The 72,089-nt window shown below is 37.0% G+C and overlaps 4 protein-coding genes across 6 annotated transcripts in view; 2 read left to right on the plus strand and 2 right to left on the minus strand.

The window, feature by feature from the left end:
- Positions 1–479: 479 nt before the first annotated feature.
- Positions 480–36,544, minus strand: wwc1 (WW and C2 domain containing 1). Its single transcript, XM_079847273.1, has 22 exons — positions 35,576–36,544; positions 29,077–29,186; positions 27,807–28,010; positions 25,372–25,448; positions 25,054–25,133; positions 21,420–21,549; positions 18,777–18,923; positions 18,544–18,614; positions 17,013–17,255; positions 15,141–15,230; positions 12,857–13,425; positions 10,409–10,526; positions 10,157–10,324; positions 8,780–8,972; positions 8,553–8,693; positions 7,526–7,590; positions 4,671–4,818; positions 4,396–4,560; positions 4,196–4,288; positions 2,407–2,637; positions 2,196–2,314; positions 480–1,347 (listed from the first exon to the last, which is right to left on the minus strand). Exons 1-22 carry the CDS (start codon positions 35,692–35,694, stop codon positions 1,281–1,283), a joined length of 3,348 nt encoding a protein of 1,115 aa, XP_079703399.1. The 5' UTR covers positions 35,695–36,544; the 3' UTR covers positions 480–1,280.
- A 2,525-nt stretch (positions 36,545–39,069) lies between these two features.
- Positions 39,070–45,961, plus strand: arl10 (ADP-ribosylation factor-like 10). The gene is made up of 4 exons (XM_079898354.1): positions 39,070–39,334; positions 40,353–40,533; positions 42,860–43,035; positions 45,292–45,961. Exons 1-4 carry the CDS (start codon positions 39,197–39,199, stop codon positions 45,457–45,459), a joined length of 663 nt encoding a protein of 220 aa, XP_079754480.1. The 5' UTR covers positions 39,070–39,196; the 3' UTR covers positions 45,460–45,961.
- A 925-nt stretch (positions 45,962–46,886) lies between these two features.
- nop16 (NOP16 nucleolar protein homolog (yeast)) lies at positions 46,887–50,976 on the minus strand. 3 transcript variants are annotated; one of them, XR_013818863.1, is made up of 6 exons: positions 50,743–50,930; positions 49,441–49,549; positions 49,297–49,351; positions 49,095–49,201; positions 48,145–49,013; positions 46,887–47,864 (listed from the first exon to the last, which is right to left on the minus strand). XR_013818863.1 is itself a non-coding variant. In XM_079847775.1 (5 exons), the coding sequence occupies exons 1-5, from the start codon at positions 50,847–50,849 to the stop codon at positions 48,876–48,878; spliced, it is 516 nt and encodes a 171-aa protein (XP_079703901.1). In that variant the 5' UTR covers positions 50,850–50,976; the 3' UTR covers positions 47,639–48,875. The 3 variants fall into 3 exon arrangements, 1 of the variants encoding a protein (XP_079703901.1); XR_013818864.1 differs by having other exon boundaries at positions 47,639–47,864; positions 48,192–49,013; XM_079847775.1 differs by having other exon boundaries at positions 47,639–49,013; positions 50,743–50,976.
- A 71-nt stretch (positions 50,977–51,047) lies between these two features.
- grk6 (G protein-coupled receptor kinase 6) overlaps positions 51,048–72,089 on the plus strand; it is a 78,196-nt gene continuing 57,154 nt past the window's right edge. Inside the window, exons 1-2 of the mRNA XM_079898328.1 lie at positions 51,048–51,215; positions 65,149–65,497. Coding sequence (XP_079754454.1) covers positions 65,446–65,497 — 52 coding nt within the window. The 5' untranslated portion in view covers positions 51,048–51,215; positions 65,149–65,445. The remainder of the gene's footprint in view (positions 51,216–65,148; positions 65,498–72,089) is intronic.

The raw sequence follows: 72,089 nt of genomic DNA on the forward strand, positions 1-72,089 counted from the left end.
ATATATATATATATATATGATAAAATAAATTACATTCTTTTCCTTCACATTACAGTTATAAGAATTTGGGGGGAAATACACTTAACTGTCAACAAATTAATACTAGATTGTAAGTAATTTTAATGGTTTTGGTTAAATTTTAATGGTTATGTAAATCTTATGCAAAATAGAATTCCTTTTTTTTTTTTCCTCCTTTGTTTATAGTGTGTCAATAAAAATATATTTGGTGTATCAATAAAAATATATCAGGGTTTGACATAACTTTTGCTTTTGTTTTGAAGCTTATTAGTAACATGCAAAGCTAACGTGTTGAAAGACGCGAGGGGTGTTTTTAGATTAGAAGAGGTCCGAACCAGTAGAAATGATATACTATTACAACAGGCAACTGTAGAAACTAACATGGGAAATTGATAAAACCGAATCCAAAGATGTAACAAGAGCTGGGAAACAGGGTTTCACTTCAATGGGATAGTATGATCTTTGCGTTCACACAATGTGCTTATTTGCTTTATTCTCTATATCAATGCCTTTTTCTATTAAAGTGCGTGAACTATCTGATATTCTACCTGAGAGTCTGTGGAACTAAGTGCAGTTTCTACATCATTTTACGAACGTTTGCACTAAACGTGTCTTTGTTTGCATGTGCAATTAACAAAACGAACACAGAGCTGTTAGCAATCGATTTAGTCTAGTAACCGGTCTAGTTAACTCGTCATGCTTTAGTTTCATGCTTCCTAACATCTGTAACCATTTACACAATTGCAAAAATCTTGAGACTGTCGAACATAAATGTGGACAAATGTGCTTGTTTCTAAAGGGACGTGACTGGAATAGCAGGATTTATGCCCATTCATTTTGTCATAAAGTTTGAGTCCTGAACCCTTGTGCTATGAACAGAAGTAGTACCGTAAGTATCTGTATTCACATCTTCAAGAGTTACAGTAAGCAGTCCTGCCCAATAGCAGAGCGGCATGTTTCACACTCGTTTCAAAGACGCACTGTTGTTTTTGAAAGACCACTCAAATACCTAGAACAGATACTGACATACTCTTATTAGTAACAGAACATGGTGAAATTTTAAAAATAAATCTATCTATTAAAAAAAAAAAAAAACACGGATCTATACAATTTCAGTTTTGAGAGTTACAACCCAGTGTTTTAAAATGACATTTTTCCTACCCAACATACATATTCCTGTCACACCATTCTTCATTATTCATAATACTGCCAGATGTCAGTTTTGTCTCCATGGAAACAAAAGCAGTTGAGAAGAATATCTTCTACACGTCGTCGGCTGGTAGGTCAGGAACGTTTATCTTCGCTCTGGTGAAGAAGGCCATCTTTTCTCTAAGAGAGGTTACAGCAGACAATAAGCAGAGCTTGAAACAGGTCGGTGTCAGATATAAAACAATAGAAGAGTTATTACTTGACATTAGCTCCGTTCCAAATGCCTATGAAAGCATTTTAAAGATGCGCTCCAAATGTGTTCCAAGACACCTAATTTTGGCAAATTTTAAGGTAGCATTGCATATATCCTTCAAATGGAAGGCATTTCCATAATGCATTGCAATGAAGTTGGTGAAGTAAATCATAAATAATCGAAAAATGGTTCAACGTCTTTGAAAACTACGATCTCTTTGTGAACATTTTGAAGCGTCAAAATGGTAGTTGATATGTCAATGCTATGAGACAGAAATCTCTCAGATCTTAATTTGTGTTTCGAAGATGAACGAAAGTCTTACAGGTTTGGAACGACATGAGGGTGAGTAACTAATGACAGCTTTTTCGTATTTGAGTGAACTAACCCTTCATCACAGTCTGTAAAAATCGTTCATTAGCAACTCCAGACTCAACTGTGAGTTGAAGATCAGCAGAAGAGGGCTATTTGAGTGTCACATGGAGTTGCTCCAGATCAGTCGCTTAAGGACTTTCTTTTCAGTTTAACATGCTGACTTAGAAGGTAGCTGCCTATATAGGCAGTTAGACAACAAGGTTTTGGAATCCCTCCCCAATGACTTAAGATAATGTTTAGGATCAGTTCAGAAACAGTGGCTTGGATGCATACAGAGAAGTTCTGCACACGCAGTGGGTTAAAACATCACTGTATTCGTCCTGTACACGTGCATAACGAACCAAAAGATCTGTACCGGACATTTTTGTGAACCGTTACACCCCTATTAGCAACAGATGCCCACCTAAAGGACTGGACTCCAGGGACCTCCTTGAGGCTCTGTCCACGGATCTTGTGCACATCCTTGGCCGCCGCTCGCATCATCTTCTCTACCCTCTGTTCCTGTAGCTGCTCTTCCTGGGTCTGAGGAGAGAATGGCGAATCAAAATCAGAAGCTGGACCGGATGACGTGCCGTTCGTGGATTTGTTGGTTCTGGAAATCTACTGGGACTGACCTGTCTCTCTGCATGTTTGAGCAGCAGACGAAAGCGCTCGTCCTCCTGTACCCATGCGGGGAGGACGTGCTGACCCTGCAGACGGGCGTTCTCCAACTGCTGCTTTAGCTCCCGCAGCACATGCAGTTCCTCGTTCAGTCGGCTTTGCCGTGTGCGGGTCACCTGCAAGTCTAGCTCCAGATCCAGAGAGGTGCGCAGAAGCCCGTCCAGACCTTTGACCTGCATCGGTGGCTATGTGTGTGAGCGAGAGAGAACAGAGGGGTGAAAACTCATTCAATAGCTCTGTTGTGTCATCAAGGGCCAGTTCCTTTAGGTGTCAGCAATTATGACTTTACTTTTCTGATTCAAATTAGAACAGTCTACCTTTTCATGTAACTTTAAAAACTTTAAAAAGTTAGGATCAGTCTTGAAAGAAAATGGGATGACTAACTTTTAAGACTAGTCTATGCAACCAATCACAAGTCAAACATCACTGGTCCATACACAGCATTTAACATGCTTTGAAATGTTTTAGTGAAACATATATGTAGATAAACATTGTTTGTTGTTGTTAGGACCCAAACATCTGTGAACACTAATGCAAATTCTTCTTCAAAATCGTACAGTTTTTCCTCAATTCACAAGTTTTTTCTCTTGAGTTCAGATCTCTGATCAGTTAGTTTCTTGTTCACATCAGATTTGAATTATTTATTGATTTTAGCGATAACTAAATGAACATGGTTTGTTGATCATGGTTTGTTTGGCTCACAAAAAAAAAATGGCATTGGCCAATTTACTGACACAATAACTGGGTTTTGAAGCATGTTCCATTATGATAACAATATATTATATACATTGCACATAGTTTATTTCAGATTAAAAGACTACAGTAGAAAAATTTACATCTTATATATAAAATTCAAATGATATGTAATATATAAAATTATGTATAATTATTTTTATTTTTTTATTGAAGAGTCTGTGGAACTAAATGCAGTTTCTACTTAATTTGTCATGCTTTAATTTCATGCTTGCTAACACCACACCACCATTTACCTCACATTTTTAGGATGGGATGTGTGATATTTTATATTACTGCTTTAAAAGAAGGTGGTACTTTATCCCCTTTTATGGGTTAAACGCCTGTAGTATAAATCACTGAAGCTCTCTGTACAGTCCTCATTAGGCAAATAAATTCAAAAGCTACACTCTCACTATGACACTGCTTTAAAAGACTCAATGTAATGTGTTCTCCTAAGGCACAGTGAGAGCAAACCTGACCTTTCTAGACTATTTAAGGCCCTCTGGAGGGGCTCAGCAAACCCATTTCCTCACTCTGAGACTGTACTTCATTAACACTGACCTCAGGTCAGCACAGAAATGTCTGTATTAAATATTAAACTGCTGCTAATAAGCTTAAACTCCCCTTTCTAAGGAAAGTGTTTAGCTTTAGGGTTAGTGAAATGCATGCAATTTCCTAAGAAAATCCAATGCAATCCCTTAATGGAATTTAATTCTATTTCTGATGTTCTGTTGAGATTAACTGCATGATTTATATGTTTGGGGCCCAATTTGAGTTGGTTGAAGTGTGTTTATCAATTAGAATTTTTGGATTTAATAGGATTATTATTTCATTAGGACAATTCTCATAGGATTGGCATAAGAAATGAAGCATCAACCTGAATGTAAAGCATTTTTTTTTTTAGCTATTAAAGAACCATGGGGTCTCTGAACTGGTTTTAAATCATAAGAATCGTACGATTTTTACCCAAACGAGTGGATGTAAATGTGCAATATTTTCATCTGTTACCTTCTTCATTCGAACACTGCGTCTCTCAGAAGCGTTCCGGACGAATGGAGATTTCTTAGAAAGGGTGGAGCTGTCACTGTCGCTGCGGTTGATCTGGTGATTTGATGAATGTGGGCATAGGTTAAAACATTTTTTGAATATTGAGCTCTAATAATAATTTCAATATCTAAATACATTTGTGTGTGAATCTATGTTCTCACCCTGCAGATATACTGGCTCTGAGGTCCAGGTGAAAATGTCTTGGACCGGATGATGGTGTTTCCTCGCATGAAAGGGTTTTGCTGATGAACATCGTGTCGTCGCTCCTTGGGCCGAACTACATTAGCAGAATGGGGGAGTCCGTCCACACTTGTCTCCTTATTCACCTTATGAGGCAAAGAGAGGATGTCAGCAAGTTTCAATGGAAAGGTACAACAAAAACGTCTATAAAAGCAATGTGAAAGTCTTTGCTGTGTAAATGAATCATGGCTGTCACCTTTTCCGTTATGACTGCTGTTGGTCCAAGTTTAACCGGCTCTTCCTCCTGTTCCCACTGGCATTCATCGGGGTAGAACTCCTCACCCTCCTCAACATCACTACCTTCTCCATCCACAAACACGTCACCATCTAATGCCTCTGTGGGCCTATAAGATCACAAATATGCCATTTGACACCAGGGTTATTATGGCTCAGACATTATCATTTTTATTTAATCTAATCTAATACAATTTTCCTTTTAGTTTTGTTTTAGGTTGTTTTAATGTGCACAAATAGCTTTTATTTTGCTTAATTACAAGCAAAGAAGTACAAAAATACAGCATATTCTGCAAACGCCCCTTTTGTGCCCCATGCCTGCCCTATCTCAAACATCAAAAACACAGGTCTTAGGGGAGCTTGTGAAGGCATGTCTCAACACAACAGGTACATATAAAGGAATACTTTTAGCTGTGTTGCTATGTTTCATGAGTAGGCGAACACTCTCTCTAGAGTGAACGCGAGCATCTCGCTTATAATAAACCCATCCGGTGCATATCTGCACCGACCGCATTTTGGACATGTTGCGCCACAAATATTTGAGACTGCATACACTTGACACATCAAAATGAAAAAAATATAAACAGGAACAATTGTCTTTCTGAACGTGCACATGATGATGTCGTATTGAAACGTCCATTGTAGTGCGTTGCATCGCAATGCCCCATTCGCGTTGACGTGTTCATGACCTGGTTGTTTAATCTTTAAAGGTTCGAAATTTGGCTTGCACTCCAGTACCCAAAGCTGGATGATTTTCCTGTGTAACGTGTCAGTCATGGTCCCACACGTCGGCTAAACAAACACTCTCTGGCTGCGCCTGCTACAGTAGCCACGCCCCAAACTCTCCCTATTGGTTGAGCTGGAAAGAGATTGACAGGTCTGAGCAGACCGCTCAATCTTTTCTCAATGTTTACTTTCGGGAGAGATAAACCCATGAATGTCATACTAATAACAGTCAATGAACAATAAACTGGGTTAAGAGGATGTATTCCATAAACATAAAACATGTTTTTAAGTAACATAAAAAAATCTTACATACTTCACCTTTAAGTAATTCCATTTTATCTTCCGAAAATGACTACTTTTAGTTTTGCTTTCCTTTAGTGTCAGCGTTACTTTTAGTTTCCATCTCTTTTAGTACCCACAAATTGCTTATTATTGTTTGCTATGTACTTTATCTATATATTCATGCATTATACTTACAACAACACAATTACTATCAAAGTTCAAGTTTAATTTGTCCAATTTAAGTAATTTCTTTGTAAATGAATGTAGTTTTCTTAAGATGTGGTCACATTAGCAAAACTTCACAGACAAAGAAGGTCCATTATCCGACCGTTATTAATATTTTGACACATGAAGCAATGTTTACTCACTTCCAAACTTAGCAGTTTTATATTAGTCAACACGGTGGATTTAAAGTTGAATGCGATGCAAAATCCATGAAAATATTTTATGCACGGGGCTAATTTGCATATTCATAGAACCACGTATACTAAATGAGGCAAGGTTGTAGAGTTACATTCAAGCTATTTTAAGGCATGAAGAATTTTTTTCAAGGAAAAAAACTTTTAAATATGTAATTTTGGTGATCAAAGATGAGTTTTAAAGGATAAAATTATTGACTACAGGGGGACTTTAACACAATTATTAAGCGTTTTGGGCTGTTTGTTTGAGCTTGATGTCTGTCAACACAAGTCAAGAAGAGTAAAGACATACAGAAGAGAGTAATGCCTCTGATGTGCATTTGAATACGTCATTAACAACTAGTTGTTCAGTTCCGTTCTGTACACACTGTGTAGAATTTTGCTAAAACATTAATTTTTCGGGAGTTAATTCATTAAGAAAAAGCTAACTGCTAAACTGTTTGTGTGTTCAGAACAGAATTAAGCAATAAAAGGTGATCCGACAAACAAATTTAGCTGTAGTATGTACGTGGCCATAGTCTGTCTATTTTAAAATCTACTAACACATGTAGAAGCTGCAATTACATTTTCATTATTTGGCTTCTTTTTTTTAGTTAGCTTTTTTAAGTTACATTTTTGGTAGTTGCCACTGCTGTAATCAGACCATCAGTACTGACAGTCACAGTGCTCCGAATTAAATAGAAAGTTATTGTTGTGTTTTAAGAAATGCAACCGAGTTAAACCGTAATGATCCTAAAAGAGCAACACTTTTACTAATCTAGTCTGCAACCTTTCAGAAGCGAGAGAGTGAGGGTGGAAAATGCTCTCGAAAAATGCTGCCATGCCACATTCCTTTCCTTGTTTTTAATTTCCATGACAGGTGGTTGTTGTTGAATCATCGTCTAAAACAAACAGGCTTTGTAAAGTGCAGTTTTGGTTATAATCATGAGACTGCCCTTCAGCCAATCCAAAAGAGGCAAGGTGAGCTAATTTCGATACACATGTGTACCGAAAGAGTCCAGAAAATGGCATGAGAGAGGAATGCCACTCAGTATTGCTCATGCACTGCCCTTGGATCAGTTGTTCATCCTGTTTATGTTACTAATGTAATTTTGGCTGAGCAGATCAAACACCAGGGAAAGTGAGTCATCGTGTGCCTTCCCACTGTGATGAATTCCCACGAGACAGCAGAAAGGAGGTCAGTCAATAGGAAAATAGGGGTTGGTAAAGAAAGAGAAGGAATATGAGATTCAAACAGCTTGTTAATTGCTTGGTTTGATCCTGGGTGGGATCCTGGATATGATGTGACACCCAGACTCACACTGACACATTGTTAAGTTGACAGCTGTGCTGAAATGAATTAAAGCTTATTATATTGGTGCTTCGTCACAAGTAGTGGCAGGTAACGTACCAGTCCTCCACAGGAACGTTCTCAAGGTGTGCAGTGGCGCTCTCGGAGGTGCTGGGAGCTGAAGCCTAAAAATAAATAAAAGGATAAAGATTATTATTATACATTTAAAAACATCCTTGATTTAGGCTTTTCTGCAGTTTTTTACTTTCAATTTGTCTTATACCTGCTGGTAACAGATGCATGCTAATTGTATCTAATACTTTCTAAATGTAATACTTTGGCCAATTATTGGCAAAATGCAATAAGGCACTTTTTTATGAATAGAGTACAATTTTGTGTCCTGTTACTGTTTTAGAAGCACATGATTTTGTTGGAAGAAATGGATAAACTATTATTTAACATAAAATTAACCTAGAATGCAAGGTAGATATTTTTAAATATATAAAAAACTCCTTGTAAAATGATGATTTTGGTCTGTACCAACTTAGAGGTTTTGATCTTCTACACAACAATTCATCAAAACAAACTACATAATAATTTTCACTATGTCAAAACTACAATTTTTAAATTATCAATTGAATTAAATTAAAGTAATATTATAATATCACCTTCTCACATTTGCACATTTTTATTTTTATTTTTTATTCCAGATTTTATCTACTTAATGTTGATATCTATTGAAGTTTATTGCTAGAAAGTAACAAAAATCATCTCACAAGATAGAAGGGCTTCAGGCCTTATTTTGTTCCTTATTCGTGGAAAGTACCAGTAAAATCTAGATATAATAACCATAATAACAGAACAGGCTGTTTGCAAATTCAAAACTGCTAATAAGAAGTGAAGCAACTAATTCTATGTAGTTTGATTATCAACAGTATTATAAAGCAGAAAGGACTTTTTAGGCAAGAAAGAATCCATTTCTTCATTTGAATGACGCAAGAAATGGATATAATATTTATAAATACTCCATGTTCCTTGATGAGCTTAGCAGTTTGGCAAGACCGTTTCCAAGAAATGTTAGTAAAGCATTTAGCTGTGGTGAGGTAAAATGACTTAAGCATTGTGTGTGTGTGTGTGTGTGTTTTACCAGCTCCTGCTGAGCGGAGACCTCTGTTTCCTTGTGCTTTCTATCCATTTCTGGCATGTACGTGCAGTTGAGGAGGTTGTACCACTTGGTGCACCACTCCTCTGAATATTCTTCATCAGCCAAACTGATCTGAGCACCAGCCTTTCAAGACAAAAAAAATACACTTTAGACACTTTATTGATGTTCAGCCCTCATGCTGTTTGCTCAATCTCAGATCAGACACTCACTAGACAGTCTTCTCGGCCAGATTTGCTGGTGGTACAGACATCAATGCGTAGGGTCTTCTGTCTGAGAGCAGTGGAGGACATCTGCAGGCTAAACGCTTCCTTGAGCTCTAAGGGTTCCTGCGGAAGAGCGCTGTGGGTGCGGAACAAACAGCGAACGGGTTCGGAGCACGGCAGCACCACCACACGAACATATCTGCAATAGATTAAACCCAACAGAAGTTAAAATCTATTCTAATCAGAGATGGGGCCATATTTTAAGGATCTAAGCGCATAGTCTAAAGCGCACGGCGCAAGCGCACTTAGGGCGTATCCGAATCCACTTTTGCTAGTTTGACAACGGGAAAAAGGTTGGTCTAAAAGGGTTGTCCCTTTTTTCTTAATGAGCAATGGGTGTGTTTTGGGCGTAACATGCAATAAACCAATCAGAGTGTAATTTCCCATTCCCTTTAAAAGCTAGTTGCGCTCGAGCTATGGCGGATTCGCTATTTACATGCTGGAATTTGCAAGCAGAAAGACTCCAGAGAGCAAACAGATCTGCTCGTGCGCAACGTTAAAGAGCGCAAGCAGACCATCTACGGGACAAGCCGGAAGCCACCATATCTTTATGTACACAATATTAATCTTTTACATTGTAATCCTTTTATTTGTAATATTTGGCATGTTTGTGCTGCTGTGCGTCCCTGTGTTTGTGTGTGTACGCGTTGTAGACCTGCCTATAGGCTCACATTACTAACGTGTTCTTTAAATAACAAAAAATAAATAAATAGTGAAAATGATAACTGCGTTGGGCTGAAACTAGCAAAAAACATTTGCTTCGCGCCTGGCGCCACATTACACCGGATGGGCATGTACTGTACATGCCAAAATAAAACAAGAATTGGCCAATCATAGATCAGTGGTTCTCAACTGGTGGGTTTCAATTAAAAAATTGGAGGTGGAAAAATCTATTTTGGGTTGAAGCATCAAATGATTAAATAAAATGTCAATTCAAGAAGTCGCGTTCCAAAATGATTCTCAATGCATCTCAAATTCAAAAGCAAAAATGCAGGGGTTTTATGGTGGCCTGCTGCTACATTCTTGTGTAAATATGCATAAAAGCCATAATAAAAATGCCTGTTCTGACTTTCAAGCACTGTCATGTTTAATTATTTTAGTGGATTGATCCACAATCATTTGAGAAAGAATCTTAAAGTATCTGTGAATCGATTTCTCCACTTCATATTACCATTTTACAACTATTGGACGGGTTAATTCCATTTGTAAAACCCTGCACATTTCCCTTGCAGAGGTGCTTCATCAAAATTACATCCTGCTGATTAAAATTAATGTCTCTCCATCAACTTTAAATGAAGCTGGCTGAGAGCGCGCAATCCTTACATGTTCTGGCTGGCTGGCAGGGAGAGAGCGCTATAGTTGGACAGCTGCATTACGAACACTGTGAACCTCTTCTCTTTCGCTTCATACTTCAGGCCGAGTTGGATCTGAGCGCTGCTCGCCGAGCTCACGTCATCATAACCCAGCAGCTGCTCGACAGGAAGCCCAGGCCTGGGGGAATGAACAGCACCGTTTTACTATCCAAATCAGGGTCTGTGAAAAAACATCACTGATAATAAATCTCTAGTGGCCTACCTTTTCTCTGAGGGCTCGTACACCCCACTGTCTCCTGCAACCGATTCGTCAGACACCGCTGACGTTACTCCCGCCTTCTTCGATCCAGGCGCGGACACCCTCGTTTGCGTAACAGAGTCTTCAAGCACAGAAAAAGGGCGAGTAGAAATGTGAGAATGTGTCACTCTGGAAAGGTTTTAGGTTCCTGAGCTCGAGTGAGTTCACCTGCTGGGCGAGTTGGGAGTGAGCTGAAAATCTACCCTAACGTACTAGACCTTCAGAGGGTTTCTCTAGTTTCAGGTGGAATTCTGGGTTGCCAGTGACAAATGAAGTGTGTCCATGATGAAGGAAAAGGAAAATCTTGCAGTTCTTTTTAGACATGTATTCTTTGTTTCATGTGGTTTTGGAAAAAAATTATACCATTTTCAAGAAAAGTATCAATTTGCAACTAACCATTATTTTAATATGGATTAACCTAGCAATCCCCCCCCCCCCCCCCTAATTAGTCGATTCATCTAACAATCACTTTTAACAAGTAATCTATCGATTATTTTTGATTTGTCGATTGATCCTTTAGTTAGCTTACCATAAATAATAACCAGAACCATTATTCTTTCAATGTTATATTCAAACATTAATAATCAATTAATCTATTAGATAATCATATCCAGATTAGCAGATAGATCTAACGATTATTTGATAAATTAGCTGTTGTCGGTATTTGTTTACAGGTGTGAGCCTTAAAATGTTTTGTTCATTCAGCAGTTTAAAATAGCTGCTTGAAAACATATTTGTATGAACGAACAGCTGAAATAACAACCATATTCGAACTCCGGTAACCAATGACGGTGTCAAATGTGGCAATGTCCTTAACACAGAGAAGACAAATTTTTATTAATAGTGCCTATTAAAGGTTCATATCTCATAATTTACTCATCCTCAAGCCATAGGTGTATTTGACTTTCTTCTTTCAGCCAAACACAATTGGGAGTTTAATTAAAAAATATCCTGGCTTTTCCAAGTTTTATAATGGGAGTGAATAATAACTCAGATTTTGAAGCCCAAAAAAGCACATCAATCTAGGGCTGTGCAATTAATTGAATTTCGCCAAAATAGTACAGTCGAGTAAAAACGATTATTTTGCCATGTTCTGTTGTCATATTGCCATATTGTGTTCTGAATGAAGCACACATCCGCCCCTCCCGAAGCCATAAACTCCCTCGGCTTGAATGTTTAAACTGATAAGACTTAAAAAGAAGTAAAAATTATCAACTTTAGTTACGATGCAATGCTGGTCCAATTGTGCAAGTGACAATTCCGTCATGTCCCGACTCCTAAACGCGAGAGTGTAGTTTCGACGCTTGCCGTCTTGTCCAACCCATTTTGAGAGACAGAGAGAGAGAGAGCAGACAGCACCGCTGAACACTCACACGGTTTGTGAAATTGCGTCTTGGAGAAAGTTTTAAAATGATTGATTTGATTTTATAATCTGTGTGGATTAATTTAGGCTACTCATACAATCTACTTGCTAAAGTAAATCAATGTTTGCATGGGAATTTTCCGCATTATAAGTGGTAGACCTGCGGGAATTATTAAAATACTAATTGAAGTACTATCTGTTATATTATTTATTTTAATAGTTCAAGTACAATAAATGTTCAAATTTCGATTTTTTAAGAATTGTTGAAAGGTGTCTTTTTAATAAATGCAACACGTTCCCAAAGTCACGTGAAATAATCATGTTATATAATCGTGATTTGAATACTGACCAAAATAAGCGTGATTGTGATTTTTTCCATAATCGAGCAGCCCTACATCAATCAATCATAAAAGTAATCCATACGGCTCCAGGGGGTAAATAAAAGCCTTCTGAAGTGAAGCGATGCATTTTTATATGAAAAATATCCATATTTATAACTTTATAAACTATAATCACTGCCTTTCAGTAACGGCTGAAGAGTGACCTCTGACCCGACGCATGACATATTGACGAACGCGGAAGAGCAGAGGATCGAGCAAAACAAAACACCGCTCAAGAATTAGAAGTCAAAAACGGAAATTTTTCAAAAGAAATGTCTGAGGAGCACGAGTTTGTTGCTCAGCCCTATTAGTTTGAACCGCGAGAGGCGTCAAAGCTTACGCTACTCCTACATCCTGCGTCGGGTCAGAGGTCACTCTTCCACCGGAACTAGACTCACATACGGCCTCTACCGGAAGCCAGTGATTACAGTTGATAAAATTATAAATATGGATATTTTTCTTACAAAAATGTATTGCTCCGCTTCACATTTTACAACCTGAACGAACCTTGCCTTTTCATAAAAAGGTCAAATGATCTGATATTTTAAGACTTATACACCTTGACACAGTCATGAGGGTCTGCAGGGTGTTGTTCGCACCACTTGACTTTGATTTGCTAGATCACGTCACATGATTTTGATAAGCAATAAAACATTTTGAGCAATGTACCTTTCGAAGACTCTACTGCGGCCATAATGCTGTCTTGTTTGTTGTCGCGGTAAGCCAGCTGCCCCTGCTGCTGGTCCTCTTCAAGCCGGAGCTCCATCAGCCTGGTTTGCAGATCTAAATCCAACTGTGAGGCCGGGCCAGAAAAGGCCTCTCCTGACAGGAAGGAAGCATCAGTAACAAGGGGCGAGCAAGGAGGAGAGAGGGAGGACAGCGAGGAACGCGGGGACAGGGAGCTCATGGAGTGAGGGGTCTCCGAAAGCCTCAGCACTTGTGTTCTCTGGGCCACCCCCGGCCCACCGCCCACCTGCCCGGAGGAGGATGAGACCTCATTCTCATGGATTGTGGTGATTGAACTCGAAGGCCTGTAACCAGAGGCGCTTCCCTCCTGCAAAATAGAGTCCAGTTTGTTCTGGAAGTCAGGGTCGCCCAGTTCGGGCTGCTCCAGGTAGATGTCGGTGAAGCTGAGAGAGGAAGTGGAGCCCATGCTGGAGGTGGCCAGGGATCCTCGGCTGGAAGTCAGCGATCCACGGCTGCTGCCCGAGGAACATGACAGCGTGCTGGCAGACAGACTGGAGTTTTGGCGTCAAAGGAAAGAGACAGAAGGAGAAGGAAAGTTAATCGGAAAGCAGCCCAATATCGTCTCACTCAACTCTATTTCAAAACTTGACACCAAATGCATTCTGCTTTAAAGCAAACATGCTAATTAAGGCGTAGCAGGCTCACTAGTGAAACACACAAGGGACTGTTCCTTCATGCAACAAGCCTTTGATGTGCCTCAACTAGACGCTGAGGATGAATTAGGCATTAGTCATGATAAAAAGTAAGAGCAAAGCTATTGTTAAAATTAACAAGAGCGCTTGGTTGCATAGTTTTATAACTTCAAAAGTCTGATTCTTCTGATATTCTGAGCATTCTTATTGCAAAGTCATTACATCATAAATAGTATTGCAAAGTCATTACATCATATACAGTGACGAAAAGTTCTTATGATATGCAGCTTCCTCTTCCTGCTAATATCCAAAACTGTTACATATATATAAATGGTCTAGGGATGTACAATATATCAGTATCATATTCGTTGAAGGTCAATTTACTGTATTTTTACATTAAGATTTTCTTTGTGGAATAGTTAATGCTCACTAAAAAAGATATTTCAACCAAAAATATATGTCATAAAAATTCTGTCATCATCAACCTTGCATGCTTGATGTGCGATAAGAAACCTCATTGGTCAAACTGAATTGATTTTAATTCCTACGTTTGAGCTTGTTTATCATATTTGATGTGATCCATGTATGTGCAGAGATTCAAATAGCCTAAATTAAAAGCCTGCTTCATCATATAAAGCAACTTGATATGTATGGTTTATTTTTACAATGTGTTTTAGAACTTTTTGAAGCTTGAAAAATGGACTTCTGATGGATAGACAAAAATGACTTGTTTGTAAATAATAATAATAATATAAATAAGTATTTGATGAGAATATGAAAAATGTCTTCGTGTTCCAAAGATGAACAAAAGTCTCTGGGTTTAGGAAGACATGAAAATAAGTACATTTATTTCATTTTTGGTTGACCTGAACTCATCCTTTAAAGTTATCCTTTAAAAGAACTAATAATGTCATAACACTGTTAAATGTTTGACATATCTTAAAATATAGATTTTTCATATAGTACATTATAATATTATACAAAGAATTATAATTTCACTTGTAGCATATCAAATGATTGATTTAACTTTTTTTAGTATATAGTATTAATACTTTTTCAATTTAAAGGGATAGTTCAGCCAAAAATGATATTTAAAATGTGCATGCATCCTTCACAAAAGTAATCCATCCGGCTCCAGGCCTTCGTTTATCCCCCTGGAGCCGGATGGATTACTTTTATGAAGGATGCATGCACATTTTGGGACTTGAAGGAGGTGGACCCCATAACTTGACATTATAACCACTGAAAGTTCTAAGACATTTTCTAAATTAACTGAAAATGTGTTCGTCTGAAAAAAGATTGACATCTCGAACGGCTTGAGGGTGAGTAAATCATGGGTTAAATATCATTTTTGGCCAAACTATCCCTTTAATGTTAATAACCGACATTTATGGGTTACTGGCAGTAACAGTAATGTGACTATAATTATCAGTTTTTCAGTATTGGCCAGAATTGATTAACATTGGTGAATCCCAATTAGACAACAGGGAGAAAAAGCAAATATTATATGTTGTCCATATTATGAGTATTATTTGCATTGTCCATTTTATGTAAATGTGAGGGTTGGACGATACCTTTTCAGCTGGGTGTGCAGGGAAGACGCCAACCTCACTGTCTCCTCCAGCTCCTTCACTAGTTTGTTTCTCCTATAGTGCAGCCTCAACCTGAGCAAAGCAACACAGATAACTTGGTGACTCAGTACTATAGTGTGTGTATATAAATATATATATATATATATATATATAAAATTTAGAAAATAAGAAGAAATGTAAGACAATTTTAAATCAACCCCATTAATTTTCTTAATGTATATATAGTCTTTCTGTGGTTCTTTTGATAAAATGATGTTGGTCTGTTATTCAACAGCAGCGCATGAAGAAGGCATCTATTGTGTTCAACCTAGATCCAGCGTTTGTGCAGCTCAGGTTACAGGAAGAGTGCAGACGCCAAGCTAAACGAGGATACAGTATCTAGAGTAGAGAACAAGGACCCTGTTCAAATAACTGAGAGAACGAGTGAGAATAAGACCAACAGAAAGAGAGAATGAAAGATAGTGAGTGAATCAAGCAAAAAATTGGTTCTCGCCTAAGCAACCTGATCTGAAAACGCAGGTGGTTCTTCTAAGGCCCTGTTTACACATGGTTTTAAGATGCATTTTGGTCGATCGGATCACTAGTAGACGTTACTGTAAACGGGTTCTATGTAAACGGTGTCTTAAGCCCGGGACACACCAAGCCGACGTCAAAGAACTAGTGCCGACGAAAGCTGACTGTGTTTTCGCCTCGGCCAAAAAACTGCGCTTGAACACACCAAAAGTGCTAAAGGCGACTGTCAACTAGCATGTGCGTTCTACTCCTGCGTCAAAGTAAATATCTGTCTATCAGCAGGTGTCAATATTCTATTTCCGTCATTCAAAAAGGGAAACCGAAACTAGGTCTGCAGATATACAAACCATAAACAAAGCAGCGCTTGCTTATCATTTTGAGCATTAATCACACTGATCACTTTCTTCATTCCAGTTGGCTTATGTTATTATGAAAGTATTTGTGCATTTGAATGCTCAGCTAAGATGACATAAAATTTTAACAGCCTTCTGTCTGTACCATTTTGACTTCTTAAACGTCTTAGTACCACGCGTAAACAGGGCCTAAGAGTGCAAGACTTGCTACAAACCACAAGCAGTAAACTAATAGACTTTTATGAACCATTTGCAATTTTCAATTTCTGCCATTTTAGGCCTTGATTTACAAAACCAAATTGCGCCATTATAATGAATGGGACATGCAGTGAATTAAATGGACAAAGTGACTGCTGTGCTGCTCGTTTAGCTTAACTCCAGATATCTTTGCGAGTGCGGCCTCTGTGCATCAAGCCTTCAGGCAACATTTTTAAGTCTAAAAGAGGCTTTCAGAGTTGGTATTGTGTGTTTCCACAATAATGACGCCTTTATCATTCACGCTAGAATAGATTTTTGAGGTGAACTGCTCTAACATGCTGTCAGGGAAAGGAAAAACAATGGGTCAGATGTGCATTCCAGCAGTAAATTAAGTGGATTGTGTAGCCTAGTGATTAAAGAACTAAAGATCAGGACAAAAAGATTTTAGTTTCGAATTCTGCAAAGGGCGATCCTCATTCCCACACTTTCTGATCAATCATTTCCATGATTTTTCATGTTGGTTCCATGACGGTTACAATCATTTGCAATGGCTGGAAAAGGATTTTATTTATTTATTTATAACTGAAAAAAATGGGGCATAAAGAGAAAAAATTATAGATTTTTTCAACAGAAAATAGAGAATCAATTTCCAGGACTTTCTAGATAGTAGGAAGGCCTTCATTCCTGCATGAACTTAACATGTTCATTCTATGGTGCCGTTGTGTAACCAAAGAAATACACCACTGGAACCAAATACACGGAGCTCTACTGGCCCAGTTAACCATCTCACCTCTCGGTCAGTGCTTTGCTCTGGTTGTCCCGTGCAGCTTGCAGGTCCTTCTCGAGTCGTTTCTTTTCGGATTCGATCTTCTCTGCCTCGCTGGGCGCGCGCTTGCGCGGCGTTACATACTGCAGTTCCTTTAGCAGCTCTTCCTTCTCGTTGATGAGGATTAAGCGATCTCTCTCCGGGTCCAGCAGGCCCGGCCATGCCTCGCTATCCAGCTTAGCGATCTGGACCTCAATATTTGCAATCCTGAGCAGCAAAGTGAATAAGGCAATGTAAAGAAAGTTAAACATGCAACTATTGAGAGAGATCAATACAGTGACAGGTTGATTTCAAAATCCATTTACAGCACAGGTGTCAAACTCAGTTCCTGGAGGGCCACAGCCCTACACAGTTTTGTTCCAGCCCTGCTTCAACACACACACACCTGCAGTTTTCAAATAAGCCTGAAGGACTTGATTAGCTGATCAGGTGTGTTTAATTAGGGTTGAAGCTAAACTCTGCAGGGCTGTGGCCTTCCAGGAACTGAGTTTGACACCCCTGATTTACAGCCTGATTAGTAGATGAAATTTTGTTTCAAATTTTGAGAAAAAATTAATTCAGTGTGCATTTCATTTGCTATACAGTGGGGCCAAAAGTCTGAAACCACTACTAATATTACAAAATTTAAATAAAAAATAAATAAATAAAAATACACACACATACACTCTCAAATGAAAAAAAAAACAAAAAAACATATAAATACTGTATATACATTTGGATATATATATATAAAAAAAATCTGTATTTGGAATGGCCTTTGGTTAATTGACGTGTCTCAGAAATAAAAAATTTCATATATTTTCTCTTTTTTTAATGTCATTATTATTTCTTTGTTTTACAATTTTCTTAAACGTATAGTTTATTTCCAGATTTAAATTACATTTTGGATCACAGATTTTCAGAGTGGTATCAAACATTTGGGTGAATATATATACATATATACACTGCCGTTCAAAAGTTTGGGGTCTTTTTCAAAGTTTTTAAAACAAGTCTCTTCTTCTCATCAAGGCTGCATTTATTTGATCAAAATACAGTAAAAACAGTCATATTGCGAAATATTATTACAATTTAAAATAATTGTTTTCTATTTGAATATATTTTAAAATGTAATTTATTCCTGTGATGCAAAGCTGAATTTTCACCATCATTACTCCAGTCTTCAGTGTCAGATTGTAAAAATATTTAGCTTTTTATATATTTTTTTATTTTTAATCAAATAAATACATACATGTTCACTTGGTGAACATAAGAGACTTCTTTTAAAAGCATTTAAAAAATCGTACCAATCCAAAACTTTTGAACGATAGTATATACATATATATATATATATATATATATATATATATATATACACACACACACACACACATACATACATATACATACATATACATACATAGTAATTTAAATATTGGCATTACTGATTAAAAAAACTTTCCTGACCACTTGCTACAAACTAATAATTTAGAAGAAAATTTAAAAGAAAAACAGTTACCTTCTTTTCGCCTCCTCATATTTCAGGCTCAGTCGTACCTTCTCAGCCAGTTTATTTGAGCTTGATACAAACTAATTAAAAAAGAATCACAATTTTAAAAAAAAAAAACTTCTCTGCTAATATAAAAGACATTTTATTCTACAAATGACTTGCACATTGTGAAACCACTAAGACACTAAAGTGATGCATCATTCACAAGCATGTAAAGCCCAGCACTGAAGGCCGTCTCTCACCTCAGCAGGGATGTCTGTTTGAGACTCTGCGTCCGAGTAGACACGGGGCAGAGAGAGGTTTGAGTTGGCCAGGGACGGATTGCTGGCCCACAGGTCAGACTGAGAGCCATAATCTAACTGGAAATCATCCTTCAGCACAGCCAGTTTCTAAAAGAAAAACACAATAACCAGATGTCAGCGTGTGATTTTGTCCCTTTGAGCAACATTGTGAGGTCAGAAAATCTTTGACTTCTATTTACCGTTCTCTCACAAATATTCATTGCAGACAGAACATTTAGATTTAGATTTAGATTTCTGAGATGACAACTGCCGACAGGGGCTTAAGCAGAACTGAAGTTACCTGTGTGATTGTTAAGTGACGAGTAAAGAGAGGCAGTGAGTCTACAGGGAGGAGAGTTTATTTGCAAGAAAGAAACACAAAGCTATGAGTGAGCATGTTACGGGGGAACACACACGAATGACGGAAGAGGTCTGCCAGCTGCAGTGGGGGGTATGCATTATTTAGCATTGCCCGCCTCTCCATATGCTTGTCGAACAGTGTGAGGAATAGCTGGAAATATATAAATAAAAAATGACAAAACAAGAGGGAATAATACTCAAGGAAAAAGGGGTCACCTTGGGAAAAGCTGTTTAAACCCTTCATATTCTACTGTGACATTTGGGAAGACTCCATCTGCCAAACGCACTCTACCGTTCAAAAGTTTGGGGTCAGATAGTATCATTTTTAAGAAATTAATATCTTCATTGTTCCCAATAACTCAAATAAATTTCAAATATATGCTGTTCTTTTGAACTTTCTAATCATCAAAGAAACCTGAAAAAAACAAAACAAAAAAAAAAACTGTTTCACGCTTTCCACAAAAATATAAAAAAGGATAACTGCTTTCAATATTTATCATAATAACAAATGTTTCTTGAGCAGAAAATCAGCATATTAGAATGATTTCTGAAGAATCATGTTACACTGAAGATTGGAGTAATGATGCTGAAAATTCAGCTTTGAAATCCCAGGAATAATTTACATTCTATTTCACAATATTAATGTTTTTACTGTATCTTGATCAAATAAATGCAGGCTTCGTGACCATAAGAGACTTCTTTCAAAAACATAAAAAAAAATCGTAATATATATATATATATATATATATATATATATATATATATCAGAAAATTTGCAGTGGTCTCAGACTTTTGGGCCCCATTGTATACGAATAAATACAGTTTTATAATAGCAAATGAAATGTACACTGAAATAAATTGTATTTACTTAAAATTTCTATTTTCTATAATAAACTATTTATTATCTACTGAACAGGCTTTAAAATGATTTACAATATATACAAACATAAAACAGTTCATTTAAATTGTATTAATTTTTCATTAATATGCAGCCTTGGTGAGACTTCATGTAAAAACATATTTAAAATTCAGCGCCAAACTTTAGTGTGAAGAAATTTCAACATCTATGCTGTAAAAAAAGAAGAAGATAAAATTAGGGTCTATGGACCGAAGGGTGACGTACAAAATAGGAAGTCTATAATACGTTTTTAAAAGGGGGATTTTAATTTTGATTGCACTGCCAATAGGAGGCAAAACACATTGTCTTCGCTGGCTTCTTTAAATTTGTGTTGCTACAATTAACATGTCAAAATGTATAAACAACACAGGGGAAACTCGATGAAATTTAAGCCTCCAGTTAAACAAGATTTGTACATTACGGTAAGTGAGTGCAAACCAAATACATAACCAAATATTTTCTTTAGGCCTACATTCAAAAGCAGTAGGTTCACAAAACATTATGCAAACAAGGAAACTTCACACTCCGCAATGCTAGTGCAAACACTCAGCGTGAAAACAAACAGGCCCTAACATTCACCAATATCACATTACATGAATTAACATTATAACCAAATAATCCACTCACTCATTTTTTCTCTGAACTGCTGAAATGCTGAATATTTGGACTTCAGGAATATTTGATGAATGGAAAGTTCAAGTATTCAAGCTCAAAGTTCATAAAAGTTGTTTTTGTAACAATGTAAAAGTATTTAAGATCACTTTTGATCACTTTAAGATCACTTTTGCCATTGAAAGTAATTCTTTTGTGAAAAGCGTGAAAAAGTGGCATGGTTCACAAAGTTTGAGTGTCCTGCTTCTATATGCCAATACACAACTGTATTTTGTCAAAAATTTACATACATTTTTTGTGGGAGTAAGAGACAAATAATGGCTGTAAAATAATTTGTTGGTGATTGTCGTCTTCAGTGAAAAGCCCCACCACACTTAGCCACTCCTATCTGCTCAAACACATTAGCTTATTATGACAATAAGATAGGCAATCATTTTGCAGCAAGTAGAGCACTTCACTGCAGTTTTTATTTGAATAGATTGGTTCGCCTACTTCTCTAGTGTGTACTTAGCCATTATGAATTATCGTTGGCTTGACTATTTGTATATGTACACCTGGAACTGAGACAAAAATCTTCTACGCAATGTCCTAATGATGAAAGAATGTAGGAATGTGTTCCCAGAACACTCTCAAGGTGTAACGATTTGTCCTTTCGTGACCTGGGCGACGTTTAAACGCTTCTTTCAGGGTGTCATTGATCAGGAAATGTACTGAGAACTCAAAGAGATTTGTACCCGCATGAGCTCCTGTTTCTCCTTCTCCCCAGAGCTGATGGCATCTTTAATGGTCTTCACCTCCTTCAGGATGGCCTGGGCTTCATGCAGTCTGTAGCCATGCGAGGCACTGGACACTTTGTGATCAATTCTGGTGAAAGACAAAGAAAAAACATTCAATTAGAAATTATTTTAAATCATCCAAATTATTTTTAATGACTTAGTTGAATCATCACACTCGGAATCTCTGAAGAACTGTGAAAGAATCAAAGGTATCAGTGAAACATATTTTGGAATCGGTAAAGGCCAGCAAGATTTGTGGAAAAGTCTAATTGCAATTTTTCTGATAAAATTTTTTTTGATTGCAATTTAAAATGCTATTTGTCAAAGATTTGCTTAGCTTGTTTGAAAGGTTGCAAATTTTTGCCAAAAAATTTGTGATTATATATCAAAGTGACTATAAAATAATAATAATAGAACTGTTATAACTGGTTAAAAACCACAGGTTATTAGTATTTCTCATTACAAGTTTTGGAAAATGGTTGGCATATGTTGTGTTCCCAAATGAATGTTATGGCATGAGTTCTTGTAGAGCGCACTAACGGCGAAATACTCATATAAACGCCTCTGTTGAATGTTTTGCTTGTGATTTCCTGGAATGTCAAGCTCCAGTAGAGCCAAGAATACGGAGGTGAGGGGGTGGGTGGATGGTTCTGTTTAGCAGAAGAGGGCATGTAAAGCAAGTCATCGGTAAGTCATGTGCGGACCTGAGTAACAGGTTAGTCCACATTCCTTTGGGCAAGAGAGCTAGAGGGAAGCAGTCAACAGGAATCAAGCCCAGCATCTCAACGCCCTTTTACATACAAAAACAGCCCAATCCAAAGCTTTATGTCAATGTCTTCCTAAAACAGCCCTGAGGGAAAAATATCTTAAAGGGGAATCTTAAAAGTCTCTTTTTGGGGTCTACTACAATAGGTTTTCATGCTTGAATGTAAAAAAAAACAAAAAAAACATTATTTTTCACATATTTTACATTATTTTAGCACCTCTCTTCCCAGTCTGTCTGTGACACTCAGTTTAGTTCCAGTCTCACTGAAGCCCCTCCTTCTGAAAAGTGGGTTGACTGGTTGGTTGGACCCTCTGATTGGTTGACTGGTTGCAATTATAAACAAGGCCTTTTTTTTGCATACGCTTTGGGTGGGAATTATTTAAATGAGGAATATTGTGACGTATTCATTTTCGGAATAAAACAAAAGTTGAAAATGTAAACAAGGATAATAGGACTCCTTTAAATTGTAACTCTCGCCAAATTGCAACCTAGGCTATTTTTGTTAATCTACCCGAGTCAAACATTCGTGTAAAAGCATAATTAGAATGGAAACGCCACTTTTAAGATTTTCGTTTTCGGTCAAAATGCCTTTTGAATGGGAGTGAATGTTGGGGCACTTCTATGATAGCATCAAAATCGCTATTTTTAAAACACTAAGGAGGCTCGACACAACATGAAACTGTGCTCGAAGTATCACCAGGGGCTCTACACATGAACTCGAGCATTGACAACATTGTTTGTGTACAGAAAGTTTACCTAAAAAGAAAGGTTTTGTACGACTCACTTTATCAGTTAGTGGTTCCAGTGGCTGGAATTTTGTCAGTCAAAAGTAGTCGATCTCCGAATGCAACATACTGAACTGAGCTTTCCATCTTTACTCTCCTCATGTTACGTTGCATTCGGAGATCGACTACTTTTGACTTACAAAATTCCAGCCATTTTGTTAAATTCCAAACACTAACTGATAAAGTTTCGTCTATCAACACGAAATCTAGAACTTTTTGCTGCCATGGTCTAAAGATGATCTGACTTGAATTTGGTGAAGATCAAAGCAACGGTCTAGGAGCAGTTTGAAAAAGTAGATTTTCAAAGAAAAAATAAAATGGCGAAGAGGAAGTTCGACTGACTATGGAAAAATGTGTATCTATGTTGTCCGCACTGACCCAATGAATCTATCAAGTTTCATTACAATAGGCAAAATGAATCAAAAGCTGTTAGAATTTTTTTAAATTTCAGTATAATTTTTGACCACAAGGTGGCATAGTCTTTTAACTTTTCGAGTACCTTCAGGGCATGGTGCCGATGGCACATACATGGTCAATGCGTTCGTAACATATAGGATTTTACAGATGCGCAAAATGGCCGATATGGGAAAATTGGTTATCCTTCAACTCGTTATGTCCATATGTCCACATTCATCAGAAGCTATAAGCAAATATAGCCATTTTTATATAACTCCTGACCACTAGGTGGCACTGCACCAAAACTGTGCAGATACCCTCAGGTCATGGTTGTCATAACACACACCAAGTTTGGAGATATAGCCTCACATCCATTTTGGCAAGCTCTTTGTCAAATTCGCTCAAGCATTATTCGTGAACGGTTTGACGAATGAACTTGAATTCGGTAACTTTTTGTCGGTATGGTCTGAAGATGATGTTTAAATTTTCATGAAAATCAGAGCAACGGAAAAAGTTTGAAAAAGTTTTTTTTTTTTTATTCTAAATGGCTAAATGACTTCATATGGTGCAATCAAATCGGCTTGAGTCAAGGAATTAGAGGGGAAACTAATTTTGTATTACAATAGGTGCTTGGCTCCTAATTAAAAGTGATTTTCATTCAAATGACCCCAATTTCATTCTTAAAACCTCAAGACAGTGTATCAGTAGATATACTCTAGATAGTGTTTTACTTCAAGGCAAGGTATGTCTTTCAACTGAGATGTCCTCGAGGACTGCACACAAAAATAAACATACAACGCAAACAGTGTAGCCCGTTTCACAAACTCACAAATTCGCATGAACCGGTTCGTTTTAGTGAATCAAAAGCACACAACGAAATCAGTCTAATGTGAATCACGAACAAATGACTCCTGTGTACTGTGAATCAAAACACAAGGCATGTGGTCCGAAAATGAATGACGGAAATGGAATTTTAACAAAAAGGTTCATGATTTTATTATGTTGTTTTTTTTTAGCAGTTTAATTTAGAGTTTGATTATTTTCTTATATATTAATAATAATATATTAATTTAATTACATTTAAGTCATCCTGTTGCCACCTTGGAAGTTTGCTAAGCCCCCCAGGTTGAGAACCACTGGTCTACGACACTGCACTATATAGTTTACGGCATTAGCTGATAGGCCTATTTCTTTTATATTTAATCAAATAGACATTCTAACTTAAATATTTTCAAATGAATCAAAATGTAATTTAATTGAAACAGGAAAACCTGTATTAATACCCAGCTCTTTCAATCCATCAGTTAGGAATCACTGGACATGTCAAGTAGTTGTTCAGAGAAAATCGGGTGGATTTTGAAAATAACAATATGAAATATGAATAGCTTCACACTGACTGTTTGAGGTGCATGATGTTTTGAAGAACAATAAAAATATCATATCAACTTTTACAACAACAGAGAAGACAAAAAGTGAGCTCACTCCATCACAATAAAGTGCCAATGCACTCATAAAATGGCAAGAGATAAGATGATACATTTTTGTCTTGAACAAAGACGAGGTGTTTTCAGACTGGACAGCTTTTAAACAAGAAAGCGATCAGTTGTTGGAACGTGATCGTGCAATGAGGTCAGGTTACACTTACTCTTTCAACGTCTCAAAGCCTTGCTCCTTATAAAGCAGTTCTTGCCTCATAAAGGCCAAATCTCTCTTCAGCTTATTTACCTGAACAAAAGACAGCAACAGAGAGAAAGTGAGCAGGAGAATCAATGAGACACTTGTGTAATTATAAGACGTCTTACATTTGACTTTAAATATAATCTCACTGCCTGTCATCACATCTAAAATCCATGATGTACGGAGTGCTGCAAATATTACACCCAATTCATGTCTTGCATAAACGATAACATTTACAGCAAAAAAAAAAATCAAAGGCTCCATGTTAAGTGGAAGAGCTTCTTACCCGGCTTTTTGCTGTAACAATCTCCGCTTTGAGGATTTCAGGGTCATATTTACTGCTTGATGAGGATCTGGAATTTACTGTAGGAAAGATAAGAGTTCAAAGGCTTTATCTTATCTGGAAAACCACTCGACACGGCTCTGGAATTCCATAGTGATTTATTATATTGCTACAGACTGTCATAAATCTGCATCCATTTTGTATATTTAAAAATAAAGAATTTGCTTGCAAAAGATGTTTGAAGAGTGAAGGCATTGCAGGTTGGGCTGCACAAATATGTTCAAGTGAATTTCAAGATTGTAACCTCATCAACTAAGCATGCAGCTCTTGAAGTATCACGGTTTTAATTATGACCGTTTACTGATTCTTGACACGTGGTACAAAACAAGTCCCTCAACTAGAATGATATCAATCTTAACTCTTAATTTTGTCTTTAGACTTTCAAAATGATGGCAATATTCCCTAAAACCACCTGTCCTCAGATTATAACTTCGTACTTCATTTAGATTAATACATTTCAGGGATGCACGATATATAGCCTATTCATTCTTAAAGTTATCGTTATCGGCCCAATTTGAAAATTTGCCAGATAAATAATGGATTATTTCCTTCAGCTTCAGATGCGCACTGTTCGACATGTTGGTTTTGAATTGCTTGACATATGATTGGAATCACTTCAAAAAATGAAAATACAGTCAAGTGCAACATGTGCAGCGCAAATCTATCATATCGGCTACATAACATTATAATGAGAACATTATAATTGTGTGCTTGGGACATGGCTTTTGATGATGAGACTCTTGTTTTCGTCATCAGGCTCTCAAAAATTATATAAAAATTTGGATTTAGATTTATCGGCCAATATATCGGTTATCGGCTTTCAAATATAAAGAATTATCGGTATCGGGCAAAATGTTCATATCGGTGCATTGATAATAAATATACATGTTAAGATAAGGAAAATGGTCTTTTACATAGGGCTGTCAACATTAACACATGCGATTAATTCAAAATCCTTAACAAAATAAAATAATTGAACGGAAATAAAATAGTGAAGCATTACGTAATTTATGTCTCGCAGTTAGATGATCTTGGAAGTCGGGAGTTTATCACACTGAGCATCTACAGTGGTGCAAGCACCCGTAACCCTGGTATGCAGAAATTTCGATTCTAACCTTTTACCCGATTTCGCTTCACTGTTTGCGATCAGATCCGCTAAACTCAGGGAAAGTTTTCCCAATGATACACAAATTCATTCAAACATTCAGTCCAAAAAAGCACTAATTTAAAGAAAACCAGGCTGATTACATCAGAGATGGCAGAGAGAACCAGTGACTCGTGACCAGTTTTCAGTGTGTTTCGCTTTAAAACACGAGCTCTGTCATATTCTGTGATTGTTTCTGAAGAGCGCGAGATAAAGCAAACCAGTGTCTCGCTAGTAAAGTTTAGATGGATGAGGATTGCAATCGAGGAAAAGTCAATTACGGTGACGTACAGGAGTTGTAGAGTAAGCGCGCATGAGTCCGTCATATTGATGCGCAAACAAATCGTGTACTGTATGTGCGCTCGTGATGCAATGATCACACATTGGATTTATTCACACACACATTTCAGCACATTCACGTTGTTTCCACACCCATTCAGGATAATGTTTTGATTTGTCATGTGTGTATGTTGCTGTAATTCTGAATAAATATGTTTACTGTAGCAGGTAGGCTATATGCAGTCAGGTTTTTTTTTTTGGGGGGGGGGGGGGGGGGGGGCATCTAAATGTATTCCTGTTTGGTATCGCAACTTGACAATATAAACAAGCTCTTTGCTGTTGTACCGTACACATACCATACACTGTGAATTCTGAAAACTTTTTTTTCCTGTAATGTTGTTTATGAATTATTTAGTTCTTTGGAGTCTCCAAGTGTCCTAGACACCTACATTTACCTTGAAAAAAAGCTTGAAGAAAATCCAGTTTTGTGAGAATCACATCCATCTGATGGTTTACATTTTACTGGATATAGACAGTCCCATCATTTTAAATAACCTCTATTGACAGTACATAAACACTACTATGTACGAAGCCCCTAAAGGGACATGCTGATGGAAAAATGTTTGAGTTTGCTCCCTAAAGTTCTGCGTTCCCCCAAGAAGCACCACAAAAACATTCAAATAAGTCTGATGGTGATTAAAATAAAACAGATAGACCCGGAAGTCAGTATGAAACTGTCCTGAAGATGTCAATATTTACATTTTATGTTTATATCTGACATTGTTGACCTATAGTGAGTGACGAATTTCATGAGGTAGTGAAAGGAGAATAATTCTATGTTAAATGTTGCGGTTGTACAGATTAATCAAAAACTTGTGTCAAGAATCACTGTCAAGTGGCTCATAAGGACAGACTGTTAAAGTGACAGACACGTGTATAGAGGCACAAGTCTTACGGCTGGTCTGCGAGGACGCCTTGTCCCTCCAAGCATCATTTAGCTGCCGATATTCCTGCTGGGCCAGGTGAAGTCGCTGTTCTTTGACCTGGTAGATCTCCTTTTGGGCGCTCAACGCATCCTGAACCACGCTCAGATAATCCCGCAACATGAGCTCCTGCTCCCGCTGCCACTGAGCCCGTGGATCCTCCAGCTGGGTGCTCTCTGAGGGAAGCAGAGATAAGATAGAAATATCTTGAAAATGAATGGAAAAAAAATACACTACTGTTTTTTGTTTTGTTGTTGTTCTGGAAAGAAGTCTCTTCTTCTCACCAAGGCTGCATTTATTTGATCAAAAACGCCGTAAAAAGCATTCATATTGTGAAATATTATTACAATTCAAAAGGACTTTGTTCTATTTTAATATACTTTCAAATATAATTTATTCCTTTGATGGCAAAGCTGAATTTTCAGCATCATTACTCCAGTCTTCAGTGTCACATGATCCTTCAGAAATCATTCTAATATGCTGATTTGCTGCTCATGAAACATTTCTTCTTATTTTGAAAACAGTTTTTGCTGCTTAAAATGTTTTGTTATCTTTGTTAACACTGGTTAATACTTTTATTCAGCAGGGATGCATTGAATTTATAAAAAGTGACAGTAAAGACAATTATACTGTTAACTTACAAACGATTTCTATTTCAAAGTTCTGTCAAACTTTCTATTCATCAAAGAATAATGGGGGAAAAAATGTACCATGGTTTCCACATGGTTTAACTATTACAAAAAAGAATGTGTTAATTGAAGTAAAGCTAAAATAAAAAATAGTTATTGGATGAAAAACCTTTAAAAAAAGCTTTAATTGAGGTACTAAAACTGAAATAATAAATTAAAACTAAAAAGAAATGTAAAAAAAATGACAAAAGCACATTAAAAATAATGATAAAAATATTTATAATTAATTTAAATAATACTAAAACAACATTTTTATTTATTACAAATATTTCTAAAACGTTGAAAAAAAAAAAAAAAACGAGTAGGTGTGTCCAAATGTTTCAGTTGAAATTGTTACACAAAATACTGCGCATTGGCGATAAATTATCTGCACAGAAATTTGTTTAATAAAGGAGGCCCACTGAATCAGTGGGAGTTTCAACCCTCAAAGCCATGTTTTCATTTACGTCCAATTAAATATGCCATTTCATCCGTCTAAAACCCACAAAATCCCACAACAGACACTCTTTACTCCCATGTATGCATAAGGTGGGCTGCAACTTGTTCAACTTACTGGTATTGTGGTCGACATAATAGGCTCCAACGTGGGGGTCGTGGGCCTCCTCCCATCCCACAGGCAGCTCATCTCCAATACAGTCAGCAAAAGTCAGAGGCTTAGTCTGCCTGCAAAATCAAACAGGGAATCCATCTGTCAGTCAACAGCCAATCAGAGAGAAGACAGCGGGATGTTGGACCTCCACCCTTCATGCTTATTTTCCATGGGATGTCACTCACTGAGAGTTTGAGCGTGGCGCGAGCATGTGTGTGTGTGTGTGTGTGTGTGTGTAAGGTGGGGGGGAGGGGGGCATCAGAGGAATGTCGGGCTATTCACCTCCAGTGTGCTGGTCGAGCACAATAGCCGGAAACCTAAGCCGGGCATTCCACAGGCCCTGCTGACCCATCGCCTGGAGGTTTCTGAGGCAACACGCTGTGGCTCTCCAAGCCCAGTGCTTTGGATCACCGCAGAGCAACGGGGACACTCACTTGGCCGAAAAGAGCGACGCTAAAACTTTTATTAGCAGGCGCACGCTAATGCTAACAGAGTAGTCTGGCTGAACTTCAGTGGAGAGTAATGCTGGCACTCGCTAGCTAGACTAATCAATTAAAAAGAAAGAGCTTGTTGCGGTTTTAGAGTAAATTTGAAGAGCCTAGGGTAGGAGGTTTATCACTAACCTGATATAAGAATGCTAACCAAAGGCAACAATGATAAATAATTTTTATTACATACTTTTTTTATATATTTTTTTTTTCCAAAGAGGATCTATTTAAAAAAAATGTAAAGCTTACCAAACCAAAACATTTGAACGGTAGCAGTGTGTACAGAAACATACACAATAATACCGTCGGTCATAATATGGAATAATCAAGATTTTTTGAAAGAGGTCTCATATGCTCACCAAGCCTGCATACATTTCATCAATATACAGTAAAAACAGTTTTATTGTGAAATTGTACTACAATTTAAAAGAACTGTTTTCTATTATACTTTAAAATGTTATTTATTCCTTTGACTGGCAAGGCTAAATTAATCTAGTCTTCAGAAATCATTCTAATATGCTGATTTGATGCTCAAGAAACATTCCTTACTATTATCAACATGGACATTTTTTTTTGCAAACCACCTGATTAAAGCCTGAACAATGGGTCAACTAAATGTGGTTTAATCATTTATCATAAATGTAGCTTTTGTAATATTTTGTAAACAAAAAAAGACTAAACCTATTGTGTGGACGAATTAGGTTTTTTCCCAACCACTGCAAAAGATTTAAGTTTGTGTTCAGGGCAGTCATTGTTTTCATGCATTAAAGGAATGTCATATTTCCCCATTTCAAATACTTCCACTTTCAGGCTTTGAGAGGAGTGTTTTCTAAAGCCGTTACGTCCAGCAGCAGGGTTACGCAATACATTCAGCTCTCTGCTCCTCAGATTATCAGGAACATTCCACATTAAATCTGATTTGTGCAGCATATTACAAGGATTAAACCATTTCCACAAAAAAAAGAAATCACATTAAGCTACACGCAATGTATAAATTTATTGCATAAGAAACTAAATATCAAACCAAATGGCATCTGCAAGCAAATGGTGCACAACATTTTCTCACAACTTTAAATTTGGATGGATGGATGGATGGATGGATGGATGGATGGATGGATGGATGGATGGATGGATGGATGGATGGATGGATGGATGGATGGATGGATGGATGGATGGATGGATGGAAATGTTCTCGATGGATAGATAGATAGATAGATAGATAGATAGATAGATAGATAGATAGATAGATAGATAGATAGATGCATGCTTGCCTTGGAACTATATACATCTAGCCATTTTTTATTTCATATATAGGCAAGCGGGGTTTTGTTCAAATCATCTTACAGTCGTCTGCAGTAAATGAGCGCATGCTGTTGTCTTCCCCTGTCGATTCAAGACTTTCAAAGAGGGTGAAACTGAACTAGCTCCTTTTTCATGTTATGAATAATGAAACTGTGCTGAGAGACCCCCACCGGCCTGTTCTAAATTTAACTCGGAGAAAAGAAACTTCTGCAACGTAACAAAGACCACGGCTGCAGCGAGACACGCTCATCTTTTTCTCACCCCATTATTCTCCAATCTCCAGACTCATGTATGGATCACCTGAATGGATGCCATCAAACTCTAGGCTTAACCCTGCATAGCTGAGATCTTCAAAGACACAAGATCTAAGCAAACTCAAAAGCCCAAAATCCCAAAGCATGCTGTTGAGATTTCCACATTAGAACGATTAGGAATGAGCAGAATGAATATGGCGCAATTGACCTGCTTCTGTGATGTAAAACAACAAGAACTACAGAAAGGCTTCAGAAAGGTTCTCTTGAAGCTCTAGCGAACCTATGAAGTCAAAGACCCAGAACCCATGGTCTAATGCGAAATGACAAAGCCCACAGCCGAGTGCAAACACAGGACATAGCTCAACGATGAGTCAGACACTTTCATTCAGCGCACTCCAAAAATTCCCCGAGTCATTTATGAGGCTCCAACTAGCAGCGCGCCGCGCTCAAGGTCCGACAATAAAAGTGCGCTGCTACACCCCGACGACGGTCTCCTATCAGAGAGAGCCAGATAACATTCCATTTACCTGAGCGCATGTTTTCAGCATGTCACGCTGAGGAAAAACAAAACAGTTACGCCCAGTGTGGGACATGTGGGCAGTCCACAGGAATGCTTTCTCCGCAATTATGCGGTCGGACCTACATCGAGTTTCCAAAGAAAACTAATTATGAGGCATTTGATTCTTGTTTAGCATCAGCAGTGGATCCAAAAGTCTGAGAGCACTACTGAACATCCATTTAGCATTTTTCCTATTTAATCTATTAAATCTATTTTAGTTGCAAATGATATCATCAGCAACAATTTGAGTGAAAAGTTAAAAATGTACATGAATTTCAAAAAGTCTAAGACCCTGTTTACACATGGTATTAAGATGCTTTTTGGTCGATCGGATCACAAGTGGAAGTCAGTAAATGCAGGTGTCTGAAAAGTTTTGAGCTTTTAAACACTTCCAGAGGGAGTTGAAAACGCATTCGACCAGATTGCTTTCACAGTGTAAAGGCTCATGTGGTCGAAAGTGTTAGAACAGCCACAAAAGACCATCTTCTCTCCGCTACTGACCTTATGCGCAAACATTAAGGGAAGCGCTCGAGCCAGATGGGATTTAAACTGTCAGATGGAGACCCAAGCTTGATTTGAAGACGAAAAATGTACCAAGCACAATGTTCTCTCACCATTCCTGATTTCTAACACACACTCGCTGGCGCTGCGATCGACGAAAACACATCTTAACAACAGGGCCTTAGTATTTGGTTTGCCCTCCTTTCGCTTTGATAATAGTAGCACTTGAACTTATATAAAGCGCAAAACCTGATGATCCATGTTATCTGACCTTTGGTCAATAATACAAATTTGATTGCATTTGATTAATGACCAAGAAATGTAAAATCTGATATATGTATAATAATACATATATATGCCTTTATTTCTAGTAACATATTATTAAGGCATACACATATATCCGTTCTTCTAATATATTGTTTTAAAGTTTTTCTAAACTTTGTTTATTTCCAGGCTCAAGTTAAAAAACATTTTTGTTCGAAGCCTGTAAGTGGACATGTAAAAAAAATGCCCACCCTATATTATTTCCAACACAAATGTTTTTAAATACAATTAAATATAATTATTTCACATTTATCCCTTTACAGGCTTCATACTTGTGTACTCCATTGTATCATTTTGCTTTGTTGCTTTTCTGACTTTACTTATTATATTATATTGTATTGTATTGTAATGTTATTATTATAAAAGCATAAAAATAATCAATTTTGCTATAATATTATTAGTACACAGATGTGATAAAAAGGAAAGTGTAGAGGTGAGAGACCGAAGTGGGATCAGGGTTCAGGACGTGACCCGGGTCACTTCCCCTCTGCATGATGTCACCACAGAAAATTACAGCAATAACAATCAGTGATTAGATTTCAATTACTGATACTTCAATTTGTACTTATGGATCCATGTAATCTTGAATATTTTGATCCATTCTCAAGCAGAAAAAAAAAAAAAAGATGACATACAGCGGCCAGCTGTGAATAGAAGCACTGAAAATTAGGAACCAATTTAATTTAATGTAAACAAACGCCATAATCTCAGTTCGACAAAACACAAAACTGATTTAGCCTGCAAGTACTAAAAATAAAAAACAATAAAAAAATAGTGATGTGATGTAACTACAACCAAAAAGCCAAACAGCTACACAAACATCAACTAGCCTACATGAAGATCATTACTAATACCAACATACTAATACATGAGTGCATGTAAATTACTCAACCAAAACCTCAGATTTTCTTAACACTCTCAAGCAGCACATTATTATTATTATTATTATTATTATTATTATTAAATGACTGGAGGGCAGGCAACACCTCAGCGGCTCGGTGCGTTTGCCTCAAGAACGCTGTCAAATGGGAGCTCATTACCAAGAACATCAGAACTCCCCTGTCAACTAACTGTTGCTCAGCAGTGGAGACGCAGCCGTCTGAGAGATGGGGGGAGGTGGGTCTGCTGACAGTTTTGGGTCAGGATTTGAAATATTTGTCATTTTTAATCAGCGCCTTTGATGCACCACACTGTGCAATAACAGACCAGCCGACCAGGCATGAGCGCGGAAACGTCTGTTGAGCCTCAGCTTTTGTTTCCGTGAATCTGCTCAACTCAGTGCCATTTCAGTACAGACTCATTTAAATTGGAATTAGAGTGAGGTCAGAAATTCTGTCATCATTTATTGATTTATCTTAAATATTTCTTAATTCATTTTACATAAAAATTTCACAAACATACACAACCGGTCAAAAGTTTAGAATAATTTTTTATGTTTTTGAAAGAAGTGTCTTATGTTCACCAAGGCTGCATTTATTTTATCAAAATAAAAATAAAAGTTAAGTGAAATATAACTAGCTTAGGCTATATGAAATACATGTGAGAAATCTTTTTGAATATATTTTAAATTGTTTTATGGAAAAGTGATGCACTATAATTCAAAAGTTGGGGTAAATATATATATTTTTTAATAGTAATACTTTAATTTAGCAGGGATGCATTAAATTGATCAAAAGTGACAATAAAGGCATTTATAACATTAAAATATTATTTCAAATAAATGCTGTTCAATTGAACTTTTTTTAATTTTCAATGAACCCCCCAAAAAATTATTACGGTTCCTACAAAAACTGCTTTTAACACTGATAATAATCAGAAATATTTCTTGAGCATAATATAATGATTTCTGAAGGATCATGTGACACTTAAGACTGGAGTAATTATACTGAAAATTCAGCCTTAAACACAGAAATAAATTAGAAAAGTATTAAAGAAATATTAGTAAATATTAAAATAAAAAGCTATTTTAAAATATTTTAAACTAAATATTATATTATTACATTATTTTTAAATTGTATTTTATATTATATTTAATATTTTACAATATCATGGTACATATATATATGTGTGTATTTCTGCCTTTATTTATTCTGCAAAACACTACTGAAGATATTTTTACAAATATTTCAACTGTTTTTATCCATACGAATGTCAATGGTGTCTAAAGCAGCATTGCATACTTTCAATGCATGTATACATGTATAAAAAAAATATTTTTTTGGGGGGTTTTTGTTTGTTTGTTTACCACAGAGAAATATAATCAAATATATACTTTTTTTTTCAAAATATCTTCATTTGTATCCCAGAAGAAAGTCATTCTGGTTTGGAATGACATGAGGGTGAGTAAAAGATGACAGAATTTGTTTTATTTTTGGGCGAACTACTCCAAACCTTTGACAAAAACGTAGCTCTTATACCAAGCAAACAAGTGTGGAATGCATCAAAAACTATTTGACTGTTCTTGTTAAAGTTTGCACAGCTCGGGTGCACTTTGATCCCGTCCTGCACCTTGACTGGCAGTGAAAGGGATTTGAGGGAATCAGCTGTGGGGCTTCGCTCATGCTAAGGAATGTGTCCCAGGTACTTGTTGACAACTTTCTGCCATCTTGGTTTCCTGGCTACAGGCAACCAGTTGCACCACACAAAGATGAAAAATATGCGGTCTGTTTGCTATCATCTTTCCATTTCTGTGCACGCTGTAAATAACTGAAAATCCAAAGGAAGGAAGGAAAAACACCCCAGTGCACAATGCACATACCAAACCTCGAATATAATCTTAAGCATTCCTGCACAGATTTTGTGTTAAAGTCCAGGGAGACTTAAGTTGTAAAGCTGGCACTGATCATGGGTTCCAGGATGAATTTAACAAAGCAGTAGTTCAACACTGAAATGCTTGGACGTGTGCATTATTGCGAATTGAGGATTTAAAGAAGAGCACATTCAGCTGTACACATGAGTAATGGACTCAGCACGCATCTGTATACTGAGTAGTAAGCAAGTATGCATTCCCAGAACGTGCAGTGCTCAACACATACCTATCCCTTGGGTCAATCCAACTGGTGGCTTGATTTATATGGTCTATATAATAGACCTTCCCGTCAAAATCTCGGGCCTCTTCCCAACCCTCTGGCAATGGTAACTCCTTCCTTGGCATGACCAACTAGTCTCCATGTAATTTTCTCTGTAAGTCTTCTAAGTTGATTTGAAAGCAAACCATGGGTTGCTTTGCGTGGACTAGTCCAAAAAAGTTAAACCCCACGCATAAGGAAAGTGCCATTAATTAACCACTGGCAGATGTATTCCATAATATGATACGTGCTCCAATATTCCAGCTCAGTTCGTGCAGGCTATACCGAGCATTGTTTCCACGAGCCAACGCTGTTAAATGAATGGACGAGGGTGTGATGCTGTGAATCGCGTAACTTTGCCGCAGGAGTTGCGCTTATATGTTCAGAAACTCCTCGTTTCTTGTGCATTCTCGGTCGAGGACGCACTACATCAAACAGTCAATCATCTTTTCTCGCGGAGATTGATGGATGGTTAACTTGCGCGAGACGTCAAAAAAACTTTCAACGGTCGTGCGCGAGAGTTTTCCTCCGAGAAAAAGAAGTCAAAAGTCGAATTTAAAGTCCACACAATTCCCTCCGAGCAGAAAATATAGCTAATTTCCCAGCATTATCCACATATGAGCGAGTCTATGGTGGGGTTTTTGTTTTTTTTTCGCTCAGTGTCTGCCCACCATGTTTTAGCGACAACTGTGCTAGCCTGTTAGCCCAAAAGCTCGTTGTATAGGCAACGCAAACAGTTAGTTACTCCACACACACGTATTCCGTATCTTCGTGTTTTGCCGATGCATTCCTATCACCTCCGGTGCATTTCGGCAATTTCTTTGGAAAAGTAGCGCGTTTCTTTCTCATTTGTTTCCAAATGTTGTGTTTTCCTTTAAGTGGCTGTGTGCGGCTCTCCCCCGTAGTCAAGCTCGGTCGCTATGCTGCGGTCGGAATGGATTACGTCATACAGGTGATGGCCGTAGTCCTTCTAGTAGCAGAGCACACACAGATTAGCCATTATCCTCATGATTATCCTCATGACAGCTAGAAGAAGAAAAACACTTCTTCTTCATATTATTACACGGTTTAGAGCATAAGAAACAAATGGTTAAAAAAAAGAAAGAAAAAATATAGCCTATGTTATGTTATGTTATGTCATCTGTAGCGGACACCAGGACTCAGCTGTTTAAAAAAATAAAAAAAACATGAAATGGGATTTTGTTTTCATTCACCAATCAGTCTTTAGGTTTCAGAAATTTTTTTTTAACCAAACTCTGTATAAAGATGATTCTCAACTATGTTATGAAAGATAGAACGGAATGAATTGATAAGTAATATGTGGGTATATGGTCATAAATGTGTAGTGCCAGCATTCAATACAATGTATCTATACTCTGTATCTAATCTGCATATTATTGTGTTCTTGGGGCAACGTGTAATGAAGAAATAAATCTAATAATGGGAGAAATAATTGGCTACATTTTCATAAAGATGTCTAATATTTCATAAGAATATTGATATATAATTGATTGATCTATTCCCTTGTGTCTCCCAAAATGTCTGATGGGTGCTGGTGTCCTCTACAGTGGACATGTATGAAATCAATGCCATGTTTTGTAACAGAAATTAAATGTTTGGTTTCTGACATTCTTCAAAATATCTTCTTCAGCAGAAGAAAGAAACTCATACAGGTTTGAAACACATTGAGGGTGAGTAAATTATATCAAAATTTTCATTTTAGGGTGAATAATCCTTTTAAGTTAATGGCCTCTTTTGGAGACATTTATCACATGTCCTGGAATTAAGGATCTGATCAATCTTCAAGTGGATTTTTGAGTGGGATGATAATCAGAGTTGGGGGTGATGCATTACAAGTAACAAGTTACGTAATCAGATTACTTTTTTCAAGTAGCTAGTAAAGTAATGCATTACTTTTACATTTAAAAATATATATATAAGCTACTTTTAAATAAGTAACGTGAGTTACTGTGTTTTCCCATTTCCCATTTATACAGCTGAGAGAAATCAGGAGAAAGTGCAGAGGTGTTGTGTGAACATTATTGAAATTCTAGACTAAATGTACTCATCTCAATTGCACAAAAACAGATTCAGTATTCCTCAAAATGAATAAAAACTAAAATGCAAACTCAGAATATTATGCAAACCTGCAATAATTAAATATGTTGACTTGCACAAATATACTCCATCTCATCCAGAATGGCAGCACAGCTGAAAGGTTTGTGTTAGCGGCGCCCTCTACTGTACAGGCGTGCATTCGCATTTCTATCAGCCTGAGGCTTATTCATGTCACTTTTGGTGTGAAAGAGCCTTTGCATTGGCCAAAAATAGAACTGTTGTTGTTGTTGTTTGTTATTAAAACAAACAAGCAAGCCCAGCCCAGATGAGAAAAAGCAACACAAAAGTAATGTAACGCATTACTTTACATAAAAGGTAACAAAGTAATGCAATCAGTAAATTTACCCAACACTGATGATAATGATGGGTGACTGTAATAACATTTGATCATTTTCATGGGGGTTAGATAAGCCCTGGACTAGTGTGTGTATATATATATATGTAATTGTATGAAATAAAAAAAAGAATTGTGTTGTTTTTGAATTATTCAATTCACTTAATAAAGCTACTTACAAACCATGATGTAATTTTTTTTTCAAATGTTGTAATTAATTAATTAAAATATTAATAAAATAAATAAAAACATGAAATATCATTTATTTTTTACTCAAAACGTTCTCTAAAATGATTGTTGGGAATCTAATTCTACACATGCATACCAAACTAATAGAAAATATGACCTTTTAAAGTTCTTAAAAAATATAAAGCATACATTTTTCCTTATTTTGACACTGTATTATAAAAAAGAAAGAAAGATTGTCTTGAAACCGAAAAGTTCACTTAACTTAATAATCAATGCAAAACAAAGGAACCAAAGTTAATCCAGAAGAGTGCAAAAAAAAATAAAAAAAATAAAAATACAGCGGTATTAGCAGTCGTAAACTGTGAGTGCATGTGAATCTCTACCAATAATAATTCAAGTCAACATAATAGTGTCAACACAAGTTCCCAAAATTTCAACTAAACAACGCCCTCCAACGACAAGTAGGAGATACATTACCTATTAGGTCAGTTTAAACTAATTTTCTTTTTCTTTTTCTTTTTTTTTTTCTTGGTTAGTTTTGTAATTTGTTTTTGAACCAAAAATATGTTTCAATATACACCATAGTTTAAGTGACACACACACACACACACACACACACAAACACACACACACACACACACACACACACACACACACACACACCACATTCCAACATAATTTATGGACAGCAGCTCTGTAAAGTTGAACTGTAACGTTACATTTTTTTTAATTAGGATACTTATAAAACATGTAACCACCCCACATTTTGAATTCCAAGAAGTGAAGGTTCTCCGCCCCTCAACTGTTACCCGCTGGGGTGATACTGGGCGCGTGCTTTTCAAAACAATCCAGGGCGGATCACGTGCTTGCACTGGAGAGCAAAATCAGCAGCTCGCGCTCTGCTCGGTCACACACACTTCTCTTCAGGTTCAGGTTCAGGTGCGCTCATGGTTGTACTGCGCCATATCTCCGTGGCGTTCAGCGCCGCGATGGCTGCGGTCGGGACCGCGCTGTTTATCGCACTCAATGTCTTTTATAAAAGACGGGTATGGACACCAGAGTCAAACTACTGCACGTTTCGAGAGGTTAGTATGAAACGAAAGAAATAGTTCCTCTTTTTATGATACCGCTTGTCGCGCGTGACTCATAGGTAGAGACAATCATCAAGGGAACTTCTAGTTAATTGAACTGAGCACACTACGTAGCGACTGTGTATGGCTGTGTCATGTTTGGATTCTGTGTGCATTTGGATTCTATTTTGAGAAGTCACTGTATCTAGATCAAATAAAAGTAATTCTGTTCATTTCTATTTATTTGTAATGCTTTTTAATACTTATCTCTAAAAGTACAATGCCAATACCCAGCTGCACTCGAGAACAAAACAAACGAATTATTGCTTATAATCAAAACATTACTGTGTTTAGATGAGCATATATAGCCTGCACAGTTCCCAAGTTCATGAACAACTTGGAAATATCAGAATTTACGTATCGTGATATAAAATGATGTATGGGGGAAAAAAAGTCATGGAAATGAATAAATATGGAAATTTATATATAGGCTACTTACTAAATAATAATATTCAGTAATGCTCAGATATTTCAGTCAGCTGCTAGATACTGATTTTGTGACAGTAAATCTTTTGAGTTGGTTCATTTCAATGAATGAGTCAAACCAGTAAACAAAATGATTTATATGAATAGACCATGAAAGTTCATGATAGTGGGTAAAGTATATGGATTATTCATCATGAATATACAGTGCCACAAAAACAGTATGACAATGTAGAGTGCTTCTTGAAGATGAAAGTCAAAATGACATTGTTATTATTGTTAAAAACAATAAATCAGGCATAAACCTGTTTTTTTTTCTCTGCAACAGCAACAGAATAGCCAAAGTAACAGTAACGGGGTCGGTCGGTTTGTCTGTTATTACACAACTAATACCCTAATTAATAATGGCAAAGGCTTTGACTATTTGCAGAAATTGCAAAATTAATCCCTGCTTTATGTGCGAAAATCCCAGGAAAAACAGACTCTAAATCCAGTCCTGCTGTATTGCTCATTTCCCTGCCTTCTCTTCCATGAATGTGTGTATGTTTAGGAGGAGGAGGAGGAGCGCAGTGAGAAGCAGGTGCTTGTTCTTGGGTTGGACGGCGCTGGTAAGAGCAGTATTCTGCAGGGTCTGAGTGGAGCGGGCCACAGGACGGGCTGCCGAAAGCCCACGCGCGGCTTCAACTTCATCAGCCTACACACACCTGCGTGCCAGCTGGACTTCCTGGAAAGTACGAATTGGTGCCAGATCACCCTTTCCTCATATTCACCTGCATACCTTTGTGAAAAACAAGTACACTTTAGCATCCTTTAGAGAGTACTTAATATGGAAATAATCTGTGTTCAAACTAGTGCTGTCAAATCGATTAATCTTGAAATGTGTGTGCATGTATATTTTATATATATATATATATAAATAAATATACATGCACACACATTTATTATGTAAACAAAAACTTTTATTGTAGATGCGATTAATCGAGAGAGAGATATATATATATATATACAGTGCTATGCATAAGTTTAGACACCCATGCTAAAGTTGACTAAAAAGAGGAATAAAAAATCAGCTTTTGGAAATTGAACTTAATGCCTTAATTAAAAAAATTAGGAAAAATCCAACCTTTAAGGACACCAATTTTCTTTGTGGATGAATAATGTATCGTAAATAAATAAATGTTCTTCCTTAAAATACAGGGTGCATAAGTTTGGACACCCCTATGTTAAATTCCCATAGAGGCAGGCAGATTTTTATTTTTAAAGGCCAGTTACTTCATGGATCCAGGATACTATGCATCCTGATAAAGTTCCCTTGGCCTCTGGAATTAAAATAGCCCCACATCATCACATAGCATTCACCATACCTAGAGACTGGCATGGTTTTATTTCAGTTAGCCTAATAGCTGGTTTGATTTGCATTGAGAGATGATCTTATGGAAAGTACCCCATGCCAATCTCTAGGTATGGTGAAGGCTATGTGATGATGTGGGGCTATTTTAGTTCCAAAGGCCAAGGGAACTTTATCAGGATGCATAGTATCCTGGATCCATGAAGTAACTGGCCTTTAAAAATAAAAATCTGCCTGGCTCTATGGGAATTTAACATAGGGGTGTCCAAACTTGTGCACCCTGTATTTTAAGGAAGAACATTTATTTATTTACGATACATTATTCATTCACAAAGAAAATTGGTGTCCTTAAAGGTTGGATTTTTCCTAATTTTTTTAATTAAGGCATTAAGTTCAATTTCCAAAAGATGATTTTTTATTCCTCTTTTAAGTCAACTTTAGCATGGGTGTCTAAACTTATGCATAGCACTGTATATATATATACTGTGTGTGTATGTATATGTATATGTGTATATATATATATATATATATATATATATATATATATATATATATATATATATATATATATATATATATATATATATATATATATATATATATATATATATATATATATTAATACTGTTTATATATATATATACACACACACACACAGTATATATATACAGTGTATATGTATAAATATACACATATTTTAGATGCGATTAATCTCGTATTAATTGTAATATTATTACATAATATATGTGTTTATATATCATTATATATATATACACTGTATATATAAATACTGTTTATATATATATATATATAATGTATATATATAACACACATATTTTATGTAAACAAAAACTTTTGTTAGATACGATTAATCGCAGTTAATCGATTTGACAGCACTAGTTTGAACTGAATGTAATGTTTTCAAGACATAACATTTTTATTGCAATTACAATTATGATTATGTTATTACCAAAATTATGTTTAGGGTCCCATACACTGACAACCATATAAACATTAACACTATCTAGATATTTTGGACAAATACAGGCTATTTTTACTATATATTAAGCATACAATATGTTTAAAATGATTGTTCATATATGTAAATATGCACTACTTGCAGCAATTTTTCTCCCCTCCACCATGTTTAAAGTTTATGTCACTCCCAACTCAGAAACTTGAGTATCAAAATTATCCCCAAGTTTCCCAGTGGTATATATGACTTCATGTCCAATTTTTAACAAGGAAACTCAATACGATACTACCGAGTTTCCAGGTTACGAACTACGATAATTCCGATAGCACACGAAGGCAGCATTAATATCAAGTACATTACATGTGTTTTGACATGTTAGTCAACACATCAAAATTAGCATACTTCTTTAAAGCTCAACAAAAGAATATTACAATTATTATAAAGTGCACTTTTTAAAAGTGTACTTAAATGTCAAGAAACGCAGTCTTAAAGTTTTTCATAACATTTATAGTATATTTGCATGTACAGTTTTTGAAGTACTCTGCAAGTACACATTCAATACAATTAAGCACACTTCTTTTTCAGAAGAGTATGTTCATATTACTCATGTGGGATACTTAAGTTCTTGCTCTCAAAGTGATAATGACCAGCCATTTCATATTTCCGTAAAGCCTGTTCATCTGTGTTTCTGGCAGTAATAACACATCACAGTTAATTCACCTTGTCCCATCAGTTGGAGGTGGTGAAGACTTGCGAATGTACTGGGTGGACTACCTAAGGAAAACACACATCTTAGTGTACGTGGTGGACTCCTCTGATCGAGGCCGGCTCCCTGAGGCCAAAGTCGAGCTCCATCGGTTGCTGAGAGCAGACGCTGATCTTCCAGTGGTGGTCTTGGGAAACAAGCAGGTGACCAAAAGCCTCAGTTCATAGTTGAACTTTAACCCTGTTTAGTGTCGGAAAGGCTTCATATTGATTTCCACAATGTTTTTCCCCCTCTAGTTAAAGGGATAGCTCACCCTATTTTGAAGAAATTGTTTTTGCCCATACAATAAAACGGGTCCAAAGCAGCACTGGACAGGCCGGTTCTAGACATTAGGAGGCCCTAGGCAAAATTCATGTTGGAGGCCCCCACCCCCAATAAAAAACACTTGAAGCATATATAATTCCTAACCTTTTTATTTATACAACATTTAATTGAAAATTTTTGGCGGGTTGAGCACGGTACCTCTAGGGGGGTCCGGGGGCATGCTCCCCCATAAGAAAATTTTGTACATTTTAAAGATAAATTCATTAATCTGGTGCACTTTGAGTCCCCCGAATCTGCTGTTAAAAATAAATAATCCACCCGCCAACCTCCCGAACCTATATGATATTCTCTGATTTAGATATGCATCTGATCATGACATTTCAATTATTAAAATTCTCAGTGTTAAGCATGATAATATGGTAAACATATCACACTGAAGTAGGCTGATTTAAAATTAAAATTTATTTAAAATAAAAGTTCTTCTTTTGTCAAAATTACATTTCTAGCCTAAACAGAGGCTTTACTCCCTTCAAACTATTTACTATTTTACATAATAGTAAAAAACACATTATTATTTTTAATGTTTTTGAAAGAAGTCTCTTGCTCATCAAGCCTGAATATATTTGATCAAAAATACATACAAATAATATAGTGAAATATTATTAAAATTTAAAATAATGGTTTTCTATTTTACTATACTTTAAAATATATTTCTGTGATGTCACGTGACCCTTCAGAAAACTTTATAATATTCTGATTTATAATCAAATGTTAGAAATGGCGCTTAATATTTATTTTATAACCTGTGATACTTTTTTTCAGGATTTTTTTATCATTAAAAAGTTTTTAAAAAAAGTCTTCACTATAACTTTTTTATATAGGCTATTTAACACCCTTGCAGAATATTCCTGGGTTTTTTTTTCTGTATTTTTTATCAAATAAATGCAGGCTTGTAGAGCATAAGAAACTTTTATTTCCAGGGTCCAGGGTATGGGTCCAGACTTTTTACTGGTACTGTATGTACATATTAATCAAACTTTATCTAAGGTAATCTCTTTTTTGTTTAATGAAGATGTTATTGTTGTTGTTGTTGTTATTTTTCTGTTTTAATCAATTTATTCACATTTCCAGAATACCACTTCAGTAGATGAACATAAGTGCTTTTATCATTTTTTTCATAGCTGTGGTATGGATTTCCCCTCCCATTTAATCAATATTAACTGCAGATATTGTCATATTATTAATATCAGTAATATGATATTATGTATTGCATTGTTACCTTAAATATGCTATACACAAATCAAGTGGAAGAGAAAGACACGATCGCTACTGAGCAGAATTTTTTTTTTCTAAACTGATATTATTGGCGTAAGTAGTTTATGATGTCAGGGTATAATCTAATCATCAGCAGAATTTAGAAGATAGACCCATAGATATGAGATCCTTTATTTGAAACATTTAAAAATGTTGTAGTGTTGTAGCTTTTTAGTCTGCTCCCGACGCGATATTATTCATTGTACGCGCAAATTCAAAGCGTCGCGTCTGGGCACGTTAATGACGCTCGCGCTCTTTTAAACTCGTAATAAAGCGGTGAATGATTTTTCCAGAAATGACGCTGATCTACAGGACAAGTTTTTATTTAGAATACATACAATCACTCCAAAATAGATGACGACAACTCACACACCTGCATCACGAGCTGTGCTTCTTGCCTATTTAGCTTTTGCTTCGCAGCACTTGATGGATGCGTTCGTTACACAAACTTTCAGAAGCTGGCACCCGCTTTGAAACGGAAACATTAATTGGTTTAACTGCAGATGAGTGACAATTCAACAATATAATGAACAATGAGGCTATAGTATTTCTGCCCGTCTTGACTGGTGGACTATATATAGGGGATGTTACGGTTATGGAGGCCCCTCCTCAAAGCCCGAGGCCCTAGGCAATCGCCTGCTCTGCCTATAGCTAGCGCCGGCCCTGAGTCTGGACCAAAGTGTTTGTTTTTTTTGTTTTCCGCAAAAGTAAGGCATACCGGTTTGGATATTCCCTTTTGGGTGAACTATACCTTTAATAGAGTAGTAGGCTCCCTGGTTTTTGTGAATCTTGACTAAAATGCTTTTTATACCCTCATTCAGGATAAGCCCGATGCTGTTAGCGTCCCGGAGCTGCACGAGGCTCTTTCCCTGAGCTCTGTGGCGGATCAGAGGAAGCTCTTCCTGCTGGAAGCTCAGTTTGGATCTGACGGATTAAGCAGAACCTGCGGCCTCCAAAAGTTCCAGGACCTGCTTCTGACATTGGTGTGACTGGTTGGCACTGCAGTGCCACAAAAGACTGGCAAAGGGATCTTTTGTCATTCCATGTATGGGTTTCTTCCTCGAATCGTGTGAGAAGTAAGGAACGGTTTCGTCAGGATAATGCTACTTAAGGAGTTGAACAAAATGAGCACTGTGCTAATATTGCTGCAAGTTACAGCGCACAATATCTTACTTTTCATGAATATGATTATATTCAGTATTACAAAGAGTGTATTATATATTATGTTTTACCTCTGCATGTGGAGTCATATTTCCAATAACAAACTTATGTATTGCTGACACGTTTTGCTTGCAACTGTAAGTATTTAGCTTGGAAATGCTATAGAGTACCGGTCAAAACTAAGTTTGGAAACATTACTATTTTTTTATGTTTTTGAAAGAAGTCTCTTATGCTCATCAAGCATAGCATTTATTTGAGCAAAAATACTGAAAAAACAGTAATATTGTGAAATATTATTCGAATTTAAAATAATGTTTTTCTATTTTAATATACTTTAAAATGTAATTTATTCCCGTGATCAAAGCTGAATTTTCAGCATCATTACTCCAGTCTTCAGTGTCACATGATCCTTCAGAAATCATTCTAATATGATGATTTGATGCTTAGTTATTATTAATGTTGTAAATTATTGAATCATTGACTTTTAAGTATTTGCCTTTGGAAATCCAAACAGCGACTTTTTTGTTTTTGTTTGGCCGGACAGTGTATATATGAATATATGTGTATATATGTATATAAATATGTGTGTGTGTACATATATGTATATATATGTATATATGTATATATGTGTATATAATTAATTGTCTGATTTAAATACAAATTAATTTAAAAATATGTTTATACTTCAGGACAAATTATTATTTATTTTATTGATATGAGAATTTAGGGCATGTCTGTAATTATCATGACAATAATGACACAATGGAAAAACATTCAATATTTATTTTCTTTATGAGAAAAATAATCTTTTTTTTTTTTTTTTTTTTTTCTGAAATAGGGACATTCCGTGAGTGAATGAACTAATCCTTGAACTCTTTTTGCCTCCAGCATGTCAGATTGTGCTGTTGATAGTGGATGCCTCAGATAATTATCTTTTTATAACTGTGATTCAGGCTTCCAACTGAGATGCTGTGTTGAATTTGCACAGCTGTTCAAAAATAAGGCCTGTGAAATCAATACAGTCTGGTTATGCAAGTGGTTTGAATTAGCATCAACAAGAGCTAGTGGTATGAAAGAAGAACTATATGAAAAGTATCTTGAAATACATCTTATTTAATTGCAAATTACAGTACACTGGCTACAGATACTCCTTTCCTTGAGATACATGGACAAATGAAATATGAATGTAATGTCAGTTTTGTAATGCAAATGCAGTGCATTTACAGTCTTGAGGATTTCGCAACGCTGAACAGTTGCTGTCAAGATGTTTTATTTGAACTCATTCATGTGACATAAGATGAAGTGATGAAGCAACAACAGTGTTTACAGGAGCACTACAGCACTGAAAACATGTACAAACCTCTGTAATTATTCTGTATTAAAGGTATGTTTAAAATGTAACACTCTACGTCATTTTGGCACAATGTTGAATACTGCAGAAAACAACTGACATGTCAGATAAAACATTTTTTTGTGATTATATTTTTAAAACATTATTTATTTGCTATTTATCCTAATGTTGGTGTAATTTTGCTGTCACATTTAACATTTTTCGGTGAAACTTTGCTGGCAAAATCCAGTAATTTCAATAGAAATCTGCGTGATTGGGGTATTTTGCACTAGGATGAAACATTTCCCCACGCAGATTTCACATTTCCTGGTTCCAGGTTTAATTTCAGGATGCTAATTGACTACAAAGCATTGCACAAAACCAGCACCAAAAGTCACATTAATGGTAAGGAGTATTCAAGTCACTTTTTATTTAGTCTATGTATTTTGATCCACCATTTACTATTTGATCAAACTATCATAGTTGGTTTAATGAAGCTCATCAGTCGCCACCTACAGGCCTATTATGTGAAGTGTATGCGGACAACAACACGCGAAATGGCGACGTGAAAGGACATTTTTGATAATTATGCAGCAATACTACAGAGCCTACTACTGGTCAAAAATTTGGACACATTACTATTTTTATGTTTTTTTTTTTTTTTATTTTTTTTTTTTAAAGAAGTTTATTTGTTCAAAAATACAGAAAAATATTATTACAATTTAAAATAATGGTTTTCTATTTTAACATACTTTAAAAATATCATTTATTTCTGTGATGCAAAGCTGGATTTTCAACAGCCATAATTCCAGTCTTCAGTGTCGCATGATTTTTCAGAAGTCATTCTAATATGCTGATTTATTATCAATGTTAGAAACAGGTTTTTTTTAAAAACCTGTGATACTTTTTTCAGGATTCATTGATGAATAAAAAGTTAAAAAGAACAGTATTTAATTAAAATAGAAATTCTTTTATAAGTCTTTACGGTCACTTTTGATAAATTTAGCACATCCTTGCTGAATAAAAATAGCCTATTAATTTCTTTAAAAAAAATATAAATAAAATTAAAGAATTTTAGTGTATATTGGTACAAAATATTTCTATTTTAAATAAATTGTTCTTTTTTTAAACTTCGAATCCTGAAAAAAGTATCAAAGGTTATAAGTATATTATAATAGAAAACCATTTTTTCAAATTATAGTAATATTCCACAATATTGCTATTTTTTACTGTATTTTCAATCAAATAATTGCACCCTTGGTGAGCATAAGACTTTTAAAAAACATTAAAAATACTATCCCCAAACTTTTGAATGGTAGTATATGAACACAATAAAGCTCTTTAAAAAACACCTCTACATTATTCCGATATGGCTGAACATATCCCAGATTTTTCCTTCATGTCGCACTGTATCAGATTGTTGTTTCTAATCCTATGTATTAATTTTGTTTGCCAAAACACACTAGACATCCATTAAAAAGTCAGAAATTAATCCATTGTAATTTATGAGTTTATATATGTCTGCATTTCACTCAACAACATACAATTACAAATGCAAAGCTTATATACATCTACAAATACTCAATTTGCTCACTAGATTCATTTAAACACTTAAAAGTTAACGTATTCTTGAAGATGCCATAGTAGAAAGGAACTGCTGAAAATCCTCTCATCCTGAAGACTCCCTAGATTAGAGGTCTTCAACACTGCTTCCACCGTCCTGCAGAGTTTAGCTCCAACTTTAAACAAGCACACCCTGGACCAGCTAATAAAGCTCTTCAGGATCCCTTTAAAAAAAAAAAAAGTTCACATGCAGGTTGGATATCAACTTGGTGGACAGTGTGTCTCCAAGAGCAGGATTGAAGAGGTGATATTCTGACGAGCAGTTTGAGACCCCAGTTCTTCACCGTGGCGTCACGTAGACTTCTGAGATTGCAGAGACGCAATGAACGCGGCGTATTCCTCAGGATGACACCGTTTGAATAATTCCACTTTCCGTTTGATCTGCTTCGGCGTGTCCTGGTAGTAATTCTTCTCGTCCCTTGCCATTGCCTGAAATGTCAATAAAGCATAATCAGTTACGTGAACTCTATCTAAAGAGTGTTATCTGTGTACAATACGGCTCTCTTTGACCTTGTAATCCTCGTTGTGTTCCTTCACCATGTGTTGAACATATTCAATCATGTCGGTGGAGCACGTGGTTTTGTCTTTCCCACGGAGACTGGCCTCTGCCTCCATTTCTGCAGGCAAAACACCAAATCATATTGTCAGTGCATGAAAATATTACTACATCTCAATAATAACAGATTTCATAAGCACTGGTTTCAAAACATACCTTTAATGACATAGGGTTTCAACACAACTGTCTCCATTGGTTCGCTTTTTGTGTCCTGAAACATCAGATTAAAGCAATTGGTTGTCCCGGTCAGGCAGTATTTGTAGAAACACACTGTAACGGTGATTCAAGCTTGATACTTGCCTTTTTAGGTTTAATAGGAAGCATGCCCTTGGTCCCAGGTGACAGTCCCATGTCTTGTAGATTTTGCTTCACTGTTTTGTGTTCATCCCAAGCTTTACGGATCTGAGGACTTGTTAGATAACCCGTTTCATGACAAACTTCTTAATTGCGTAACATTGTAGAGTAAAAGTCAGCAACAGATTTTATCACTCTTGTGAAAATACACTTGAGCATACTTTTAAAAAGACTAACCCTTGGGCATCCTTAAGGACATTTTTGTCATGTTCCTGTTTTTTTATAGGAATTTTACTTTCACCCTGCTTTAATAAATCTATTTTACACTAGATACACAAAATAGTTGCACTCAGAACCTTAAGGACCAAAATGTCCCCATTGAAACCCATTAAAACTTCAAGTTTCAATCCCAGGAAGTATGCATTCTTTGATAATAGGGTTTCATTCTGTTGGCAAGGCTTCACAATTAAAATGTGTACTATTTTTTTTTTTTTTTTTACCAGATGGCTCCTATAAAGCAAACACTTGCTTTCATGTTTTCTGCTTCGGTGTATTATGGTCAATTGGATAAATTATTTAGCAATAATTGTGTGGGTTTGTTGGTGTGGATGTCAGAGAGTGGTTTGTATATGTACTAAACAAAATTGTGTGTGTGTGTGTGTGTGTGTGTGTGTGTGTGTCATTTTTGAGAGAGAAAAATTACTAATGTACTGCAAATCACAAATCCCATCTTTGCTGGCATCCAAGTGGTTCTGCGCCCAAACTAAATCTTACTGAAAGCACATTTTTTTGAGATATCAACCTCACATTTGGAACACAACTTTTGTTTAGATTTATGGCTTTGATTTTCTAACAGTTTAACATGTTATTAACTATATAATTTATATAAAATACAACAATAATATGCCAAGGGTCTCCTTTAAAATGAGACCAAACTTAAGTCTGTTAAGTTTTTGTCCTCTAAGGACCTCAGAGTAACTGTTTTAAATTGACGCACAAAGGGTTAAAAAATAAAATACTTTATTGTAGCAAAATGAATGCAATGTTTTCGGACACTTAATCTCAAGTTGATTGAAATTAAATTAAAATGTATTGTAGAATACATTTAAATGAAATGCAACGAAACTGCTTTTTTGACACACTTATTTCCTACGGCATGTTTATAAAAGCTATTTAAATGTCCTAAATGTAACTAAGGCCTAATCTTAACCCTATATGTGAAACCAGGCCAATAACTTAAAACAAACAAAAAAAATAGTTAGCAAGAAAGCCCTTTCTAGATGGCATTTAGCATGTCCCCATACTTACCATTCAATGTGCGGTTTCTCCTTTCTTCTTAGCTTCCTTTTCAGGTTCTTCTTGTTTTTATTGTAATCAAACGTGTTACGTTTACTATGTTTCTTGAGTTTACCCATAATTAATAAATTAAAACACCAGTCAACAACTGTCTTTACACTGCGACACGCGTGTTTGAGGAACGCGGAAGTAACGACTTCTTCTCCAAAGGCATTCACGTCGACATGGTTCCATATCGCCACCTGCCTGGAGAGACGAGCTTTGCCTAGTAGTGATTGTGAAATATCATGTTATCAATTTTTTCAATGTGTTATCGCGAATAGAGAAGAGTGGGGATAGAGAAGACTTAGGTTTCAACTTTCATCCATGCTACCTTTATTTAGTGGAGACACGAGGAGGACGCAGTTCGTGATAGCGCGTTTTGATATAATTTAAAAACATACACTTCACCCATATAAGCGGAAATCGCGGGGGATCAGATTCAGGTAAATAAGATTTATTTGGTTTTAACACTCCTGTGGGGAACTCCGAAACGGAAAAGAGTTATAGATACATAAGAGAAGCTGCAAAATAAGTGCAGTTTCTTAATTAAATTGTCTTTGGCACGTCTTGTGTTCTTGAATGTAACGCTGCTTTAGAGAAGGTGCACTTTAGAGTGAAAGAAAAATATTAATGCGTATATGGGTGATTCTTAGACTATGGGCACTTTTATGTAATTTGGTCATATTTTTAAAAATACATATAATTTTGGACACATTCCTCTTTCTTTTTCAAACTAACAATAAAACCTCCTTAAAAACTTTTTACTACCTTTCTATTATGATTTTTTCATACTTTTCAACCTCCTTATAGGTGTCAAAATCACTGTTTTCTCCTTGTCGCACACCCAGGCTTTTTAACTTCAACAATGAAAATACAGTTTAAAAATATGACTTATCTGGTAACTATTAATATACTTAAATTAAGCACTAGTAAAATAATTAAAATACATTATAGTATTTAATGTGAGACCACCATCAATATTACTTTTTATACAAAATATAGCTGTCCCACTTGGTGTCATTTCCACCACAACACTTTAATGTCCCTTTAAAAAGTTTGTGTGAAAGATTGTTTAGGTGGTTTCTATGGAAATGTTCAGAGACATCAGAGCACATTGGACATGGAGGCAATTTAAAATTTTCATCAAGAACAAAATAAGAAAAATCTAAAAAAGGTAAATATTGCTTGATCAGTTAAAGCTTTGAAATTAAATTTTGGTATGTTTTAGCTTACCTCAAGGGCATCCAAGATGTAGGTGTCTTTTTTTCCACAGTAGTTTCAATTTTGATATTTTTAGGTCAAACCGTTCTTGTCTGTCAGTCATTTGATGCAGGTCTATGGTCACTGTCTCAAAGAGCATGCACAGAGTCCAAATTAAAACAATTCCCCATCGTCCAAATTAAACAATTCCCCATCGTAAGTACACATTGATGGCCTAAGACACGAAACGAGCGGTTTGTGTGAGAAAATGAACAGTATTTTTATCGTTTTTACTTCTAATACACAGCCACGTCCAAGTGATCTGAGGGCGCGCGCGCATCCTGGTGTGTGACGTGTGCGCAGACTGGTGCATAGATATATACACTAGATTCCGCCTTGTCTACGGCAGTTCATTGGAATGAATGTCTTTAAGGCGACATCTAGTGTATATATCTATGCACCAGTCTGCGTACACGTCACACACCAGGATGCGCGCGCGCCCTCAGATCACTTGGACGTGGCTGTGTATAAGAAGTAAAAACGATATAAATACTGTTCGTTTTCTCACACAAACCGCTCGTTTCGTGTCTTAGGCCATCAATGTGTACTTACCATGGGGAATTGTTTAATTTGGACGATGGGGAATTGTTTTAATTTGGACTCTGTGCATGCTCTTTGAGACAGTGACCACAGACCTGCATTAAATGACTGACAGACAAGAACGGTTTGACCTAAAAATATCAAAATTGAAATTACTGCGGAAAAAAAGACACCTGCATCTTGGATGCCCTTGAGGTAAGCTAAAACATACCAAAATTTTATTTCAAAGTGAACTATCCCTTTAATATATTTATTCTAGGTCATTTCCAAACATGCTGTACCTTCAAGGGTGTTTTAAAAAAGTTAAAAATTTTAAGTTAAATAATAGTATTTTGCATACATGAAATGCTAAGTATTAATTCAAAGCTAATCAGTGAAACTATCTTCCATTTTTTCACAAAAAAACTACAGAAATGTAATTTCCACCAAAGTCATTTCCACCACACTGCCCTTTGTGGTGGAAATGACAGCATGTGGTGGAAACATGCTGTACCTTCAAGGGTGTTTTTAAAAAGTAACAAAAAAATAAATAAAAAAATAATAATAATAAGAGTATTTTGCATACATGAAAGGCTAAGTATTAATTCAAAGCTAATCAGTGAGGCTATCTTCCATTTTTTTCAGAAAAAAATACAGAAATGTCATTTCCACCACACTGCCCTCTGTGGTGGAAATGACAGCATGTGGTGGAAATGACATTTATGAGTACAAAGTACAATTGGTATGGATTGCAAGAGTAGATTTGTGTAATACTTTTTATATTATAATAAATTACAATACTTTTTATATTTATATTTATATTATAATATTATTTTTATTTCTAAATTATACTTTTATATTAATTGATTTCATTTAGATGAATGAAAATTCAATTTTGTTGCATCATTTATTGCTTATATTTTTGCCTTGCCATCAGTTGTGTCAGTTATGTACAGTATGCACTGTAACCATTCATCTGTGAGACAAATCAGTTTTATACATCAAACTCAGCACTACACTAAAAACAGTTGTGGTTATGTTTAATGACTTTGTGAATTGAGTTTACTGAGTGTGATGAGTTTAAGAGTTTTTCTAATAAATATCTCTACTGTTTCTCTACATTCACGTTAATTCATTGTCATTTCCACCACCACCCTGTCATTTCCATCACCACACACATTTTTTTAAAATATTTAAAAAGTTCTCATCACACATTAAAAATGTATTCACAATACGAGATCATGCTCTACTTAATATAAAAATTCAAGTTATTTATTTTCTAATAAGCTCTTGCCCAAACCAATATTAAATTTCAGAGTGTGACAGGTGTACAGTTCACCATTTGGTCCTTAGGGCAGTTCATTTATCTCATTGACAAATGTATAATTATTGTACATTGTGGAAAAACTGATAAAACTAGTTACAAAAATGATCTTAGACAATTCTTGAGTGGCATAAGTTATTCTTTTTTTAAATAACAGCTGTATATTGAGATGTGGTGGAAATGCCAACTTCTCTTGTAATCTAAGTTTGTCCTCTTACAGACCTTAAAAGTAGACAAATTATTTAAACTTATGAGACTGTGTTACGTGACTTTTGAACAAGTTTTTTTTATTCAACTTCACAAGCCTAAAAGTGCCCCTAGTTGAAGAAACGCCCATATATCACTGTGTAATGTGATTAAAATGGTAGCTCTTAACATTTTACTGCAGTGGGGATGTTACTATGGTTATGAGCGAACATAAACTGAAGTTTCATCTGTTTGGAATCTGACACCAACACTTTTTACAGATATGTTGGTAACACTACAATAAGGTTTCATTCGTTAATATAAGTTTAACTACATTAGTTAAGATGAACTAAGAATGCACAATACTTAAGCATTTATTAATCTTAGTTCATTTTCATTTTGACATTTATGTGAAGAGGGGGAGAAAACAAGAAAGCTAAACTCTTAGTGCAGCCAACCTTAAGGATATAAGAACACTTTACAAGATCCATCCATCCATCCATTTTCTACCGCTTATCCGGGGCCGGGTCGCGGGGGCAGCAGTCTAAGCAGGGATGCCCAGACTTCCCTCTCCCTCGACACTTCCTCCAGCTCTTCCGGGGGGACACCGAGGCGTTCCCAGGCCAGCCGGGAGACATAGTCTCTCCAGCGTGTCCTAGGTCTTCCCCGGGGTCTCCTCCCGGTGGGACATGCCCGGAACGCCTTCCCAGGAAGGCGTCCAGGAGGCATCCGGAAAAGATGCCCGAGCCACCTCAACTGACCCCTCTCGATGTGGAGGAGCAGCGGCTCTACTCTGAGCTCCTCCCGAGTGACCGAGCTTCTCACCCTATCTCTAAGGGAGCGCCCAGCCACCCTGCGGAGAAAGCTCATTTCGGCCGCTTGTATCCGGGATCTTGTCCTTTCGGTCATGACCCAAAGCTCATGACCATAGGTGAGAGTAGGAACGTAGATTGACCGGTAAATCGAGAGCTTCGCCTTGCGGCTCAGCTCCTTCTTCACCACGACAGACCGGTACATCGACCGCATTACTGCAGAAGCTGCACCGATCCGTCTGTCAATCTCCCGTTCCATCCTTCCCTCACTCGTGAACAAGACCCCGAGATACTTGAACTCCTCCACTTGAGGCAGGAACTCTCCACCAACCTGAAGCGGGCAAGCCACCCTTTTCCGACTGAGGACCATGGCCTCGGATTTGGAGGTGCTGATTCTCATCCCGGCCGCTTCACACTCGGCTGTTACAAGATATCTAGTTTAATCAAAAAGCATGTGTAATTTATTGAAATCATGAAACTTTTCTTGAAATTTAACCATGAAACAACAATTTATTAACAGTTCAACAATGTTTAAAAAAACGTAATGTTTTTTTCTTTAAATTCCATTTCAGTTTTACCCGGTTTCTGTTTTATTTTGTCTATTTGGTTTAATCAAAAACATATCTAATTAATTGAATTCATAAAAACAAAGTAATAATAGGGCCCTATGAATTAATATTATTTTATTTTTTTTAAAGAAATTCTGTATTGTGCATTTTAATTTTCCTGGTAATCAAATGAAGGAATAAAACATTAATTTATCTTTTATTCAAATGAAAATTAAACAAGCCCTTTAATTGTTTGGCAAACAAGTGCTACACAACAGAGGGACTCTAACAAGTTCCAAAGAGGCAGTGGAGCAGTCTGTTGAAGAGGCATTCAGTGACCCTACAAAAGACGATGCCCTGGAAGGAAATCATGGGCTTATTAACATCGACCCACCTACTACATCCCTCAGCACAGAGTGTCCATCATGGAGAGAGGTTCAAGAGGTAGTCAAGCACGCAAAATCATCTTCTGCTCCAGGTGCCCGTGGTATACCGTACAGAGTATACAAAAAATGCCCTAAGCTCCTCCGAAGGCTATGGAAGATTATGCGGGCAATTTGGTCCAAGGGAACCATTCCAAAAAGCTGGAGAAGGGCAGAAGGGTGCTTTGTGCTCAAAGAACAGGGATCCACACAGAACAGCCAGTTCCGAACTATCTCCCTACTTAGTGTGGAGGGAAAGATTTTCTTTGCTGTGCTTGCGAAGAGAATGTGTGCTTACATGACCCAGAATGGATATATTAACACCTCTATCCAGAAGGGTGGTGTTGAAGGGTTCTCCGGGTGCTTGGAGCATACAGGGGTCCTCAGCCAACTCATCCAAGAAGCAAGGAGAAGAAAGGCGACCTAACAGTTGTCTGGCTTGACTTTGCAAATGCATATGGGTCTATTTCCCATACCTTGATCCAAGTTGCTTTGGACTATTACCACATCCCACATAACATCTAGGGCATGATCACCAGTTATCTGAGAGACATCAAGCTATGATTCCAGTCCGCCAAGTTTATAACAAAGTGGCAGCCAGTGGAAAAGGGGATAGTTACAGGATGCACAATCTCTCCCATCTTGTTCATCATGGGAATGAACCTGATCATCTCTGCAGCGAGTACAAAGTCAAGAGGGCCGAAGACCACAGCAGGATGTCAACAGCCAGCAATCAGGGCATTCATGGATGACCTTACCGTGATAACACCAACTCATGTACAGGCAAGATGTGTCCTGGCAGAACTGGATCGCATGGCCACTTGGGCAAAGATGGTCTTCAAGCCCAAGAAATCAAGGAGCCTGGTGATCCAAAAGGGCAAAACAACTGGAAGGTTCAAGCTACTTGTTCAAGGGGAAGAAATCTTGAACATCCAGGGGAACCCAATTAGATGCCTTGGAAAGTGGTTTGATGATTCCCTGTCAGACAGGAACAGCATCTCCAGCACCGGAAAACAAGTTGAAGAATGGCTGAAAAAGATCTGGCCTGCCTGGGAAATACAAGTGCTGGATCTACCAACATGGCCTGCTCCCGAGACTCGGCTTCTCACGGTAAAAGAGGTGCTTCTATCAACTGTTGAAGAAATGGAGAGAAAGTTCAACAGGCACCTTAGAAGATGGTTGGGAATACCCCCGAGCTTTACACCCTTCTGTCAGGGTGTAAGATTGCATTGACACAGGGGAGATACAGGTGGCACCATGACAAGGTGTTGGCAGTGCTCTCAGACATCCTGGAGCAAGAAAGGAGGAAGAAACAACCAGCCAAAGTAAGACCACTGCTGAGCACCATCGCCTTTGTGAAAGAGGGCCAAAGACCTGTTGTCCACAGCCGAGCCAGGCAGAATCTCCTGCAGTCAGCCCAGGGATGGGAAATGGAGGTTGATCTTGGGAGGAAACTCCACTTCCCCGAGGCGGTATTGTCCACAACTCTAAGGCCCGACATTATCATGTGGTCTCCAGAGGGAAAGAAGATAATTCGGGTGGAGTTGGCGGTGCCGTGGGAGGAAGGCTGTGAGGAAGCTGCAGAGAGGAAAAAAGTCAAATACCAGCAACTTGTCCAAGACTGCCGGGACAAGTGGTGGACAACATGGCTGATGACGGGGGAAATCGGATGTCGAGGATTCCCAGCTCAATCTGTGTGGAATTTATTGACAAAGGTTGGATTCAGAGGCCACTTGAGGAAAGCAGTCGTTCGTAGGCTGGGAGAAGCCTCCGGTTGTCTCTGGCACAAGAGAGAGGGCACAAGCTGGAAGCCTGGAGGAGAGGAGCAGTGACCTGGCCAGTCACTGCTGACCCGCCAACTGGAGGGTGTTGTGGTTAAGGGTCGAAACACCCAGTGAAGGTTGGGGACCACCTGATGACCTTTCTCCCAGGCCAAGGCTTTATCCATTAGAAATGGATGTATGGTAGCATCGCAGATGTATTATACAACTAATGGCGCTTTTCCATTACCAGTACCAGCTCGACTCGACTCGACTCGACTCGCCTCGGCTCGGCTCGGCTCGGCTCGCTTTTCGCTCCGTTTTCCATTGCAGATAGTACCTCCACAATAGTACCGCGTCGTCATAGCGATGCCGCAGGAAACTGCCGTGACTTAATCTTTTACGCGAGACGCGCGAGACACACCCGCTACCTAACACACAGGACAATGGAGGAAATCGAGTGTATGCTGTTTTTGAATGTTTTTGTTTTTGTTTTTGCTGTTTTTTTATTCAGGATACTCCGTCTGGCGCGTGCAATGATGACGCAGTGAATAGTGACGATTCTCTCTGACCAATCAGCAGTCTGCCGTGTTTTCACGTCACATTTTAGTATCGCCTCAGTTCGCTTAGAACCTCGCCGGAGGTGGTACAAAAAAAAGTACCTGGAAGCAGGTACAGGTACAACTTTTACACAGTGGAAAACCAAACAGAGCCGAGTCGAGTCGAGGCGAGCCGAGCCGAGGCGAGCTGGTACTGTGTAGTGGAAAAGCGCCATAATATTGTTAGTTTTATTGAAGTTTTTCTTCGTTTTTCTTTCTTCAGTGCAGTTTTTCTCCAGATATTAGCATGATAAATGTGATTTTGATTTTATAAAAGTTTAATAAACAAGAAGTTAATATTAAGTGATGTACATTTTAGAGAACATTTTGCCTGTTTTAGCTCTATTTCACTAACGAAAATAGTTGAAAACTAAGCCACGGCACTTTAATTGGGTCTCTGAGAAACACACCGAGGTGTTTCCTTACTGAACGAATCAGTTGAATCTCAATGACTCACTCATTAACAGTGACTTGCTGCCTCCTACTGGTGGTTTTAATTTCACATTTAAAGTATCTTTTCATGTTTTAAATAATTTCAAATATAAATATTCAACATTTTATTTTTAATACATCAAAATATTATTTATGTCTGTGTAAAAGCATCTAAATAACACTTCAAATGCAGCTTCTGTGTTTCCTCTCCATTGCAAATATTTTGATACAGCCCTTTTGTGTCTTATTATAATTTAATTTGATTACATTTATGAAATTTACACAAAAGATGACACATGCATATAATTAGGTTTAAAAATAAATGTATAAAAGGTAAAAGGTCTGTCAGATGAAACCTAAAATACTATGTGAAGGACGCAAGATAATTAAATAATTATACCGCGTGGTGAACCTATGTACCTAACATATTTAAACAACTATTGCTTTGTGTTGTTGGCCAGATAAAATGACAGAGAAAAGAAAAACGGACATAAGATCATTTTTCAGTGCACCAAAATGCCAAATAAGTACAAAATTAAGGCAATACATCATTATAAGAATGGGTGCTTATGGAAATACTAACGTCACGGTGTCACAGGCAAAGGATACAGAAAGTACTGAGGGACAGGGAGACGAGGTTTAGAATCTCAGGTAAGTGTGTTGAGCTTTTGTTAATGTTTTTTGGAGGTGTGCCTGTTTAGCAGATGAGTACCACTGGCTCGACAATTTAGAATATGATCAGCCAATTTAACAAGTGTAATGAAAAAAAAGAGTCTTTATTTAGAAGTATTGCTATTGGGTTGGATGAGGTAGTTATTAGGAGTATGCAACACATCTTCTGTTCCAGGAGTCAGACTGTCCTGAGACAGTGAGAGTAGAGGAAGGGTCAGAACCAGGGAGAGAGCCAGAGAAAGCAGCACAAGGAGATAATATTGCCAGCACCAGCACAGGGGACAGGAGCACAGTCTATAGTTCAGATCTCAGTGACTGCACAAAGCCATACCAACCACATCCCCAGTGTATCGAGAAACAAATACTTCCAAACAAGTCATTGGCATTTCAAGAGAAATGGTACCAAGACTTTCCATGGCTACATTACAGTCCATCAGAAAGAGGGGTCTTGTGTTTTTACTGCACCAAAGGTGTTTCAAATCAGTACTCTTTAGGTCATAGACCTGATGCTGCTTTCATTAGTACAGGCTTTAGAAATTGGAAAAAAGCCATTGACAAATGTACAGCACACCAGACCTCCCAAGCCCACCGACATTATGTGACTGTGAGTGCACATCAGTCAAACCCAATCAGTGCCCAGTTATCCAGTGCATGGGGTAAACAGCAGGAGGTGGCAAGACATTGCTTGAAGAGAATTGTTAGCTCTGTACAGCATGTGGCAAGGCAGGGACAATCTTTAAGAGGCCATACTGATGAAAGTGGGAATCTGTATCAGCTCCTGAAACTTAGGGCAGAAGAGGATGATCCCATTTTATTGAAATGGTTAACAGATCGCACCATTGCACAAGCCCTAAATCACAGAATGAAATCCTGAAAATGATGGCCAATACAATAATCCGAGGCATTGCAAGTGAGATTAGGTCTCCAGCCCTTGTTCAGTTTTCTGTAGTAGTTGATGGTACCCAGGATATTTCTGGTGTTGAGCAGGAAAGTGTCTGTCTTCTTCTGTGTCTCCAAGATGTTCCTTTGCTACAGTTTGACAGTTTACCTTTAGTTTCATCAACTACGTGTTCAAGAAACATTTGCATGTCATTAATTTCGGTAATGATGAAACAGAAGGGTTCCAGAGCATCTGTCCTCTGGAAATTCAGCCTTCTCTAATCTGTCCATAGCTTATACTTATATACTTATATACATTAATTATATATTTATATATGTATATATACTTACAGAAACGATTTTTGAACAAAATTAGGAGCTGTTGTCAATCCGACACGAGCCACACATGCGTCGATTGCAAGTGACGTCACTTGCAGAGGAAGCGCTGGTGTCTGAGCGTGCAAGGGCAAGTCTGCAGCCAGACCCTTCTCGTCTGCGCTATGTGGACCATGACCTTGTTCCACATGAGGAATTTATTGGATTATACAGTTTGTCAGAGACAATAGGCCAGGGTATTGCCAAGATGGTAACTGATGTGCTGTTGAGGCTCAATCTGCCCATGTCTGCTTTACGTGGGCAGAGTTACGATGGTGCCTCAGACATAGCAGAAAAGTACAGGCAATAGTGAGGGAGCAGCAGCCATTAGCCATGTGCCATGTGCCATTAGCCATGTGCATTGTGGTGCACACTGTGTCAGTCTAATCACGCAGGCTGTCTGCTCAGCCTCACCAATGATCCGGGACTGCCTTTCTTGGGTCCACCAGTTAGGCATCCTTTTAAGCCAGTCAGGAAAATTTAAGAGAATGTTTGAAAACATAGTTACCTCTGAAAATGTTCCCATTACCACAATGAAACCCCTATGTCCAACCAGGTGGACTGTGCGCAATTCTGCTATATTAGCTGTGCTAGGGCAGTATTAGCGGGTACTTGGCAGTCTAGAGGAGATGGCAAAAAGTGTATCTAGGACAGCTTCAACTGCCAGTGGCTTATTTGAACACGTCAGCAAAGGTAAGACTGTGTTGGGGCTCACACTTGCTTCTGCTGTTGTTGGAGAGCTTGAGTGCCTAAACATTTCACTGCAGAAGAAGACCCAGACTGTCTCTGCTGTGCAGGCTGCAGGAGATTGTGTCCGATCCTCTCTTCAGGGAAAGAGAAATGACAAGAGCTATCTTGAACTGTATGAGAAAGCTACAGCATTGAAGCTACGTAACATGCTATCAGTTTCTGACGCAGAAAAGTTAGTTCATGCATTCATGACCTCGAGACTAGATTACTGTAATGCTTTATTAGCTGGTTGTCCTGCAACCTCAATAAACAAGCTACAGTTAATCCAAAATGCCGCTGCTAGAGTTCTAACTAGATCAAGAAAATATGATCATAACACCAATTTTATCATTACTACATTGGTTACCTATAAAGTTCCGTATTAATTACAAGGTATTGCTACTGACTTATAAAGCCCTAAACGGCTTAGCTCCAGTTTATTTAACGGATCTTCTATCGCCCTATAATCCATCGCGCTCTTTAAGATCACTAAATTCGAGGCTTTTGGTCATACCTAGGATATCCAGATCCACCAAAGGAGGGAGAGCATTTTCACATTTAGCTCCAAAACTCTGGAATAGCCTTCCTGATACTGTTCGTTGCTCAGACTCGCTCTCCCAGTTTAAAACTAGATTAAAGGCGCATCTCTTCAGCCAGGCATTCATATAATACTTTTAATCTTACAGTTAAATCCGACCTCTAGTTCATAAACGCCAGAGAAGAACTGGCCCCCGACTGAGCCTGGGTTCTCCCAAGGGTTTTTTTTTTTCTTCATTAGGTCACCTGATGGAGTTTTTCGGTTCCTTGCCACTGTTGCCTTTGGCTTGCTCAGTTGGGGATATTTGGGGATATTTAATTTAATTAATCAATCAACGATACTATTGATCAGCATTACCAAACGTGGACGTTCCACTAGAAACAAACATTGATGTATTGTTTTAATTTAATACTGTGAAGCTGCTTTGATACAACCTACGTTGTGAAAAGCGCTATATAAATAAACTTGACTTGACTTGACTTGGTTAACTCCACTGAATCAGTTGACTCTATTGAGACAGCAAATTGAAGGCGCTTTGCTGGCAAAGCAGTGGATCATTACAGGGCAGAGTTCTTTAAAGTATTGGATTGTGTGGAGGTTCAGTTTGGTGACCGTTTCAATCAAGACAGTCTAAAGACTCTGCAAAACTTAGAGAGTGTCCTTTTGACCGGGGTGTTAACTGATTCAATGGTTGAGTACCCTGAGTTGCATAGAGGTTCTCTCTCAGTACAGTTGCCCCTCTTTCGCCAGAAATACCCCTGTAGCAGCAGTGGAGAGGCAGCAGAGGTCCTAAGGGGAATGCCAGTGGAGGTTCAGGGGTTGTTTGACCAAGTTGAGGTCCTGGTCAGAATTTTGTTGGTGGTGCCAGTGTCCTCATGTGAAGCTGAGAGGAGCTTCAGTGCATTACGGAGACTGAAGACGTGGCTAAGGGCTAATGGGCCAAGACAGCGTTTCTCACAGGTTCGCGTTTAAAGTCTGTGTAGAGAGAATGGTGTCGTCTTAGCGGCCCCTAATTTAATAACAAATGATCATTGCGACGGAAGCGAATCAATCAAAACTAACTTTAGCTGGAAAATAACTTTATTAAAGAACCGCTATAAAGCCAAAACAATCTTACCTTAAATTATATGTTTATTTCTGTAAAGCTGCTTTGAAACAATCTCCATTGTTAAAAGCGCTATACAAATGAAGATGACTTGACTTGACTTGACAGACTCAACAGTCTGTTAGTCTGCAATGTGCACAAAGACAGGCTGGACAGCCTTAACATAAACAAGATATGCCAAGAGTTTGTGGGGCCCAGTGATACCAGGAAAAATACATTTGGTACTTTTGTTTAGTGCTTGTCCTGTCATGCAAGTTAGATTTAAATTACAGCTATGTTTTATTACTACATATGTGGCTATAACCTAATAACCTAATAATTTTATTTGTTACAAAATCATTTTATGTATTTTATATGGGGACACTTTTTCACAATATTGACGTTTTCCCATTACTTTTAAAGTTAAGTTGAAAACTTGAAGTAATAACTTATTTTTATTAATTTTTTTTCCTCTCTTTCTCGTCTATACTGATCTCACTATACAGTTGTGTGAGGGTGTATTTGTAAAAGAGTGTAGTCATGCCTTTATTTGCTAGGCATGGTAAATGTTTTTATATATGTATGTTTTAATTATAACTGTGAAGCAACAATGTTGCTATTAAATGTGCTATATAAATAAATAAATGTTGAAGTGAAGTTCAAATTCCATGGTATTTTGGTGGGTTGACTGTGTAAACAACTTCAAAAACATTGCATTAATGGTTTTGAAGAATTGTTTGCTCAATTTAGTCAGCTTTTCCATTGAACCAGAAAGAAACTTTGAGAAGAAGGATAATGGAATGGTCTCCATGCTACACTAATAATAGTAGTAAGTCTTTCCTCTCTGTACACATTTCCTTGCAAGTACAATTTTGCCTGTATTATTGGTGTCCCCTTCAAAAATTGCTCTTGAGAAATGTTATGTTTATTGTACCCCCCAACATTTAGATGAAAGTTTCACCCCTGACTTCACCGTGTTATTATTATTAGTATGTTTTATTATTATTATTCATATTTATTGTTACTATAACCATCATTATTATTTTATATATATAAAGGCTTTAAATAATTATGTATAAGTTATAACCGTTTTACCTCTAGATGGAGATATAAACTAAGCTTTGCAAAACGCACAAGTAACGAGTGCATTTCATCTGCAGTTCATGTAAATATATGAAAAAAAGTTCAAATGTCTGAAAAAGAAAATCTGTTGATGTCATCAAAGAAAAGACATGACAGATATTGATAAATCGACAGCGATCAGCTTATATATTCAGCAATATGGTTATAATAATAATAATAAAACATCGTATAATAATAAGCAGATGGGGATACGGAAACATAAAGTATCTTACAAAAGACAAGCACGAACATGCAAAAGTCTGATTGAGAAAGAACGAAACCTACTATGGCGAAGATTTAGTCATGAATATTAAACAGATCACGTGGTCGTTGTTTTATAGACTTTTTACTAAAGCAAATGTAAAAACATTTTTAGGACAACAATAATGAGCATTAAAACACACACACACACACACACACACACACATATATATATATATATATATATATATATAAACTCTTACTGACCCCAAACCTTTGAACGGTAGTAATAATGTTACAAAAGCTTTCTATTTAAAATAAATTCTGTTCTTTTGAACTTTCTATACATCAAATAATCCTGAATAAAACATTGTTTGTACACAACTGTTTTCAACATTGATAATAATAATAAATGTTTCTTGAGCATTACATCATCATACTAGAATGATTTCTGAAGGATCATGTGACTCTGAAGACTGGAGTAATGATGCTGAAAATTCAGCTTTGATCAGAAGAATAAATTAAATTTTAAAACAATATTACTGTTTTTGCTGTATTTTGGATCAAATAAATGAAGCCTTGGTGGGCCATATGTATATATATGTATATGTATATGTATATATATATATATATATATATATATATATATATATATATATATATATATATATATATATGTGTGTGTGTGTGTATATATATATATATATACTATTCTTATGAATATTCAAGAGTTAAGCTTAGAGTTATCTAAGCCAAATATTCAAATATTGCCTAACATCTATTATTTGTTATTATACTAATACTGTACACCTGATTGAAAATATGTCAAGTCTTCGTTTTATATCCTAAATCAATCACATACAGCGGGAAAGTAATGTTCTTTTAATGTCGTCTTCTTCTTATGTTTTCCACAGGACCGTTCAAGCAGGACGCTCCGGGTTGGTTACCGAGCAACGTCAGCATGTTTCATTAATATTCATGAGCTCAGCCTTTGCCATAGTAGGCTCTACGATCGACGCAAGTCCGAAGCTTCTGGGCGGGGAATCAGAGGAGCGAAACGGCAGAGCTGAGAGTAATTCAGGGTTAATAATATTCCGCCGTGGGGGGGAGCGGGGGAGGACACACATACACATACACACACACACACATACATACACTGCCAACCCGGCGACGAGGTTGGGCCTGCGGTGCCTGCCTGCAACCCAGGAAACATGGAGCTCGAGAATATCGTGGCCAACACTGTTCTGTTGAAGGCGAGAGAAGGTAAGACATGACAGCCCGCCTGATCATTGTCACTTTTGACAGCTGTGTTCCTCAAACGCCGTGCTATCTGGCTCAAAACGATGGGGGATTCCCCCAAAGGAAGTTAGGCCAAAAAAGACAAGAGCAATGCAAAGAATGCATGCGTTATGATGCTTATACATTTACGAATCAACCCGAGAGTTACACATTGATCATGGTGTGTTGCTCGCCGCCTGCTTTGTGTTGTGTTCCTAACCTTGAGCAAAAAAAGATGGACCTGTCAATCAAAAAAAACAAAAAACATCTCCGTTTCTGTAAAAACCCTGTTTGGGTTTTATTGTACGACATTTCTAGTGACCAGTGAGTTTCCGCATAAAGGAGAAGCGATAAACACTGTGTTGTCTGAAGTGTTATATATTGACAACAGTCATTAGTGTCTGTGTGCTCGAGATAAGCGCCTGAATTAACTGAACCTCTGAATTAACCGACCCTCTGATTTTTGAAAGTGTTTTTCAAAATAGTGATCTGTCTACCTACTTGATAGTCAAAAATGGTGTCTAGTAGGCACTTTCAGTTGTTTATCATTTTTTCTGCAGGTGTATTTCTCAAACATGAGGGAATCCTGCTGTATTTTCTCTCGTCCGTGTCGAACGGTTTTGCGCTGCACACTTGGGCTACTAACGTTACATTTGTTAACGAACAATGGCAGCCACAAGGTCTCTAAAAGATCGCTGTGATTGTAGTTAATTTTATTCAGTATGAAATAATACATACAATCATTGTAAGAAGCATATGGTAATTTTTGTAGTTTTACATTCATTACAAAATACACACAAAAAAGTTTGTAGTTAGGCCCATACTAAATATCCCAGGCATTGTATTACAAATGACAGTTGTTAACATTAGGACATTTTAAAATGTTGAAAGCTGTCTTATTCCATAGATGGTTTCAGTTTTGTCACTGCTGTATGATTGCTTAATGTGTTGTTTCCTCCTTTTTTAAGATGATATTTAGCACTAGCTTATCTAAGTAGGTATTTATGGTGTACTACATTCATTTTTATTGTATTTTGGGAAACCTGCTTGTTTATCTTATCAAAATTGGCTTCGCAAGAAAGAAAGGGAAGAAAAGAATATCGCAACTTCTGTTTCATGGCAATTTTAAAGTTTAAAGGGTTAGTACAACCAAAAATGAAAATTTTGTCATAATTTACTCACCCTCATGTTGTTTCAAATCCGTAAGTCTTTCATTCATCTTTGAAACACAAATGAAGAAATCTAAAAGGTTTCAGTCCCTCCATTTACAGTCTACGCATCTACCACTTTTAGGCTTCAAAAAGAGATTGTAAAACTAATCCAAATGAATTGAGCAGTTTAGTCCAAATTTCCTGAAGAGAACCATTTGCTTTATGTGAAGAACAGATTGAATTTAGGCTTTTATTCACATATAAGCCTTGATCAGTGAACATAAACAGAAGATCAACCGAACCTGCTTGATGCGTGAGAACAAACCTCATTGGTTCTTTATGAAGCTCAAACATGATGCGTAACACATGAAAATGAACCTCATTGGTTCTTACTGAAGCTCAAACATAAAGCGAAACACGAGAATGAACCTCATTGGTTCTCTCACGTCAGGTGAACATACTTGAGCTTCTGTTTACCACCATTGATGTGTGAATTGTGGTAAACAGAGTTATATGTGAATAAAAGCCTAAATTCAATTTGTTCGTCATATAAAGTGATTTGCTGAGTCCCAATTCGCATACTATCCGTCCTAAATAGTATGCGAAACTAGAATTAGTACGTCCCAAATCATAGTATGTTGAAATGAGTATTTCAAAGATACCCGGATGGTCTACTATTTCCGGTTAGAATTCGAAGTGCAGATCAATGCACACTCTAACGGCTAATATTGCCCACAACCCATTGCGTGCGGGAGGGAGGAGCTTTGTGGTGATGTAAACATGGCAGCTGGATGCAGCAGTGGAGATGCGCCCTCAGTTTTTAAGTGTAAGAATTCAAATGTTTAACCCTAATTAAAGTTATATTTTATTGTCTCGTAATATTAATGGGTTTATGTTGTGCCGAAAAAGTACCGTGTTTATCTTGTAGGGTCCGATGAAGATACTGAGCGCCTCATTGGGGTTATCAGGCTACAAAACAATAAATAAAAAGGCTCTAGTAATGTTACAGTGTCATGAAAGTGTCTTTTTTTATGTATTTCTTTTGATGTTTCTGTCTTAGATTTATACCTTACTATAAACCCTTATGAAAATAAACACCTTTTACTACACTAACCATAGTTTAACCACACTGACTTGTTTGTAGTAATACTGTGGCTGTACAAATGTTAACTTCAAAGAAACCAACCAAAGAAACATGGTTACTACACTTTTACTATTGTAAAAGCATGGTTCATTTTCATCGGGGTATTTTTGAGTATTATACATAAGTATAAAATTAAGTATAAAATACGTTAAACAATAGTTATACTATAAACTTTAAATATTTTAACTCAGAAAATAAGTAGCTTTCGTTACACACATTGCACATGAACGTCAGAACCAGCCGCCTCACAAACGACCTGCGTTTGGTTGATCTACGACGACCTGCTTCACTCCTCAATTTGGTAAAACACATTGTAAATGTATTGTGGAAAAAAAGATGAAATGTAAAATGTTTTGTTAACAGTCGCGGTGTGCGTAACTAGGCAACCACGTTCTCGTTCACGTTGCATGACGTCATCGAAGTATGTCCCAGAACGTGCATACTCTTTTGCTACAAACTCAAAAGTATGTACTTTTTCCTCACAAAAAAAGTACATACTTTTAGGTCGTAGTATAAGTAGGCGAATTGGGACTCAGCCATTGTGTCTCTTTAGAAAATTTGGACTAAACTACTCATATCAATTCATATGGATTAGTTTAACGATCTCTTTATGAACTTTTTGAAGCGTTAAATTGGGAGTTGCGTACTGCAGCTGTCAATGGAGGGACAATAAGCGAAAGTCCTACGGGTTTGGAACGACATGAGGGTTAGTAATTAATGACAGAATTTACAATTTTGGAGTAAACTATCCTTTAAAGGAATTTGACTTCAACCTCAGTCTGTAAAAACTAATTAATAAAGCGATGACAGAAATGCACTTGCAGTAGAATTTCTTGTACATTTTGCGCAGCAGACTTCCATTGCATGGTGCAGTCACATTTATCCGTTGGATGGTGAAATTTTGCAGACAAAATGGAGTCATTCCAATAGAAAAATATGCAATTCACACGAGGGCAGTCGCAGTTTTCGCACGTTCAATTTGGTCACGCAAATTCTCTGTGCTGACCAACATAAAGCTGCATGGTTTGATGCCATTGACAATGTAGAAATTTAGCTAATCTGACCTCACCTTAAATGCACCCTAAACACATATTTAACTTCTTGTTTACTCCCTTAGACTCTCTACTAGAGCTGCAAGATTCTGGATAAATTAAGAATCAACAATTTTTTTTTTTCAAACAGATCACGATTCTCCTATGATTCTGAATAGACAACTAAACAAAATAACATGTAATAATGCTACAATCTATTTAAAATGTTTAATTAATCTGATTAATCTAAAAAAAATCGGTTTGAATGAATGATTCAATGATTCACTTATAGGGCTGCACGATTAATCGGAATTAAATTGAACTCGATTGTGCAAAGGCTGTGAAATTTTATGCGCTGCTTGAAACACAGCTCTGTGATCAGTAGTAAATGCTGCTCCTGAAGGCCAGAGGGCGCTCTCACGAAGTATGCCCCGAATATGCCCCGCCGCAGAAGTACATTAATGCATTATTCCAGGAAATCCCTATGGGCATCCAAGGGGGTAATCCAGCACCCAGAAAGCGTACCTTCCCTGGGGGCCGCCATTGGTTAGCAAGCCGTCCCCTTCTGTTAGCATTCCATTGACCCCCATTCATTTTGGCGTCACTTTGACAGCGAATAACTTTACATCTGAGGTGTTTAAAGACTCTATTTATCCATTATTTATTTCTAAAGAAACACGACAATGTATAAAAGGCTCCATTACCTTGTATCTTACGATATGGCCCCGTAGAAGCAGTTTTTGTAAAAATAGGCTAACGATTGAATCATAACCACGCGACTCTCTGTCGCATAGTAGAGAAATTACCGTATAGACAGGAGGAGAAGCTTGCAGGCAATCGGGGGGACGTGGAGGCATAAAGTCCGATAAAGTCAAGGGAGAAGCCCATAGAGAGTCATAAAGTTGCTCCTGCTCCTAGCTCATGGACACCTCCTACTCACGCTCTCCGTCTCTGCAAGATTCGTAAGGGAATGATTCAGATTTCTCTTGACACAGCTACTAGAAGACAGACAGGTTTCTCACGTCACATGTACGTCGTCAAGCTCAGTTTGAGTCTGCGCAGTACGCTCAGCCATCAGGAAGTGAGTGCTTCTAATTGACTTCACTTTTCTCCGTTGAAGTCTATGGGGTCGCTGTGTCCATTTCTTTTACTGTCTATGTGGGCATCATACTATTGCTGTAGCTGAATAAACAAAAGATTGAAAAGCTTTGATTGATTAAACATGACTAATAATAAACACACGACTTAGGTTTATCTGAGTTCTTCAAGCCTTCTCAGGTATTTTCATGATGATAATATATATATATATTATGTATGTTTTTTTTAAAGATTTATTTTTGACGTTTTTGCCTTTTATTGGATAGGACAGTAGCTAGACAGGAAGCAAGGTGGGAGAGAGAGAGAGGGGGGATGGGATTGGGAAAGGTCCATGAGCCGGGACTCGAACTCTGGTCGCCCGAAGCACAACAGCGTTGTGTAATGTGTAATGTGTAATGTTGGCGCACTTGCCCACGAGGCTGTCGGCGCTGATGATAAAATATATTTATAATGCAGTGCTGCTAAACGGCAGCCTTTATCACTGTATAGAATACTATGAAATAATCCTCCTGTTCAAAGGAGCTGTTTTATTGGTTGGCGCATAGCCAATGAAATGGGACTTCTATTGTACGTGATGATGTCATAAAACCCGCCTCCTCATGGACGTTCTGAAACGCTAACATGGCTTAATGTATTAGACTGATATTAAAAGTAATAAATGATATTATCAAATTCAGTAAACACCATACTAATTAAGCACAGCCTACTATGTGCAGAAAAGCCGATGATCCCAGAATAAATGCTAAACCCCTGGCACGACCTACTTTATTTTACATATTCTTATGTATGTTATTTTCTACTTGTTGTGAGGTGTATATGCATGTACAAATCTTTGTATATTTTTTTTGTTGCATAAAAAAAAAAATATCTGAAACGCTAACATGGCTTAATGCATTAGATTGATATTAAAAGAAATAAATGATATTATCAAACTCAGTAAACAACACCATACTAATAATACTATGTACAGAAACGCAGATCAGCACAGAATATGAATGCAACACATTTCATTAAGACAGTGGTATTAAAAAACCAACCTTAGGAAACACCATGCCTACTAATAAAGCATATAGAAAAGCAAATGAGCACAGAATATGAACGCAACGCCTTTAATTGTACGTTAAGCATTTCCTCCCATAGAAAACCAAGAAAACGCATAATGAGGATTAATGGACCAACAGTTATAAAAATAAAAAACTCACAATTTGTTATACATTATTAATAAAACACAGGCAGCAAGTTTATTTGCACTAAACACAAATTTGCTTTCTTTCCTCATATTCTGGGCACATCGGCTTTTCTGTAGTAGGCTGTGCTTAATTAGTATGGTGTTTACTGAGTTTGATAATATAATTTATTACTTTTAATATCAGTCTAATGCATTAAGCCATGTTAGCGTTTCAGAACGTCCACGAGGAGGTGGGTTTCATGACATCATCACGTACAATAGAAGTCCCATTTCATTGGCTATGCGCCAACCAATAAAACGGCTCCTTTGAATTGCAACCAACAGATTGAAGCTCAAAAAAGTGCATCCATCCATCATAAACGAACTCCACACGGCTCCAGGGGGGTAATAAAGACCCGTCAAAATACCCGTCTAAATGCCCGTCTCGGCAAGTATTCTCTCGTTTATGTCATAAGTGAACAGTTGAGAAGGAAACCAAATGTTTGTCAGTTTTTTTGGTCCGTGCATCCTGTCTTAAGTGACAGCACACACCTAATATTCCTACTGTTGTCTGTGTCATTAATATTAATAAAACTACAAAATACAGCTTTAACAAAGATTAAACTATATTTAATTTCTACAATGAACAAATAGTGTTATTTTACATTTAGGCTAAATTATTCATTTCTGTACCTGAATACTACTGTCAGACTTTGTTACTTTGTTATTTAGTATTCATCTCTGCTTGTAATTTGTGTATTTGTTCTTTTTTTATTACTGACTGTTCACTTGTTTTAAATAATGTGTGAACTTTATCAGTTAGGCTAGTAGCCTAGTTTGTGATGTAGTGCCGAAGAACTTCAAGTGAATAAATGAAAAGCAAAGTGCCTTTTAAAAAATTATATATGTATAATTTCTTTTTTTTTTATGCTGATCCGAAAAATTATCATATCCGCCACTAGTTAATTGCGATTAATCGTGCAGC

The sequence above is a fragment of the Squalius cephalus genome (genome assembly GCF_949319135.1).
Source record: "Squalius cephalus genome assembly, chromosome: 17".
Taxonomy (NCBI): domain Eukaryota; kingdom Metazoa; phylum Chordata; class Actinopteri; order Cypriniformes; family Leuciscidae; genus Squalius; species Squalius cephalus.

Excerpts from the sequence above, each read along its gene's own strand:
- wwc1 (XM_079847273.1), bottom strand. The coding sequence starts at position 35,694 with ATGCCAAGGAAGGAGTTACCATTGCCAGAGGGTTGGGAAGAGGCCCGA. Across the intron at positions 25,449-27,806 it reads GGCGTCCTCGCAGACCAGCC|TAAATTCCAGATCCTCATCA; the intron begins GTAAGACTTGTG and ends TCTTTCCTACAG. Across the intron at positions 4,561-4,670 it reads CAGCAGTCATAACGGAAAAG|GTGAATAAGGAGACAAGTGT; the intron begins GTGACAGCCATG and ends TTGCCTCATAAG.
- nop16 (XM_079847775.1), bottom strand. The coding sequence starts at position 50,849 with ATGGGTAAACTCAAGAAACATAGTAAACGTAACACGTTTGATTACAAT. Across the intron at positions 49,550-50,742 it reads GAGAAACCGCACATTGAATG|TCCTCAGATCCGTAAAGCTT; the intron begins GTAAGTATGGGG and ends TTATCTAACAAG. Across the intron at positions 49,202-49,296 it reads GAAACCCTATGTCATTAAAG|AAATGGAGGCAGAGGCCAGT; the intron begins GTATGTTTTGAA and ends TTTTGCCTGCAG.
- arl10 (XM_079898354.1), top strand. The coding sequence starts at position 39,197 with ATGGTTGTACTGCGCCATATCTCCGTGGCGTTCAGCGCCGCGATGGCT. Across the intron at positions 40,534-42,859 it reads CCAGCTGGACTTCCTGGAAA|TTGGAGGTGGTGAAGACTTG; the intron begins GTACGAATTGGT and ends TTGTCCCATCAG. Across the intron at positions 43,036-45,291 it reads TGGTCTTGGGAAACAAGCAG|GATAAGCCCGATGCTGTTAG; the intron begins GTGACCAAAAGC and ends ACCCTCATTCAG.